The 65,419-nt window shown below is 48.0% G+C and overlaps 2 protein-coding genes and 1 pseudogene across 3 annotated transcripts in view; 2 read left to right on the forward strand and 1 right to left on the reverse strand.

Annotated features, from left to right (window-relative positions):
* The first annotated feature begins 10,571 nt into the window (after positions 1-10,571).
* Slc22a11 (solute carrier family 22 member 11) lies at positions 10,572-31,345 on the forward strand. Of its 2 annotated transcripts, XM_059262142.1 has the most exons (10): positions 10,572-10,964; positions 12,869-12,972; positions 14,116-14,270; positions 14,359-14,527; positions 20,067-20,226; positions 22,288-22,370; positions 23,897-24,111; positions 26,515-26,623; positions 27,160-27,366; positions 29,575-31,345. In XM_059262142.1, the coding sequence occupies exons 1-10, from the start codon at positions 10,572-10,574 to the stop codon at positions 29,633-29,635; spliced, it is 1,656 nt and encodes a 551-aa protein (XP_059118125.1). In that variant the 3' UTR covers positions 29,636-31,345. The 2 variants fall into 2 exon arrangements, with proteins under 2 accessions (XP_059118125.1, XP_059118133.1); XM_059262150.1 differs by lacking the exons at positions 23,897-24,111; positions 26,515-26,623.
* Positions 13,165-13,685, reverse strand: LOC131910089 (eukaryotic translation initiation factor 1-like; annotated as a pseudogene).
* A 32,330-nt stretch (positions 31,346-63,675) lies between the features above and the next one.
* Slc22a12 (solute carrier family 22 member 12) overlaps positions 63,676-65,419 on the forward strand; it is a 6,926-nt gene continuing 5,182 nt past the window's right edge. The window contains exon 1 of the mRNA XM_059253693.1: positions 63,676-64,823. Coding sequence (XP_059109676.1) covers positions 64,422-64,823 — 402 coding nt within the window. The 5' untranslated portion in view covers positions 63,676-64,421. The remainder of the gene's footprint in view (positions 64,824-65,419) is intronic.

Here is a 65,419-nt window from a genome sequence, read left to right on the forward strand (position 1 = left end):
TGTAAGGGCAGATGCTGCCCAGCAAGCCGGGGTGGGGCCTGAGACTCTGCCTTTTCCCGGGCGATAGCGCCTGGATGGTCCTGGACCAACGGTTGCCCACTCCATTCTGGTGGGGCTCAGAAGAGCTCACTAGTCCAAACTGTCCTGGAGCCTTGTCCTGACTAGATCTACAGGCTGTGTGCAGGCCAGTCTAGCCTGCAGGTCACCATGACCGGGGCTAAAGGTCCATGCAGGAAAAAGTCTGGAGTGGTTTTACCTAGACAGGGCACCACTTACCGGCATGTGACCTGGACAGGAAGAGAATTCTCTAGAAATTCAGGCTGACTCCTCTGCTCCCACTTGCGAACCTAGGTTGGATGAGGTCCTGGTGTGACATACTTGTGTAAGCCCCCTCAGATTTTTTCTTTTCATTCTTTCTTTTTATTCCCCTCTGCTGTGGGATGTGTGTGCGTGTGCGTGTGTGTGTGTGTGTGAGTGTGTGTGTAACTAGCCGATGTGTGTGCACGTGGAGGCCAGAGGTAGATGCTCAGTGTCACCCTCTACGGCTTTCCACCTCAGTTTTTGAGGCAGGGCCTCTCACTGAACTTGGGACTCTCCCTTTTGGTGGAGCAGCAAGCCCCAGGCTCCATCTGTCTTCTTCAGCGCTTGGGCTGCAGTGGTACCCTAGCCTTGCCCAGTTCACATCTGTGCTGGGAATCAGGCTCAGTCCCCATGCGTACACAGCAAGTACCTCACCCACACTGAACCACTTCTCCAGTACATCCCTCAGATTTTGGAGTTTGTGGTGGGTTCTTCAGAAGCCCCAAGTGAGACTGTCATGTGGAGTGTGCACATGTAGCCGGGGCCAGAAACCCATAGCTGTTTCCTGGAACTGGATGAATCAGCAGGGTTCAGTGTCCCAGGGCCACCGCCCAGGGTCATTCTGGCTCAAGGCAAAAACTCCTCCACTCCACTGCCTGGTCACACTTAGCTGCCTGTGATGTTGGTGAGGGGCCAAGGCCGGTGTGGGTATCCACCAACCTGGGGTACTCTAACCTGCATGCTGCTCTGAGGATTCCTGTTGAGGGCCAGCAAGTGCGGACTCATGGTTAATGCACTCACTAGTTAATTGAGCATGTAACCAGGGCACATTTGCTCCACATAGCTGGAGGCCAGGGGAACCAGGGAGGTGCTGGAGTTCTGGCTGGACACTGTGAAACCTATTTGATGAGGTCACATGTCACTCTGCTAGTGTCCTGTCCTTCCATCTCACTAACATCCCGGCTTTGCCCCATCTCCCAGTTTTCACTGTCCGTGCCCAGTTCAGACCCAACACTGGGCCTGCCCAAGTCTAACTGGTTTTTGTCTTTCTTATGTAAACCCATCCCCACTACCTGTCTTCCCCTAGTGCTCAGGCCTTCTTCCCCATCCATCCCAGCCTCAGGACCTTGGCACATGCTCTCGTGGTCCTGGAATAATCACTCTCCATCCCTTCCTTCCTCTCGAACCTGCAGCCTCTTATTTTTGCCCTGAGCCCTTGGTACTGTTCTCCAAGTTGTTCCACAGCATGTGCTAACACGGTGTGATCAGAATGCACTGTAACAACTTTTTACACCCTTTCTGCACTGTGTGTACTTCGATGTCAATTCCCTTCAGGGCCTTGGGCCCTGCATGGCCCCTGACACCTGGGAGGTGGTTAATATATATATAACATATATTATATGCTACAGTGACAGTGGATGCCTACACAGCCTTCAGAACCCGAGTCTCAAGAAGTAGTGAGAAATTTACCAGAAAACAACGTCAAGGAAAAAGCTGGAATAAGAGCGTGCAATGGGGCCAGGTGTGGTGCGGTATTTATTCTTCCAGAAAAACCTTCATCAATTTTCAAACATACACATAAACTTTAAAAGTTGTTGAACAGGGCTGGGTATGGTGGCGCACACCTTTAATTCCAGCACTCGAGAGGCAGAGGTGGGTGGATCTCTGAGTTCGAGGCTAGCCTGGTCTACAAAATGGGTTCCAGGCCAGCCAGGGCAACATAGTTTTGTTTGAGACTCTGCCTCAAACAAAAACAAAAAAACAAAAACAATAAAACAAAAACAAAAAAACAAATTGTTAAAGGGACAGTAAGTTCACATGTCTGAGACCAGAAAATGTAACTACAATAAGAAGGCTCTCTCTCCCATCCCACCCCCTTCCAAACTGTTCCCACACCACCCACAGGTAACTATTTCTGTTTCTTATGGATCTCTCCAGACCTCTTCTAAAAATGCAAGCAAGGTTAAATACAAATCCTTATCTTACTCCCCTGGCCTTGCCTTTCATCCCGCATTCTACGGATGTCTTTCCACGCTCACTGAAGACAACCCCATTATGCTTTGCCACTGCGTAGAATTCTATTGGACAGATTGACTCAAGGGGTCTCTAGTTCCAGCTGTGTTAGATTCTGATATTCCATCCGCCTGAACAAACTCCTTTGCATGCATCCTGTTTGGAGTGTGTGCTGCCGCCTGTCAGATGATGGCCCAGGAGGGAGCTGGCTCCATGGGAAGGTACGTGAGTGACTTGAGAAGCAGCCACCACTCTCCCCAGGGACATGTCACAGTGAGCTGCTGTCTCTCTCGTGGCCTGCCCCCTTGTCATGGTTTAAGGCCATAGCACTTGCGCTTAGCTTTTATTTTTCATTTCTTCGGAGTACGACTGAGCACCTACCACTGAAGATGAGCTGTGTCTTTCCTATGACTCGCTTGCTCTCTTTTCTCCTAGATCAGACCCGGCTTCTCACTCCTACAAGCTCTTTATAGACCAGGGAAGTGGCCTCTGTCTATGATATGAGTTGCAAATACAGTTGGTTTTTTTTTTTTCAATTTGTCTCTTGATTTTTACACCAGGCTCTTCCTGGTATTTATTTATGACATGTAGAATTATTTCATAATTTGAATTTCTCAATTGTATTCTTTGTTGGTTTTGGGATTTTGAATTATAATTAAAAAGAAAGAAGTCTCTCACAGCTTTTCTCAAGCCAGTGGCTGTTGGATGTAGCTCATGCCTCCTCAGCCCTGCAAGGTGACAGTGTAGCTGTCCCTCTGTTGCATGACACTGTTTTGAGGTAGACATGAGCAAACATCTACTCACCCCAGATAGGGACCCATGGCAGACCAAAGCACAGATGCCACCAAATTCCAATTGGTGAGCCAATGGGTTTTATTTGGGGTCACTTACAGGAATGTGGTGAGGGGTCACTTACAGGAGCAGAAATGATTCAAAGACAGCTCTATCTCCAAAGCCCACCCCAGAATGGCTGACAGTAGTTGGTTTTTCTTACTCTTTGGTGGCCTGCCACCCAGCTCCCAAATAAATACACAGAAGTCTTATTCTTACTTATGAATGCCTGGCCTTAGCTTGGCTTGTTTCTAGCCAGCTTTTCTAACTTAAATTATCCCATTTCTCTTTAACTACACTTTGCCTCTGTGCTTTTTATTCTATATATCTTTCTTTCCGTCTTACTCCATGGCTGACTGTATGGCTGGGTGGCTGGCCCCTGATGTCCTCTTCTCCTTCTCCTTTTCTTGCTCCTTGTTCTTCCCTAGATTCCTCCTCCTATTTCTTCTCTCTGCCTGACAGCCCTGCCTATCCTTTCTCCTGCCTCACTATTGGCCAATCAGCTCTTTATTAGACCATCAGGTGTTTTAGGCAGGCAAACTAACACAGCTTTACAGAGTTAAACAAACGTAACATGAAAGAATGCAACACATCTTTGCATCATTAAACAAGTATTCCACAGCAGAAAAGAATGTAACACAAATTAATATTGCACAACAGGTGACACTCATGAAAGCTGGGAACCTGCATCTCCCTGTACAATTTAGCAGAGTTTGGAGAGTGCCTCATTCAGGCAGCTCAGCTCATCTGAGTCTCCCAGGTACTTTGGTCTTCATTTCTTCTAGGTAGTGTGGTTGTTCTGGGTGTCTCTCAGCAGTATATACACTCTAGGGAAGGGAGGGACCTAGTGAATCTGGTCAGTTTCTGGGACTTCTGAAGCCTATGAATTGCATACTTCCTGAACTTAATGCATTTCTCAACAAAATGGAAGTTATCTCAGAGGTACTTGCTACCCAACACAGAGGTACCTGTGAGTGTGCTGAACTGTGCTAGTGAGTTTTTAAGTAACGGGTCTTCCATCTGGGACCTGATATCCATCTCCTAGTGGGTTTGCTCCTGCATCCCTGGTTCAGGGGCAAGGTTCCTGCCATCTAAGCCAGGGCTGAGGTGCTATTTGGGCCTGCCTTCTAGACAGTCTTTGTCAGGTTTGTTATAAAAGTTATGACCATGTTATGGAGAAAGATTTTCTTACATTCACTCTGCCTCAGTTTACCCAAGGGAGGGCTTGCTTTCCTTTTGCCTGTCTGTACCTAGATCATATAGCCCCTTGGATCCAGCCAGTCCCATCCTTGATGCTGAAGTGGGCTGAGAAACAAGCTGCCAATGGTTTGGGGGCCAGGGTGGGAAAAGGTAGGAGAGGGCATGAGCTGAGCCCACAATTCTAATGGTCAATTTCCAGAGCCTCCCCTCCAACTTCATCCCTTTAGATGGACACAGCTGTCTAAGGGCTCCTGTGATGAATGGTCCCAGGTGCCCTTTGTCCTGTGTGCCCCTTTGAGCTCTGACAGATGGATGAATCATAGCATCTGACCATAATAGATTGGGTAACAGCTCTCCCATCGCCCAATCACAAGGTCAGCTGGTCCTTCTCAGAGTAACAGTCAAGGCTCAGTTTAGGTAAATGTCTTTGTTTCTATGGCTGCAATGAAACACCATGACCAAAAAGCAAGTTGGGGAGGAAAGGGCATATTTGGCTTACACTTCCACACCACAGTTTGTCATCGAAGGAAGTCAAGACAGGAACTCAAACAGGACAGGAACCTGGAGGCAGGAGCTAATGCAGAGGCCATGGAGGGGTGCTGCTTACTGGTTTGCTCCACATGGCTTGCTCAGCCTCTTTTCTTTCTTTCTTTTTTTTTTTTTTTTCCAGAGCTGGGGACTGAACCCAGGGCCTTGCGCTTACAAGGCAAGCGCTCTGCCACTTAGCTAAATCCCCAACCCCCTGTTTTCTTATAGAACCCAGGACCACCAGCCCAGGGATGGCACCACTCACAGTGGGCTGGGCTCTCCCTCATCAATCACTAATTGAAAAAATGCCCTACAACTGGATCTTATGGAGGCATTTTCTCAATTGAGGTTCTCTCCTTTCAGTTAATTCTAGCTTGTGTCAAGTTGGCATAAAACTGTCCAGCACAGCTAGCTTTTCTTCAACACACCTGGCTAACTGACTTACATTCACAGCCCCAGGTCTTAGTGTTACAGATTTTGCTGGCCCCAATCCCTTTTCTGAGCCTCTTGGATCACTTTGGGAATAACAAATTACATTCAAGTCTCTGATATGGGCTGGGCTGGGGTCCTGATCTAAAACAGGTTGTCCTGTCCTCTGTGATGTGTGACAACTGGTTGACCTCAGCCTCGTGTTGACCCTACATGATCAGGGCCAGATCCTGTCCAGGCTAATATGTAATGATGGTGAGTGACCCCTGGAACAGCAAAGCTCAGAGGAATCCAATATCTTGTCAAACTTAACAGCTGACACCATGGGGAGTTGGTCAACCTCCCTGCAAGCCCTGCCCAAGACCATACTCTCACCCCTTGCCTCCCCTAATATCTACTGTCTGCTGGCTGGCTCCTCTTTGTATTGTAGCACGAATCTTAAAAGGTCTTATTAATAAAAACAAACCCAGGGCCAGGTATTGGGGTGAATGCTGGAAGATCAGAGAAACAGAACAAGCCACAGCTAACCTCACCTGGCCAATTCTTCAGCTGATCCTGTTTCCTCAGACTGGAAGCCTCTGAGTCCTTATCCAAATGGATCTCAGCTAAACTGTTTCTCCAAGGCCTGAAAGCTTAACCAGCTCTAGTTCCTGGTCCTCACGCCTTATATACCTTTCTGCCATCATTTCCTGGGATTAAAGGCGTGTGTCACCATGCCTGGCTGTTTCCAGTGTGGGTTTGAACTCACAGAGATTCAGATGGATCTCTGCTTTAGGAATGCTAGGATTAAAGGCATGTGTGCCACCATTTTCTGGTCTCTGTATCTAGTGGCTGTTCTGTTCTCTGACCCCAGATAAGTTTATTAGGGTTTTTATTTATTATTATATATTTTGGGGAACACAATATCACCACATTTCCCTTTTTTTGTCTAAAATTTAAAACTTATAACTAATACAAGAAAAACTATATCAAATAAGTATATACAATATATACAGTCAAGAATTACATTAACAATGTCCAGTCCATTAACATTTGACAAATTCAGACAAAAAAATTCATTATTTATCCTATTTAAACAAGTAGTTCCTTTTGTAAAGGTAGATTCAATAATTGACCTTTTATCTTATCATTGTATGAGCATAGATAAAAGGAAAAGACCTCAGGGTGGAGACTGCAGAAAGCAGGGCTCTGAAACACGTTCCTGCCTTTTATCTTGCTGCAGAGGCAAGGACCTGAGTTTCACACCCAGAACACATTGAAAATGCCAGGTATGCTATGAAAATGCCAAATGCTATGTGATCCTAGCACTGGGGAAGCAGAGACAGGAGCATCCCTGGGACTTGCTGGCTGCCAGGCTGGTTCCAGGTTCAGAGAGAGACTCTGTCTCAAGGGAATAAGGTGGAGAGTGATGGAGCAAGACACTCAGCATCCCACTCTGGCCTCTGTGCACACGCACATGCATGCAAGCACACACATAAACACACATACATACACACACACACACACACACACAAACACACACACACACACAAAGGACAGAGCCACACTGGAGCATGACTCCATGGTAGAGCACTTGCCCAGTGTGTATGAGGCCCAGGCTTCCATCCCTCACCCCACCCCAAAAGCAAAAGGATTGAGTATTGAGTAAGGAACTTCCTTCTTCCATTTTTCCTAAAAAAAAAAAAAAAAAAAAAAAAAAAAAAAAAAAAAAAAAAAAAAAAAAAGCATACATGTGAGTTCTGGGAGGTTTGAAAAGATGAGGTTTTGTGACACAGAAGATATATCTAAACTGCTGCTGGCCATGAGCTGAAGAAGATTTGAAGAAAGTACTGAGATAGGCTCCTGGTGTTCCAGGGGATCTCTGAAGTGATGCTCTCAAGGAGGAAGAAGAGAAGGGAAGAGCCAAGGCCTGGTCTGCCCTTACCAGGGCCCATCAGTGCCTCCTGCCTAGTGAGGCCAGGAAGATAATGACATTTGTGGAAAGTGTCCCTGTGACCTTCTGTCAGGCGTTTTCACAAGGGTACCATGGGAAACAAAGCAAAGTGGAAGCCAGTACATGAGATCCTGCCGAGTCCCGGCCCCGCCTTCTGAGGAGCCGGGCTTCTGACAGGCTGCAGAGGTGAGGCAAACAAGGATCCCCACAACCAGGCCGGGTCTGACCTGCAGTTACAGCCTCAGCTGGCGAAGACAAAGGAAGAGCAAGCCGAAAGGCACAATGGTGGTGTCTACAGCGGTGCTGATGAGGATGGTAACAGCCGTGATGACCGTAGTGATAACAACTGTCGTGAAGGTGACCGTGGTAGTGATGGTTATAGTAATGGTGGTGGAGATGGTGGAGATGGCTGCAGTAATGATGGTGAGTCATGACAGCAGTTATGGTGGTGATGGTGGTGGCGGTGATGGTGGAGATGGTGATGGTGGTGGTGGTGGTGGTGGTGATGGTGGTGGTGATGGTGGAGATGGTGGAGATGGTGATGGTGGAGATGGTGGAGGTGGTGATGATGGTGATAGTGATGGTGGTGGTGGAGATGGTGATGGTGGAGATGGTGGAGATGGTGGTGGTGGAGATGGTGATGGTGGAGATGGTGGTGGCGGTGATGGTGGAGATGGTGGTGGTGGTGATGGTGGAGATGGTGGTGGTGGAAATGGTGATGGTGGAGATGGTGGTGGTGGTGGTGGTGGAGATGGTGATGGTGGTGGTGGTGGTGGTGGTGGTGGTGATGGTGGAGATGGTGGTGATGGAGATGGAGGAGATGGTGGTGGTGGTGGTGATGGTGGAGATGGTGGTGGTGGTGGTGGAGATGGAGATGGTGGAGATGGTGGTGGTGGTGGTGATGGTGGAGATGGTGGTGGTGGTGGTGGAGATGGTGATGGTGGTGATGATGGTGGTGGTGATGGTGGAGATGGTGGAGATGGTGATGGTGGAGATGGTGGTGGTGGAGATGGTGATGGTGGTGGTGGTGGTGGTGGAGATGGTGGTGATGGTGGTGGTGATCGTGGTCCAAGTAAACGTTCGTTTGTCCATTATCTCATTTAATCTTACCACTTTAAATGAAAGACCCCACCTTGGAGACAAGAAAGGGGCAGGACCCGGTAAGGTCATCTGGCAGCCAGCCTAGCCTTTGGTTTCCTTCACCGGAGCCCTAGGCTGGGAAAGTGAACCCAACATCAGTCCTGGTTCTGTGAGGAACAGGTGTTCACCTCATCCAGACAAGTTTAGTGGGACTCCCCAGAGAGCAGTCATCATCTAAAGCAGGCAGCCTTTCTTCCCAAGGGCCTTCTCCTCAGGGACATGTTCATCCTTGCGGAGCCTGAGGAGCCCGGCACCAAACCGGGCAAGCTCAGCCTGGTGCTTGGAAGTGCTGCAGTCCCGGGTGTGACCACCAGGTGGTGGTGGAGCAGCCGCACCGCGCCCTGCCCCCAGCAGCCCTAGAAAAGCAGAAAATACAAATTAAAAATTCTTTGGCCTGGACATGGAAGTCAGCTGGAGATTCCGAGAGCCTTCTGGCAAATCCGGGAGGTTTGACCTTCTGCTAGCAAATCCTGGAGGAGTCCGTGACAGGCAAAGGGCAGGGAAGGAGTTGGAAGGGAAATGAATCCCCACCCCCCACGCTTGGGCTTTCTGCCTCCTGGAACCCAGACTCTCAGCACAGCAGAATCCCCAGAGGCTGGGGGCAGGGCAGTGCCGGCGAGAGACCAGCCGCGGTCTTTGATGTATGCTCAGGTTTGCAAACGTTGCTCTGTTTCACAGACTGAAAATCAGAGGGATAGGGAGGCGAGGCCATGCGCAAGGTTAACACCAGGGTACCAGACCCTGTGGCTGGGCCTGGTCTACCCCTCTCCCACCACCTCTCATGGGCTCCTCTGGTCTGGTTACCCCGTCTCTCTGGATCTGCTATTGCAGACAGTACAGTGAGCTCCCATGCTGAGACAGAGCAAGGGAGTCCCACATAGCTCCCCCAGCCCTCTAGGGAGGTTCCTGAAAGTTCAGGGTCCTCACCCACGCATAATTCTCTCTCTAAAACCTACTCAGACACTTCCCTCTGGTACGCAGAGAGGTGACTTGGGGCCGGCTGAGATTCTGACCCATATCCTGTATTCCGGACCAGCTGGGGGACACTCAGGCACTGCCCATGGGACATCCAGGAGAGCTGAGGCTTTGGTGCCTGGTTCCAATTTGAGCCCGACTGACCTTGGTCAAGTTGCCTGCCCTCTCTGAGCCTCGTTTTCTTGTTGGAGGGAGTTAACACCATTTCTGTCCTGGGCTGCTGCTATGAGATGTGGATGAGGGCAGAGCACAGCTCACAAGGAGGTGAATCTGGGAGCAGAGGATGGCTGCTGTCACCACAGGGCACAGCTCAAATGCTGCACTCGGGTCAGGCTGGCTTCATGCCCACAGGGAACACGGGAGAAGGCCTGGCTTTGGGTGAGCACAGAAATGGTGAAGTTCCGCACATGCACATCCACTCAGGCCCTTGAGTGACTTTGGAGAGAATGCTAAGACAGCCACGCTTCCACCCTAAAGACTCCAGTCTGATAGAGAGCCTCAGAAAAAAAGAGCTCTGCAAGGGGTTAGGTGGGTAAAGGCTCTTGCCTGGGGACCTGAGTTTAATCCCTGGAACCCATATGATGGGGGGAGAGCACCAACCCTGTAGTCTATCCTCTGACCTACACATACATTCGCACACACATACACATGCCCCCAAATAAAGAAGTAAATCCGTCAATAACCGGCGATTGTCAGCATCAGCCACTGAGCTGGCTGGGCTCAAGTGAGGTCCATGGTTTTCTGATTGGACAGCCCTATGCCAAGAGTTTGAAAGGGTCTAAAGTCCCTGAGTGAGAAGAGTCAGGGACTGAAGCCCAGGCTGAGGTTGAACATTGACAGCCCCCAGGTAAGCAGTGGCAATAGCCATTCCCTCCATGGCTGTAACTCAGTAACACAATTGCACTGGAGCTTGGAAAAATCTGTTTGACTTTTCCCTCTTGGTACCAGAGAAGCCAGAGAGGGCTCAGGCCTCCCCATCCTGACCTAGTAGCAGACCGGCCATCCAGGTAGCTTGGCCCAGTGAGCTCTCTACCTGACGTCCACTCTACAGTGTTGGGACATCCCAGTGATCACTCCTGGAAACAAGACAAGGAGACATTTATCCTCCCACCCACCCCACCCCAGTCTCCAACAGCAGAGCAAGGAGGAGCTTGGGAGCACTTGGCATCCATAAGGACCAGCAGGTCTCAGCACTCCCCGACGGCTAGGATCAGCTCTACTCATGGCGTTTGAGGAGCTTCTGGCCAGGGCTGGGGGTGTGGGACTCTTCCAGGTCCTGCAGATCTGCACCTTGCTTCTCCCTGCCCTCTTGGTACCTTTTCACATACTTCTGGAGAATTTCTCGGCCGCTGTCCCAGACCACCGCTGCTGGACCCATGTGCTGGACAACAGCTCTGAGGTGCCCACTAACCTGACCCGCGAGGCCCTCCTGGCCATCTCCATCCCACTTGGCCCCAACCTGCAGCCTGACCAGTGCCGCCGCTTCCGCCATCCACAGTGGCAGTTCCTGGACCCCAATGCCACAGCTGCCAACAAGAGTGAGGCCGCCACAGAGCCATGTGTGGATGGTTGGGTCTATGACCACAGTACCTTCACGTCGACCGTTGTAACCAGGGTAAGGGTCCCCAGAGCTTGCCTGCACACCTTGCCTCCTCCCCAGCCTTGCATGACAAACAAATGTTGAAGTGTTATGCAGGGCTGGGGAGATGGCTCTGCAGGTAGACTGCTTGCTGAAGACCTGAATTCAAGCCCTCAGCACCCATCTCAAAAGGGGTAGGTGTGGGCAGTGCTAAGGGGACAGAGACAGGAAGATCTCTGGGGCTTACTGGCTAGCTTGTCCAACCGAATCAGTGAACTCCAGCTTCAGTGAGAGGCCCTGTCTCAAACCATAAAGTGAAGAGTGATTCAGAAAGATATCTATTGTCAGCTTCAACCGGTACACACACATATGTACCCACACACACATGCCATGCACACACCAACACATAAAACAGTTATCCAGTTTTCCAATGTGGGAAGGCAGATTTGACCTCTCCACAGGGAGTGAAACCGTCAGGTAGAGAGTGAAACCGTCTTGCCGTGGGGGTAAGAGATGGGCCCCCACTCAAGACAAAAGCGCAGTCACAGCTAGGAGCCTGGGAGGGTCAGAGGGAGAAAAAATGGCAATTTTGGAGGTGGCTGGCTAAACCAGGATTCTCACCGAGACAGAGTGGGATGTTCTTGCTGAACAGTCTAAGCAGAGTCCTTTAACAAAACTGGAGTGTACAAGAACACAGATGGATCTAGGAATAGTTTGCTCAAGTAGAGAGAGAGGCGGGGGAGAATGTGTATGTGCACAAATGCGTCCATGAACAGGTATATATGTATATGCACGTATGTGCATGTGGAAGCTGGAGGTCAGCCTTGGGTCATTCCTCTAGACCATGCAACTTTAAAAAAATTTGTGTGTGTGTGTGTGTGTGGGGTATCTGGGTATGTGGGGGGGGGTATCTGGGTATGTGTGTGTGTGTGTGGTGTCTGGGTGTGTGTGTGTGTGTGTGGTGTCTGGGTATGTGTGTGTGTGGGGTGTCTGGGTATGTGTGTTGTGTGTGTGTGTGTGTGTGTGGTGTCTGGGTATGTGTGTGTATGTGTGGTGTCTGTGTGTGTGTGTGTGTGTGTGTGTGTGTGTGTGTGGTGTCTGGGTGTGTATGTGTGGTGTCTGGGTGTGTGTGTGTGTGTGTGTGTGTGTGTGTGTGTGTGGTGTCTGGGTATGTGTAGATGTCTATGTGCAAGTGCTTATGCACACCTGCAGAGTCCAAAGGTGTCAGGTGTCTTCTGTCACTGCCTGTCTCTGAGAGGCAGGGTCTCTCCCTGAACCTGGCCTCACATTTTCTCAGCTAGGCCAGAAGCAAGCAAGCCCTAGAATCCTTCTGTCTCTGTTCCCCTCAGAGCTAGGGTTCCAGATGCCTGACTTATTATATGGGTGGGCATCTGAATGCTGGTCCTCACCAGGGGCTCTTAACTATCTGAGCCATCTCTCCAGCCTCCACCTTGTTTTGTGAGACAGAATCTCCCTGTCTTGGGACAGCAGGCTCCCAGACTTGCCTGGCCAGAGAGTCCCCCTGTCTATTCCCACCCCCATGTTGGGATTACAAGCACACACCACCACGCCCAGCTTTTTATGTGGGTTCTGGAGACTGAAGTCACATCTTTCTGCTTCTGTGGCAAGCATATTCCTCTCCAGACCCTTCCCTCAAGTGGGATTTTTATCATCTGGCTTGTACTTCTGATGGCTTATGGCGACCCACGTTCAGATGTAGGCTTGGGTTTCAGGATAGACAGGAGCGTGGGACTGACCCCTCCACACAGTCAGCATTTAGACTAGCGAGGCTGGCCTTCTAGACATGCCCTCACATAGTCCTGTGGGCTGGTCTTGTCACTGTCCCTGTTGAATAAATGAAGCTATCAGATGCAAGACAGCCCTCCACCAGTCACCCCTTCCTTGGAACATGGAAACTGTCAGGCTTCTGTCTCTTCCAGTGGGACCTGGTGTGTAGCTCCCAGAGCCTGAAGGCCCTGGGCCAGGCCATCTTCATGACTGGGACCCTGGCAGGAGCCTTTGTCTGGGGATTTCTCTCCCACCGGTGAGTATCTCCTCTCCTCTTGGCTCGCCCAGGACAGAATAACTCTCTGGGAGCAGAAGGCATGAAGGTGTTAGGACTCCAGTGTTTGCCTAACAAACAGAGGCGGCTTCCTCTCAGGTAACCCATATGTTGCCACTGAGCCCCAGGGGACTCAGACCTGGATGCCTGATGCCAAAGCCATATTCTTTTTTTTTTTTTTCATGGCTCTTTTCAGTTTATTGCATGAAGAAGTTACACTAGTCCAAGTTAAAAGCGGACCCCAAATGATTACATTATACAAGCTGTGAGGTTTTTAAACTCGTGACAAGGGACAGAAGGGAAATTCTACTCATTGCAAGGAAATCCTCACTTAAGCTTCAGAGAGTCACAAGCACTTAAAACCCATGGACCTTCAGCTGGTCGTCCTTAGCCAGTCCAATCTCTCTCAGGAACTGGCATATGTTCTTGTGCTGGTCACCCTGTAGCTGAATTACTTCTCCATATTCTGGATGCTCAGTTACAGTACCATTGCAGGCGAATTTCTTCTTAAACGCCTTCACTAGTTTCTTTTTATCGTAATCATCAGCGATCCCTTGGACAGTAGTAAGGGTCTTCCTGCCGTTTCTCTGTTGAATTCTTGTATGGATAGATCCTCAGTGCCAGCAGGAAGCAGGTCATCACCCTTACTTGCATGAGCAAAGGGGTCGAAAGTGGAGGTTCTGGATAGCGGACATACAGTACGATTCCTTTTCCTCGGTGGAAACGGCCTGCCGGCCTGCGGAAGGCGGCTGCGGGAGAGGGCGGGGGCGGGGGCGGGGGCGGGGGCGGGGGCGGGCGGGTGGGGGGTGGGGGACGGGACAGAGCGTCGGGAAGCGAGGACGCTCGAGGTGGGGGCAGCTGAGTCCTCGGCGGCGGCTCAGTGACTGGGGCCCAAAGCCATATTCTCAACCACAAGTTAGCCAGTCCAATCTCTATCATTGGGCCTGAGAGCAAGATCCTAGCATTTTCATAACAAAGCCTTCCATGTTTCCAGAAGTTTCTAGAAGCTCTGAGAAGGTAAAGCCGGCTGCACTTGTCTCCCTTTGTCAGGCCTTGAGCAGGTCTCACCTGCCCTGCGTGGGGTCCCCAGGGACACCCCCACACCCCACTTGTTCATCCTCACAGGCTGGGGCGAAAGCCGATGCTGGTCTGGTGCTGTCTGAAAGTGGCTGTGGCTGGTGCTGGCGCCATCTTGGCTCCCAACTTCTTCATCTACTGTGGTCTTCGGTTCCTGAGTGCCTTTGGGCTGGCTGGTATCATTATGGCCCAGGCCACACTGAGTAGGTACCCTGGAGGCCTTCGCTCTTCCTCTTGCCCTAGAGTAGAAGGGGCCTGAACCTCACTCTGGGCCTCTGCATCACCTTTCAGTGGCTGAGTGGACCACAATCCGCAGGAGGGATGTTACCATGACGATCTTGGGCTGCACTTACAGCACAGGCCAGATGGCCTTGGCAGGCCTGGCCTTGGCCTTGCGGGACTGGCGAAACCTCCAACTGGCTGTGTCCATCCCCTTCTTGGCCATATTCCTGCTGTCCTGGTCAGTACACTGGGGTCTCTTTTCATGGGAGACCCGTTGAGGGAGTGAGTCTTCCTGTCTCACCCTCTAACTGGTCACATCCTGCTGGGAACCACAGGAAGACAAAGACACTCATCATTTGGAGTCCCCGGGTGAATGCTTTGGCCAGAAGCCGGTGGTTCCTGCCAAGTGGGGACCACACAGTGTTGACCTGAGAGGAGACATTACCAACACTTAAACCAGGAGATCTTAAAAACAGAAACAAGTAATGCTCGCACCTTTTCTTGGAAAATGAGAAGGTCCCGGGTCCCACCAGGCAGGGATGGGGTGGAAGCAGGGTAGCAGCTTCCATCCTCTGGGCTGGGGCTGACGCACCCTCCTTTCATGCCGGCACTGTCCCCGACCCCAACCTGACCCTCGCAGGGCACTTGGCATCCAAGTCTGCAAGGACCGGTGTTGGAGATGAGACTGTGGGTATCATTGTTACTTTTAGAGTCCTGCAAACATCTGGAAACCCTTGCTTGGGTGGGGGCTGTGGGGAGGGACAGGAAAACCAAAACGAATGTCACTGTGGTTCTCTGGCACCCACAGACTGGAACCAGTCAGTCCAGGCCCCAGTCAGACCCTTGTAGGGTGTGGAGGACTACATTCATTCTTAAATAGGACTGAGTTCCTGCCTCAGGCCAGATGTGGTTCCAGGCCCTGAAGACACACCAGGAACTAAAACAGACTAAAACCACCCACAGCATAGTGTTTCCACTCTGTGACGAGCACTGATAAACAAAGAAGCCGGCCATAGCATGATGATGTATCATGCTACTGGATGACAAGTTACGGGGACTTGGTACATAGCTGGTGTGGTTTGTGACACTGGAGGTGTGGTCACACATTTACTGATAAGATATTGAGTGCCTCTGTTTGCAGGTGAGGGTTCATCATTTGTCCCAAATCAGACAGGCTGGTAAAAACCAGAGGCAGGATTTGAACTTGGGCAGGCAGGTTTGTTCTATTTTTTACTTTCTCATTCAGGATGAGACTGAAGGGTCACTGTACCACTGACTTATATTTTGGGTTTCTTTTTACTTTTTTTATTTTGAAACAAAATTGTCCCAGCTGGCCTGAAACTCACTACATGGCCCAGGCTGGCCTTGTGAACCTACGACTTCAACCTTCTGAGCAGCAGGACCACAGGCCTGTGCCACGGGCTTGGCCAGCTTAGCCACTGTGCCAAACTGCCTCAAACAGGCAAACCCAGTGTCTTTGACCAGAGAAATGCTCCCCAGGATAGCAGCCCTTAAGGTTGTGGAGAAGCAGCTGGCTTTATAGATTCACTTTTTAATCTTTTTTTTTTCTTTAAATCTTTTTTTTTGTTGTTTTGTTTTGTTTTGTTTTGTTTTTCAAGACAGGGTTTCTCTGTGTAGCTTTGCGCCTTTGCTGGAACTTGCTTTGGAGACCAGGCTGGTTCACTTATCTCTGCCTTATGGGAATTAAACAGTAATAAAAAAAAAAAAAAGCCAAAAAAAAAATCAGAATAAAACAACACCAAGTCTCTCCAAGTCTCTCTCTCTCTCTCTCTCTCTCTCTCTCTCTCTGTCTCTGTGTGTGTGTGTGTGTGTGTGTGTGTGTGTGTGTGTGTGTGAGTCAAGCTTTCTTTTAGGTTTATTTATTATTTACTTCCTGGGGCAGTGCGTGTGTGTCACTGTGTGTGTGTGTGGTGTGAGTCAAGCTTTCTTTTAGGTTCATTTATCATTTACTTCCGGGGGCAGTGCATGTGTGTCACTGTGTGTGGCGGTCAGGGAACAACTTCTCTCATCATGTGAGTCCCAGAGACTCAAGTCAGGCTGCCAGGCTTGGGAGCAAGTCCCTTTACCCGCTGAAGCGTCCCACCAGCCCGTGTGGCCTTTCTACCACAGAACTGACCTCAGAGTCCCTGGAGAGGCAGCTTCTGTGTCCCCATAGTCTTTACATAGACTAGACTTGAAGCTCCCGGCGTCAAGGGAGGCCAGGTGGAGGCGGCCCAGAAAAGAAGAGGGAGGGAGTCTGGGTGTTGGGGCTCAGCTGAATTCCAAGTTGTCCAATCCTGTTTTAACAGGATTGTAGAGGGAAGTTTCTCTGTGTCCCATCCAGTCCGCAGCTGCTCAATACCAAGTAAACACACAGAGGCTTATATTAATTACAAACTGTATGGCCTATGGCTTCAGCTTCTTGCTACCTAGCTCTTTCATCTTAAGTTAACCCATTCCTATTAATCTATGTGTTGCACCGGTGTTACCAGTTTGCTGGCATCTTGTTGCTCCTTTAGGGCAGCTCAAATCTCTCTTGACTCCGCCCTCTTCTTTCTGTATCTCTTGATCTGTAACACTGGGGCATCCATCTTCAGCCTATAGGCCTAGAGTCTCTGGCATAGCTTTCAATGAAGCAGGAAATTTTAAGGACTATTCTGCTCATTCTGGCAAAGTTTGTTAGTTGCTTCTCCCCATGTCCTGTTGAATTTCCCACCTGGCTGTAAGCTTTCTTGCCATAGGCCAAAACAGCTTTATTTATTATCTAATGGGAGCAACACATATTCACAGCATACAGAAAGACATCCCCCAGCACTTCCCCTTTTCTGTCTAATCAAAAAGGAAGGTTTTAACTTTAACATAGTAAAATTACATATAACAAAACAGTTATCAAGCAGGAATTATAGTTATAATATCTAGTCTATCTGTATTTGGCAAAATTAAAGAAAATATTCTATCACCTATCCTATTTTTGTGAGTCCAAAGTTTTATATCTAATTTATCTTTTATCATGACCAAGGGAAACTATAATTATAACTATCTAGTCTTCAATTCCGTTTAAAGACCCCCAGAAGGATATAATATTATCTAAGTAAACAGGAAGTGCATTGCAAGCAACTTCCATAATTCTAGAAATGACAGAAACATCTGGCTGCCTGGACAGTCATCCAAAGTTCCTCTGTAACACTGGGGCATCCATCTTCAGCCTATAGGCCTAGAGTCTCTGGCATAGCTTTCAATGAAGCAGGAAATTTTAAGGACTATTCTGCTCATTCTGGCAAAGTTTGTTAGTTGCTTCTCCCCATGTCCTGTAGAATGTCTGGCAGTTTCTTCTGTGAAGCAGGAACCTGGAAAGTTCAGTGGTCACCTTCCTATGGGTTCTGCGTGTCTGTTTTATACTGCATCCTGTCAAGCAGTAGAGGCAAGGGCACTTTTTTGCCCAGTGGCTAACTTTTGCCACAAAAAAAGCAAACTCCATATGGAGTTTCTTCAATGCCCATCATCTTCTCTGAAGTAGATTGGTGCTGCCAGGAGCAGACATGTCTTAATGTCCAGAATAGTCTAAGTTCTTAAAACATCTTATATGCCATATTCTGTAGATCTTTGAAGTGTTTGAAGATTACCTACCTAACTGAAATATAGCTATGTATACCTAGAAAACTTAACTAGCATGACTATAGGTTTGATTATCATAGATGACTGTTAATCTGTATTTCTTAATTACATTTTACAATTTTAAGTGAATTGCATAAGCATAGTACCTTAAACAAGAGTAGAAATATACATACAGTATAACAAAATTAACTTTTAATTTGTATCAAACTATAATCTATAGCAATGTAAAATATTTTAAATGAGTTGTTGCTTTTTTTTTTTTTTTTTTTTTTTTTGGTTTTTCGAGACAGGGTTTCTCTGTGTAGCTTTGTGCCTTTCCTGGAACTCACTTGGTAGCCCAGGCTGGCCTCGAACTCACAGAGATCCGCCTGGCTCTGCCTCCCGAGTGCTGGGATTAAAGGCGTGCGCCACCACCGCCCAGCGAGAGTTGTTGCTTTTTAAAAGTAGATTCAACAATCTACCCTTTTATCCTATCATATCTATATCCTACATTTCTATATCATATCCCCCTTTCTTCTTTTAGAAAGAGATTGACTATGACCCATAATAATTTGTAACCAACCTCTAAACAAAGACAAACATCCATAATCCATTTTGGGGGGCAGGAATGTGGGCATAATCCTCTAGGCTACTTCCTGCTGATTGGGGTTGCTGTTAATCTTATGGGGATCCTGAGAAAAGTCAAGATATTGGTTAAGTCCTGGGAAGACTGGCTATAACCTTTGCTGATAGATACCATCTGTCAAGGTTCAGGAGGTCTCCCTTGATCAAATCTGATCCATCTTAACCTGGAACAAATCCACAGCCTCTTGCTTCCTGTGGAAATAAAAACAGAGCTTCCTTTCCAAAGCAACATATCCTTAGACCCAAATTTTGAAGCCAAGATACCTTTAAAATTTATTTATTGGTTTAACTCAGAAGCCTTTAAAATCAAATGTCTCTCTCTAGTTAAAAATCCCAAAGACAACACAATCCAGACTCTCTGTGTAATTTCCATCTTTACATGGCTTAACTTTCATTGTCTCTTTAAAGACTTTATTTTTAAAAACTATTTCTTTATATCTTTATATCTTTATATCTTCCTTTTCCTCTCTCTTTCAAGCCTATGTACATTTTTACACACACTGTAAACCGTTTAGAGTTTTATTCCATCTAAATCTGTCTTATTGTGAATCTATAATCCTTCTCTGACCATGAGAGATTTTAAACTGTTAAGCTGTTGACTCCCCCCCCCAGCTTCCCAACATCCCAACATGGTGGAGGTACATTTACCACCAGCTCTGGGAGCCATGCTCACTGCCAACTCTGGAAAACAGGGTCTATGCCTCCATCCAGTATGTAGCCCAGAAACCTTTTCTTCTGTCTGTACTAGCAAAAGCTAAATTCACCATGCAGTGTACTGCATGGCTTGGGGACACCTCTGTGTGCCATGGTGAGAATCTGCCATGCTGTAGGTCAAGCCCACATACCTTGAACCCACCATACTGTAGCTCAAGCCCACACGCCATGGCATCTCTGTATCATGGCTTGCCTGAGAGACACAACTAAGATGCTGTTTTAAGCTCCACTTTAGAATCTTTTTTAAAACTTTCTAAGGTAATGGGTGGAAATTCTTGCTACCATGTTTGGGTGCCAATTGTAGACAGAAGTTTCTTGGTCCAGTCCAGCCCCACAGTCCCACAGCTGCTTATAAAATAATAACTCAGAGGCTTATATTAATTACAAACTGTATGGCCTATGGCTTCAGCTTCTTACTTCCTAGCTCTTTCATCTTAAATTAACCCATTCTTATTAATCTATATGTTGCCACATGGCCATGGTGTTACTGGTCTGCTGGCATCTTGTTGCTCCTTTGGTGGCAGCTGGCATCTCTCTTGACTCTGCCCTTCTACTCTCTGTATCTCTACTTGGATTTCCCACCTGGCTGTAAACTTTCTTGCTGTAAGCCAAAACAGCTTTGTTGTTATCCAATGGGAGCCACATACATTCACAGCATACAGAAAGACATCCCACAGCACAGGACAGATGCAAAGAACCTTCCTGCTCCTCTGTCACATCAAATTGGGGGCTCTGTTGCCCACTGTCCCCTCTGAACCAACTCAGGAGTACCCATGGTGTTCCAGGACAGCAAAGTTCTAGCCAAGTACCTGCTTCTTTGACAGGTGGCTGCCAGAATCTGCACGATGGCTGATTACCACAGGCCAACCAGAAAAAGCGCTTCAGGAACTCCAGAAGGTAGCCAGGATAAATGGCCACAAAGAAGCCAAACAGATGCTGACCATAGAGGTGAGTCAGGAAAATATGTCCAATAGAGTGTTATCTGTATTGCCTCCAGCTTCCGTTGTCTACTGCACCAACATCTCCATCAAGTTTACCAACAACATCACATAAACTACCACCATCATCACATGAAGTCATATACCCATCAGTACCACCATCACTACATGAATACTGTTGCTATCACCAATCAAAGCAAGATCATTGTCAACACCTTCAGTAGCAGCATTAGAACCACCACAGCCCATCTCTACAACCACCTCCTCTGCCACAATGGATCTCCTCTTCACCACAACAATCACTATCATTAATATCACCATCAATATCTCTACAAAACACTATCACTATAACATATATCTCTTCTGCTATCTTTATCACCACTGCCACCATCATCATCACCATCCCCATCATCATCACCATGATCAGCATCTCTACCATATCCACCATCATCATCATGTTCACCATCACAATCATCCCCACCCTCCCCATCATCATCACCCTCTCCATCACCATAATCTCTACCTGTTAAGGACTATTGGGGTGCAGCCCCTAATAGTCTCTTGTCCAGGGTCCAGGGAAGAATCTATCAACCAGCTGAGAATCTATTCTTAAGGTTGGCAAGTCAATCTATGCACACAAAGCTCATTAGTCCATTTTCTTTATCCCTCCTCCAGTCTCTAGCTTTACAATTAGATAGCCAAGCAATCACAAATCTCCCCCTCCAGCCAGGTTACCGGGCCTGAATTCCTGGAATGTCATAAAGGCAGGTAAAAATTTTTCTGTGGCAGTGACTCTCAGGCTTTCTTTTGCAGCCTGAAAAGGGAGCGGTTAAAGGAGGAGGTCAACTGAGAGCTAATGATCAGTCAATATATCAAAAAGGGGATTTATGTGCTCAGTCGACATCCCGAGGAGTGGTTAGGTAAGAAGTTAGTGAGGCTGTAAGAAAGGAGGGTCCGAGCTAAGTTGTGCGAAGCTATTACTTAAGGTCCACCTGACCTAGGCGGTGTCTCTGTGTGGAGTTTACCTTAAATCAGGAAACTAGCATGTGGTGGTCTGGACTGTTATTTCTGTTAGTCCTTGAATGTGGCTAAGGGAGATATCTGATTCCAGTGCTAAAATGGGAGAAACAGATGAGCCTGAGGGAAGGAAGCCTTTCCTGAGGCTGTTCTTCAAATATATGTTCTCGAACATATATGTCCAAAGAGTGATCAGTCCACACTATTAGCAGTTCTTAGGAAAAAATCAGTTGGGAAAGCTATGAAGGTACACAAGATTTTCATAACAGAAGACAGCTGATATATAATGAGCCAAATAGCACCAAATACTCCCTGAGATTTGGCTTCCTCTGAAGGAACTCCTCGATCCCTTCAGGTAGTGGCTTTGCCATGACCAGCTGAGTTCTTATAATCTATTCCTGCGGCCCGTAGCATCTCCCATCCCCACTGTGTCCGTCACCTCCACCATCATCGCCATCCCAGCATCACTACCATCATTACTATTCCCACCATCATTGCCATGCCCACCATGCCCACTATCCCCATCACTCTTACCATCAGCATCATCACCACATCCCTGCCATCACTGCCATCCCCACCATCACTACCAATAACAATACTACTATTATCATCTGTCTCATCCGTGACCTAAACCTGTGTGTCTCACACACCTGCCTCATGGATCCCTTGATGTATCGGGGAAATAAGGTTGTTATTTGAAGCTAGCTATTTTTAGAAAGTATGTGGAGATTCTGCAGAAGATAGAGGACATAGAGTTCTGTGGAGGTAGCAGGGGAGCTACCAGAAACAGGCCAGATAGTTAATGCCAGGCTATGAGGGCTCAAGGTGCAAGTGGACTGAATGAGCCCTTGTGGCAACTGTGGCTGCTCCTCTGTTCAGTTCAGGAAGCCAGGCCTGCAGAAGAGGCCACAGAGGCCAGAGGAGACCTCTGCTGCCCTTCCCAGTCACAGGTCCAGAGGCCCAGGCTAGGCTAAGCCCTCGATCTTACTCACTTGAGGACCACTACCTGGCACGGCACAGGCCTATCACTCTAACACTGCTCCTGTTTTCTCCCCTCCTGGAGGTGCTGACATCTAGCATGGCCAGGGAGGCAACTGAGACTCAGGGATCTGTGCTGGACCTGTTCCGTGTGCCCGTGCTCTTCCAGAGAACTTGCGTCATCGCATTGGTGAAGTATGATGTGCTGGTCACCTCTCTCAGAGGCAGAGCTGGGGCATGGGGGTGGTGTCCAGGGAACCCAGCACCCTCAGGTCTCCCAAGGACATCTGAGAGACAGGAGTCCTAGTAGGCTGGTTTGACAGGGGAGAAGCTGACCTGGGCATGAGTGTGTCCTGGAAGCCAGCTGAGAGGCATGGCTGGAATGGCAGTCCCTGCAGCTGGAATGGCAGTCCCTGCAGCTGGAATGGCAGTCCGTGCAGGAGACCAGGGCCACACTTGCCTGGAGATGGACCATAGCTGAAGAGGACGCTGTTTGCCAGCCTTAACAGCTTGTGGTTACAGTTAGGCCCCAGAGGGTGACAAGGGCTGAGAGTCTCCTTATAGCTCCCATTTCACAGATGGGAAAAGTAGGTCCCAGATGGGTGAGTAGTTCCTGGTGGGAGACTGTACTTGAACCCTGGCCAAGCAGCTTCCTGGTCCCCATCTATTACCCACCATGCCTTGCACAGAGAGGCCCTGCCTTGAGAAGCACTAGGGATCAGCAAATATCTCCTGTAAGCAAATTTAGTTGTCATGACATCCAAAGAGCATCTGAAAAGGGAAGATGAAGCTTGATTGAAATGTGGTTGTCAATAAAACTGAAGTTGAGGCTGGGAGTGCCTGCCTATCATGCAGAAAGCTCTAAGTTCAATCCCCAGCACCACACAAAAACAGATGTGGTAGGCTAGCCTGGGCTACATGAGCCCATCACAAAACCAAAACCAAAAAAAAAAAAAAACCGCGATGGAAAAAAATGTGTCTTTTACACTATAGTTAGCCACATATACGTTATAACCACTAATAATTTATGTCTGAACAAAGAATGGGATCAAATGCTTTCTTTGGTAATATTTCATTTTTAGGTTTTTTTTTTTCTTTCTCTTGATAAATTAGAAGGAAGCCAACATTTGAACCCCATCCCCACCCCTCTTTAAAAAAAAAAAAAAAAAAAAAAAAAACTTCAAGGCTTCCTGGCTCTCCCAGGGGCCACAGAATATCTTTTGTTATTCAAATCAGAGGCTTTGAAATGCTAACCCTGCCATTACCCAAAACTCTCTGCAGTTTCCATGGAAGGGATCCGGTCTAAATCCTCCACAGTCAGTGTCCACAGAAGTCTGAAAAGCTGGAACCTCTGTCACACCAAGCTTTGCTCTGCAGCCGTCACCCAGGCTGTCGACATCTACTGGGCAAAGTCACTGGGGGCTTAAGAGTGGTGAGGAATCACCTCACCTTGTAGCCACTACTAAATTCGAGCACCGTGGAGCTGGAGGATGAGGCCACCCTGTCCTCAGGAGTGACTGAGGAGTCAGGGAGCTTGGGAACCAGGTGGCCTTCTGGAGGTCCTCCATGCTCCTGTGGCTCTGTCCTGGGATGCTCTCCCTGGCTGAGGAACATGCTCCCTCTTTGCTGTCACCTTCCCTGGGACAAAGCCAGTGAGAGATGATGCTTCGGGCTGGGGTCACTCCTTGGTGGCATGCACCTGACTCTGGCTCTGTCCACAGCTTCTCCCTATTGTTGTCCTATTATGGCCTGGTCCTGGACCTGCAAAGCCTGGGCGGGAACCTCTTCCTCTTGCAGACCCTCTTTGGAGCCGTGGACTTCCTGGGCCGAGCCACAGCCGTCCCATTGCTCAGGTTCCTGGGCCGCCGCACGACCCTGGTGGGCTTCTTTGCCCTGTCGGGGTTCTGCATCTCAGCCAATGTGCTGGTGCCACAAGGTGAGACAAGAGGCTGAGCAGGGAGGCCAGGGCAGAGTCCTGTCACCCAGCCACACCACGCCCTTCCACGACACTTCTTTTTTCTCCTCTTGAACCACAGCCACGGCACCTCAGTTCTGCCTGGTCTGTGACCATCACAAAGCCCCTGACCATTTCCCAGAGGAGGAAACTGGGTTCAGAGAAGTGAAGCAGTTTCCTGAATTACTCAGTGACACAGACAGCCAGGGTTTGGACCTAAGTGGGCTGAAAGGGCGTGTGCGTGCGTGCGTGCGTGCGTGCGTGCGTGCGTGCGTGCGTGCGTGATTTTTCAGACATGCATCTGTTCAGGTGTTTCTTCTTGTCACTTGTTTTGGCTTCAGTTGCTTGGAGACAGGACTTCAAGTAGCTCAGGCTGGCCTCAGACTCCCATGTAGCCTTGGATCGCCTTGAACTCCTAGTCCTCCTGCCCTACCTCCTGCTTCTGGGATCACAGGCGTGTACCACCACGCCAGGCAGCGGTGGTAACAGCTACTCTTCCTCCTCCTCCTTCTCTTCCTCCTCTTCCCCGTCCTCTGAGACAGTCTCACTATATAGCTCTGGACGGCCTGAATCTTGCTATGTAGACCAGGCTGGCCCTTAGAGCTCCACTCGCTTCTGCCTCCCAAGCGCTAGGATTGAAAGTGTTAGACCACACCCGCCATGGCAGCGTCTCCTTGCTTGTTAATGCAGCTGGTCTCTCCTACCCACGGCGCTGGGGAGGCTCTGGGGACCAGGAGTTGGTTTTTTCTTCTGAATGGAGCTGTAGTACCCGATACCCTCCCGTTGTCCCTCTCAAGGCTCAGCTGGAGACTGGGGACCTGTGTCCTGCACTACAGTAATAGCCAGGAGGAATGCAGAGAGATGCCCCTGCTGGCAGCCGGTAGGGTCTGAGTGGAGGAGAAGGTGACCTGTGCCTGACCCTGGGCCACAGCAATCCCCTCCACCCACCCCAAAATAGGGCAGTATGCAGAGCTCTGAGAAGTCTTCAGAGGTGAAGTCTTTTGGTGAGAACTACGCTTGACTGGGACTTACGTGTTGCTGTGACAGAGCATCATAACCAAGACAACTGGGAGAGGGAAGGGCTCCCGTGGCTTATAGTTACAGAGGGTCACAGTCCGTGAGGGCGGAGCTGAGACAGCAGACTGTAGACACGCCAGCTGTAAGCTGGACACCACGGACTCACATCTCAACCACACAGGAAGCAGGGAGGGCGCAGGATGGCGATGGAAGGCTTTTGACACCTCCAAGGCCACCCCGGGACATGATCCTCCAGCATGGCCACACCTCCTAGTTCTCCACAAACAGCCACCAACTGAGAATAAACCCTCAAACTTACAGGGAACGTCACGTTAAAACTACCAGTTTTTGGCTCTCTGCCCCATGTGTACGTGTGTACGTGTGTGCACACATGTAAGCTTGTTCAGAGATCAGAGGTCAACCTCAGATGTTATTCCAGAAATGTTATCTATATCCCCCCCCCCTTAAAAAAAAAAAAAAAAAGACAGGGTTTCACTCTGTAGCCTTGGCTGGCCTGAAGCTCACAGAGATCCACCTGCCTCTGCTTTCTGAATGCTTGGATTAAAGGTGTGGGCCACCATGCCCAGCAGTCCGTATCTTTTGAGACAGAGTCTGTCTCAAAAGTGACTCTGGACTGGAATTCAGTGTTTAGGCTAGACTTCCTGGCTAGCCAGCCCCGGCAGACACAGGTCTCTACCTCCTCAGCACTAAGACTATAATATACACCACCACACCAGCCTTTAATTGGGTGTGATCGGCTCAGGCCCTCATGCCTTTGGGATAAGCACTGTATCAAACTGAGCCCTCTCCACGGCCTCTATAAGACTTTTTCCAGCCAGGCAGTGGAGACATACTCAGAATGCAGAGGCAGGCAAAGCTCTGTGCTACACGGAGAAACCGTCTCAAAGACAGCAACAGCCCAAAGACTCCCCGCCCCCCGGAGTGAGGATGGCTGGGTGAGTGCTGTACCACTGAGGCGTACCTCCAGCCCCTGTGAGACCAGGTCATACAGTGCAGGGGGACAAAGTCCAAGCCAGACTCACAGGAGAGCGAACCAGCCTCGGCTTCCAGCTAGGGGTTCTGTCACGGGGCCATGGGGCCTCACAAATAGGACAAAGGGTAATAAGAAGGTTGTAGGCACCTGGGCGTCCCAGAGCCCTGCTATGGACCTGGCATGGCATAGCCTCCCTGTCATGGAAATACTGTGAATTTGCCCCAGGCTTGACCACCCCAACACACCTGTCTTTCTTCCCTGGCCCCTGGCCATCATGCCACACTGTGCCCTCGCCTGGTGCTAGGTAGGCCGGCACCGCATTGGCTCTGCCCAGGACTGCCGACTCCACCTCACTGTTGCCATTGTACCTGCAGACCTGCAGACTCTTCGTGTGGCCCTGGCCACCCTGGGGAAAGGCTGTTGCGGGGTCTGTTTGTCGTCTCTCTCTGTGTACAAGACAGAGCTCTTCCCGACACAGCTGAGGTAGGTGCTGTTGGGACCCCAGGAGTGGGTGTGGTCGTACAGCCAGGGACAGTCGCCCCCAGAGGTTCAGTGGGGAGCGCTGGCAGGGCCCTTAAAGCCTCCAGGATACCCAGGCTTGAGATTGGGTTTGCTGTTTTGAGACCAACTCTCACCATGTAGGCCAAGCTGGCCTCACGCTCACAGGAATCCTCCTGCTTCAGCTTTCTGACCAACACCATGCCTGGCCTTCACTAATGTGTTTTGATGGCGTCTGTTGACTTCCCCTATAATATGGAGACTCAGAGCTGGGAGCTGAGTGGCCTGGTAAACACTGAGGCTGCCCCCAGGTGCCCAGAGACACAGAGGATGCTGTGTCTAGAGAGTTACCTTGAAGACCCATGGGGAAACCAAGGTGGGTTCCATGGAGGAGGTGGCTGCTTCTGGAGATGAGACAGTGACCCTTGTACCCAGCTATCGCACTCCTGAATCCCTGGGCCCCGCCATACCACCTTCCAGCCACAGTGGCAACTATGTCTGAGCCCCCTCTCCTCCCACAGGATGGCAGCGGATGGCTTCCTGCAATCTGTGGGCCGCCTGGGGTCCATAACAGGCCCCTTGATTAAGATGGCCAGCCAGGCCCTGCCCCTGATACCACCACTCACCTATGGAGCTTTTCCCATTGCCTCAAGCCTGGTCCTCCTGTTCTCCCTCCCGGAGACCCAGGGCATTCCACTCCCAGACACCATCCAGGACTTGGAGGGCGGGTGAGTGCGCTGGGTCACCTGGGCTGGGTCACCTGGGCTGAGTCAGGCTTCCTCTTGGACTGAAGAGAGATGATCGGGGCTTCAGGGACAGACAGCTACTTCCAGGACTTGTGCCCCTGAAGCCACTGAAGTTCTGACTGCCCTGTGACGGTGGTGACTGTTCCCATCTCCAGGATGAGGAAGGCTCAGGGAAGCAAGGCTACAGGCCCAAGGTCCCCCAGGGAGGTGATGCTTGTAGCTTTGGCAGGAAAATGGTGTGGACGGGGGCACAGACTGAATGCCCACCTGTGTGGACAAGTTACAGAACCTCTCTGGCCAAAACTGGCACAGGAAGACATCAACGGTCTCTGATGTCCTAGCTCCAAGTTCCTGTGAATTCCTGGCTCAGAGGGAGAAGAGCTGAGTTCTTTGGTAGAACTCCAGTCACCCATCCTGACATCTGACATGATGCTCCTGAGCAGGGAAGTGAGAACTCCCAACTGCTTCCTATAACCAGCATCTCCTTCGCCTCTGCGTCCTCAGATGTGGAATGGGGGCTAGAGGGAAAACCAAACCAGGCCTGGGGAGACAGTTCGATGGGTGAACGGTTTTCCTTACAAGCCCAAAGACCTAAGTTCAGTCCCCAGAACCCGTGGGAGGAAAAACAGTAGGCGTGTTGATATGCCCTTATCATCCTAGCATCGAAAAGGTAGACACAAGCAGATCCCAAGGCTCCCTAGCTAGTCAGTCTGGCATACTTGGCAAGCTCCAGGCCAGTGAGAGATCATGTCTCAAAAAACAAGGTAGATGGACGTGGCAGCATACGCCTTTAATCCCTGGGATTGAAGAAGAGGCGAGTGGGTCTCTGAGTTCCAGGCCAGCAGGGCTATTTAGTGAGATTAAAAAAACAAAAACAAAAATAAAATGACCACCACCTGAAGAATGATACTCAAGGTTGACCTCTGGCCTCCACACTCATGCCCATACATGTGTACACAGAGAGAGAGAGAGAAAGAGAGAGAGAGAGAAGGAGGGAGAGGGAGAAGGAGAAGGAGAGAGCGCGTGCGCACTGGCTTCACTCACACTCAACCTCAGGATTAAATGATTGTCTGGAGTTCCAGTTCGAGGCTCTCACTAGACCGACTCTCCCTTCAGCTCCTGTATCCATGGTGATCAGGCCCGCGGGGGGAGGGGGGGGCTTTCCTGTTGTCAAGCAGCTGGCACTTTGCTACTTAGTAAGCCCCTCCCCTTTTTTATTCAGTGCTGGGGCTGGAAGCTACGCCCTCACTGGCCCTCATTTCCTGCTAGACCAGCATCTCATCTCTAAACCACATTTGCAGCCCACTTACTGTCTTTTTAGTTTTGCAGACAGGGTTTCTCTGTGTAGCCCTGGCTGTCCTGGAACTCTCTCCCTGTACATCAGGCTGGCCTCGAACTCACAGAGATCCGCCTGGCTCTGCCTCCCAAGTGTTAGGATTAAAGGTGTGCGCCACCACCACTGACATTTTGTTTGTTTTTGGTTTGGGCACATATTGTCTTACTATAGCATCCTCTCAAAGCAGTCGTAAGTATAGCTGTCCAATTTCACTGTTAAGGGAACTGCAGCTCAGAAAGGGTATGTCGCTCATCTAAGGACTCCCAGCTGAAAGGCAGGGAAGCTGATTTAATTGACTTTTAACAAAAGATTTATGTAGTATTTTTATTCTATGTATATAAGTATTCTGCTTACATGTACGTATGTGCAATGCGTGTATGCCTGGTATCTAAGGAGACCAGAAAGAGACATCGGATTCCCTAGGAATGTTGAGTTATGGGTGGTTGTAATTACCATGTGGCTGCTGGGAATCAAACCTGGATCCTCCGCAAGAGCAGCAAGTGTTCTCAAGAGCTGAGCTGTCTCTCCAGCCCACTGTTTTTGTCTCTTGAGTGAGAGTCCCACTGTGTAACCTGGCTGGCCTGGAGCTCACGATTTCCATCAACCTGACCTTGAGTTTCAGACAGTTTTCCTCCCTCAGCCTCCTAGCTGCTGGGATCACAAACTTTTACCACCACACTCAATTTAACTTAGTATTTCACTTAATTCACTTTCATTGTGTACCTACTGTGTTTCGGGTATGATTCTAGGCATGGGACTTACAGGGGGTAATAAAACCCAGGTATCAGAGAGGCCATACTCCCACCAGACCTGATATTTCCATGTGTCAGTGTTTTCTCTCTGGATTTTTCTAGATCATCCACAGCCAAGGGTAACCAGCAAGAGGGGGTCATTATGGAGAGCACCTGGTTCTAGAAACGTCACCACCATTGGAGCCTTTGGCTGGCTGAAGCCTCCTGGGAAGGAGTGGCCTCTTCTTCGGTGTGAAGGAGGAAGCCCATGAATGACCAGGAGGACTCACCCTAGCAGGGCCGGCAACATGGCTGCCTCCTCTAGCTGGAGGTAACTCTCAATCCAGTACTTCCCTTCCTCAACACAGTCTCCATCCTGCCCAAGCTGGATGTCCTCTCCACACCTTCACTCAGGACCCTAGCTCGAGATTAGGGCTTCAGACTCCCCATTGTGTCCTCAACTGAGTCCTCAGCTATAAAATGGAGGAAGGCACTTACCTTCCAGGGTTGGGTATGGGGCGAACTGATCTTCGTTCTGGTGAGAGTTCAGTACCCAGTATGCTAACAGCTGCCATGTGTGGGTACGTAGGTTGTGCATCTTCTCGAGGCACTCCCCAGAGGAAGCCTGTGGGAGCCGGGATTAGCTGGGGTTCGCCCTGGTTCAGCCACCTGCCCTCCAGGAGCAGTGAATATTACAAGAAAGGGACGCTTTAATCACTTCCTGTTGCTCATTGGTGTAGCTAGAGTTTTCCTGCCCGGCCCACAGTCAGGACAAATCTCTGTCACCCGCCAGTCCCACAGTCGCTCAGACCCAACCAAGTTAATGCAGAGATTTATATTGCTTACAAACTGTATGGCCATGGCAGGCTTCTTGCTAACTGTTCTTATATCTTAATTTAATCCATTTCTATAAATCTATACCTTGCCACCTGGCTCGTGGCTTACCGGCATCTTCACATGCTGCTTGTCATGGCAGCGGCTGGCAGTGTCTCCTTCCGCCTTCCTGTTCTCTCAATTCTCCTCTCTGTTAGTCCCGCCTATACTTCCTGCCTGGCCACTGGCCAATCAGTGTTTTATTTATTGACCAATCAGAGCAATTTGACATACAGACCATCCCACAGCACATTGGTGAGGGGTAGATTCCTGCCCTGGGTTTACACATGGTCCAAACACTGAACAGACAAGACCAATGGCAATTTAATTTATCATAGTCACATGCCAGAGAGGCTAGCCCTACCACACCACACAGGCCACACGGGATCTGCACCCAGTGTCAATAAACACCCAGGAGCTGTGGGAAGCAGGATTCGAAGTACCAAGTGACTCCTGGCTTCTGCGGAAGATGTGACTAGCTTGCTTGCTGGTGGACAGGGAACCAAAGCCCACTGGTTAAAAACACCATTTTGGTGTCCAAGGGCTGTGCCGCCTCTGGGCCATGTTGATCTGAGTGGCTTGTGCTGCCACCAGGGGACATGATGACATCCGGACTGAGCTGCTGCCAGGGCCATGTCTGGATTCATGGGTCTGAACAGCCACCTGATACCATGTCGGTGTCCGAGGGTCTGCCATACTCATCTGGGTGGCCTGTGTTGCTATCGGGGCCATGGTGATGTCTGGGCTGAGCTGTGACCGAGAGCCACATCTGGGTCCATGTTCCTGTTGCAGCTGGTGTCTGTGATAATGTCCATGGCCTGTGTTTCCACAGGGGTCACAGAAACCATGCATATTGAAATCCGAGGGCCAGGCTGAATTGTCCCTGCCCTTCACTGGCCCTGGGATAGCTGGCCCTGCCCCTCGTTGTATACTGCAGTAGAAGAGCTGGATCTGCCCTTCCATGGGAGAGCTACCCTCCACCTGCCCCCGCACTCAGGAGAGATGGCCCCAACCCTTACCATGGGCGTGGGAGAGCTGGCCCCATGACACTGGCCTAGGAGAGCTGGCTCTACCCGCTGCTCAGCTGATGGGGGTGGTTCCAGTGGCCCGGACTGACCAACTTAGCTACCTACAGACCCACATCCTGGGCCTTGGGATTGCCCACCCTAACATCTACCCTGGCTATGACCTGCTGGAGTTCATTAAGGGACTGGTCCTGCAGAATGCTAACCACAGGCTCTCCATGACTCTGGGCAACAGCAGAATATCTGGGAGGGGTTTTGGTGAGAGTTCAGTGATGGTGCGCCGGAGGTCAGAGGCCTTGAACCAGACCAATGACTCATTGAAATGAACATTTTGCGGGTGGGGCTGATTGGACAAAAGGGGTGTACTGCGTGACACAAGGCAGCTCCCGAGGGCACTAGGATGAGTGAAGAGGTGTTGGAAAGGTGGAGGAGCAAGGTGGATTGTTTGTTTGTTTTTAATTAATTTTGGGGGGGTTCTCTTGGGGGGCATGCTGCAGAGATGAGGGGCAGATATGGAGGGACTTGGAGGTGAATGAGATTGGGGTACATGATGTGAAATTCTCAAAGAACCAATAAAGAACTATGTTAAAAAAATATTGTTCCAGATGACTGTTATTTTTAAATAAATTTCTCTTAAGATTTTTTTTCAATTAAAAAAAAGACACCAAGAACTACACCTGGTCCTTTAGTGTGGAGGGGACCCCTCTCACACACTAGTCTGTTTCATTTCCTCAAATTTCCCAAATCCATCTCCTCCTCCTTGGCTCTGGATGCTGCTTAGAATGTGAACTGGTCCCTGGCATCCACATAGTACACTCCACCCCCAAACACACACACACACACACACACCAGCCACAACACTTAGGAAACACAGTTAAAGAGAGTGTGATGGCATGCATTTGTAATCCCAGCGACGAGGAGTCGGAGTTAGGATTACTGTAAATCAGAGGCCAGTCTTAGATACGTAGTGAGTTCCGGGCTAGCCTGGCCTTGAGTGAGACCTGGGGATGGAGGTGGAGGAGAAGGGGAAGAAGAAACAGAATTCAAACCCAATCCTCTCTACTTAAAACCCTCCCAGGGTTCATGAAAATATCATACACTGAGCTGGCAAGATGGCTCAGCAGGTACAGGTGCTTGTTACCACCTGATGACCTGAGTTTGATCCTCAGGACACACATGGTGGGTAGAAGGAAAGAACTGACTCTAACAAGTTCCCTCTCTCTCTCTCTCTCTCTCTCTCTCTCTCTCTCTCACACACACACACACACACACACACACACACACACACACACACACACCACAGTGTGCATGCCTACACACATATATACACACAAACAAATTTTAGAATGACCATATACATCTTCTGCCTCCACAACCACAAAGAGCCCCTATCAGTCCCCAGCCTTATTTATCATTAGAATACATTTTTAAAGGACTCAAATCTTCTAAGGAATGTTTGGGTGGCATCCTGGAGTTAAATTAAATTAGAAATAAGTAACAAGAATTGGAATGCCCATTGCATGATCGTTAAGACCAGAGTTCAGATCCCACATAACAAACCAGGCGTCTTATGCACACCTCAACCCCCACCCCCCACCCCCGCTCCAAGGGAGGTGGAGTCAGGAGGATGGCTGCACTTGCTGGTTTCCAGCCTGGCCAAGAAAACATGAGCCCCAGGTTCAGGGCAACAGCTTGCCTCCAAGGAGCAGGCAGAGGGTGACAGAGGACACCTGATAGCCCTTTCTGGTCTACACACACACACACACACACACACACAGGCATACACATCTGCACATACATACACCAGAAATAAATCTTTTTTTAAAAACCAGTAACAAAAAGATATCTAGTATATATAGGTATAGTGACGCATGCCCTTAATTCCAGCACCCAGAAGACTGGGATAGGTGGATCTCTGTGAGTTCAAGTCAAGCTGCATCTACATAGCAAATTCCAAGCCAGCCAGGGCTGTATAGTGAGACCCTGTAAGAAAGAATGAAAAAAGAGAGAAAGACTAGAACATTTTTTTAAAATGAATTTAACACAAAGGAAATGATGAAGAAAAACAAGAAGGAAAACCACCGAAACCTGAAGTCTGTTCTTTGGAATGATCAACAAAATTAAAAACCTCTAGTTATGCAAATGATGGGGAACATTGACAATGTAGCAATAAGAGATGAGGCAACAGTACAAACCTTACAGAAAGCACAGACAGTTATGAGCAACCTTTTACCAATAAATTTGATACTCAACTGAAACTAACAAGTTTCTTCCTTTTCTTTTTTTTGTCATTTTTCAAGATAGGGTCTCACTATGTAGCCCTGGCTGTCCTGGAACTTTCTCTGTAAACCAGACTGGCCTTGAACTCACAGAGATCTACCTGCCTCTGTTTTCTGAGCACTGGAATTAAAGGCATGCACCACTATTGCCTAGCAACTAACAAGTTCCTTAAAAAATAGAAATGTCCCTTGAGATGCTGAGGCAAGGAGGGGTATGACATGATCATGAGTATTGACTAGTGTGTGCAAGGCCCAGGACTCTATCTTCAGCACAGATAAGAAAAGAAAAGAAAGAAGGAAAAAAAAGATAGGGCTAGGGAGATGGCTCAGGGGTTGAGAGCACTGGCTGCTTTTCCAGAGGACTTCGGTTCAGTTTCTAGTGGCCATGTGGCAACACACAATCATCCCTACCTAACTCCAGTTCCAGGGGATCCAGTGCCCTCTTCTGACGTCCATAGGCACCAAGCACGGGCATGCTACATATACACACATGTAGGCAAAACTTATCAAAATAAATATTTTTAAAAGAAGGGGCTGGAGAGATGGCTCAGTGGTTAAAAGTACTGGCTGCTCTTGCAGAGGACCAATACTCACATGGTAGATCACAACTGTTTGCCACTCCAGAGGGGTCTGAAGTTCTTTTCTGGCTTCCACCGGCATCACATACTCACAGGATACACAGACATATGTGCTGCTGTGGAATAATCCTTTTGTACACTGTGAAGATTTGTCACTCAGATTGGTTTAATAAAAAGCTGAACAGCCAATAGCTAGGCAGGATTTTCAGGGCAGAGAGAATGCTGGGGAGAAGGGCAGAGTCAGGGGAGACACATGAGATGCAGAGTGAGCAAGACAGGAAGCATGTACACGAGTTAAGCAAGCCTCAGGGCAGCACACAGATGAATAGAAATGGGTTAATTTAAGTTATAAGAGCTAGCTAAAAACAAACCTAAGCTATTGACCAAGCATTTATAATTAATATTAAGTTTCTGTGTGGTTATTTGGGGAGTGGCTGAGAGAAAAGAAAAGTCTGCCTACAATATGCAGGCAAATAACTCAGGCATACAAAAAAGCAAATAAATAAATAAATAAATAATAAAAAGAGAATGACACATCTTTTCCTGGGGAGACACAACACACACATCTACTCACCCTAGTAAGGGGGTCTACAACAGAGCAAAGTACAGACACCACCAAAGTCCAACTTGGTGAAGCAATGAGTCTTATCAGGGTTACTTACAGAAATATAATGAGGAGTTACTTACAGGAGCAAAAATTACTCAAAGATAGCTGCATCATCAAGGCCCATGCTAGCATGGATGACAGCTCACAAAAGCTAGGAGCTCACTGAGCAGCCTGTAGGCACCTCAAAAGGCTGGAGAGTTGTCTAAACCTCTTCCAGGAAGCTCAGCTGGTTTCTGCTTCTTCCAGGCTTCTTCTGGTCTCAGTCTTTGCATCTTTTCTCCTCTGAGAGTCATCCTGCTAGCTGAGCTTCACTTCTCTGGGAGGGACTCTCAGCCTTAACTGTTTACTCTAGCAGGGAGGGGCTTAGTGAATCTGATCAGTTTCAGGGACTTCCTGGAGCTTTTTTTTTTAAGTTGTTTACCTTCCAGATTAAGGAGCTTCCAGCCAGGATGAGGGAATGTATCAATTTTAGACGAAACAGTGTGGTGATATATTATGTATAAAATAAACTTGCCTGAGGATCAGAGGACAGAGCCAGCCACAAGATTAAACATAGAGGCCACACAGTAGTGGCACACACCTTTAATCCTAGCACTTGGGAGGCAGAGATCCTTCTGGATCTCATGAATTCAAAGCCACCCTGGACTACATGAGATTGATTCAGTCTAGGAGAGAAACAGAGGTAGGCAGTGGTGGCACACACCTTTAATCCCAGTACTTGAGATCTCATGCCTTTGCTACCAGTATTTAGGAAGCACACACACCATTAATACCAGCACTAGGAAGGAAGTGAAATGGCTGAGTGAGAAAGGCATATAAGGCATGAGGAGACAGGAACTAGAGCCCTTCTTCCGACTGAAGACTCAGGAATTCAGTCAGAGGATTCATGGAAATAGGATCTCACCTTCCATTTGGCCTGAGGATTCGGTAATGGTGACAAGTTTCTCTAGTGGCTTGTTCCTTTGTCTCTCTGATCTTTCAGCATTTACCCCAATATCTGGCTCTGGCTTTTTCTTAAAGACAATTAGAATTTGTACAACAAAACAGTTACACAATGGAGACAGAGAAAGGTAAGAGGGAGGGAGGAAGAGAAAGAGGGAAATGCTAATTCTATTAGCCTTGAGTCTATTAAAGAAGTTTAATTTATGGTTAATCCCCTCTCAGGATCAGACAGCTTCACTGGTAAATTTTACCAAACACTTCAGCAAGGGACAACATCAGTTCTAAACAAACTATTCCAGAAAGCTGAATACAGGTAATTATTCCCCAGGTTAGTCTATGAGGCTGGTATCACACCATTAGCAAACCTAGCCAAGGACATTGGCAGAAAACTACGAATCAGTGTCCCTACTGAACACAGACACCAGCTCTCTTTTCTATGGTGCTGGAAACCAGCAGCCTCACAGATGCCAGATCCAGCAAGCACTTTACTCTGAGTGGCTTCCTCAACCTGTGACCAACACACAAGACAGAACAACTTAAACGTTAACAGCTGAGTCTATTAATAACAACACATTGTAAAAAGGGAGCCACAACCACATGAACCCTATTCCAGAAATACAAAGTCTGTTGAGCATTTGAAAATCAGATTAACAAATTAAATTATTAACCAACTTAAAACAAAAAGATTCACGCTCAGCCAAGTAGTAGTGTATACCCCTGACCCCAGTACTTGTGAGGCTAAGAAAGAGGATGATATATTTAAAGCCAGCCTGGGCTGCAAAGTTAAATCTTGTCTCAACACACATACACCCCAAAATTTCAAAATAGATAAACAAAATGTTCCCCTCAGTAGATGTGCAACGGGCATTAGCAAAAGTTCACAATGCATTCTCAATGAGCACATGAGTAAAGCAGGACTTAAAGAGGCTACCTCAAGTGATAAGACATCTGTGCCCAGATGGCTGTCCTGCTGTCCCAGCAGTAACTGGGTCCTGAAGGGTGAGAGGCAGACATTTCCTGCAAACTTGGAGCAGGAAATGGGGAGGTTCACTCCTGAAGCTTCCCTCAGTGTTGCCCCTCATCAGAGCAATAAGGCATTAGAAAACTTGTGTGATATTTTTTTTTCCTGTTTTTTCGAGACAGAATTTTTCTATGTAGCTTTGGAGCCTGTCCTGGATCTCACTCTGTAGACCAGGCTGGCCTCGAACTCACGGAGATCTGCCTGGCTCTGCCTCCCGAGTGCTGGGATTAAAGGTGTGAGCCACCACCACCGGCCCCCTTGTGTGATATTTTGATCACATTCTGAGGCTCCTGAGACTGCCAATAAAGTTTGTTTTGAATTAGAGGGTGGAGCTAGCTACTATTTGACCAAAATCAACCATAGAGGTTTTGGAGGACTGAGGACAGAGAGACACAGGAAGTAGTAAGGTGGGGCTTAAAGAGGTTCTTGGCCATTTTGGATCAAGAAACAGAAAGAAGGGGGGGTGGAGGTCACTGGTTGCTTCTGTGCCTCTTCTCTGATCATTCAGGTTCTTATCCTGATATCTGACTCCTGAGTTTTTATTGATAAAGAATAATTAGATAAATGCTTCATTTGGCATCCAACTAGGGGCACAAGATCACAAATAATCATTCACTGCTGGATTTGCAGCTGCCGGAGACACTATGGTGGTGGCTGGCTTTGCTTCCCTCCCCCTAGGCCCTCTGTCTGAGTCTGGGGTTTTCCCATTGCAGCCTCTCTATGGCAGCCTCCAGCCCTGGCCCCAAACTCCACAGGTGGCTGGGCCCTAAATGCTATTGGCGTTAGCCACCCACCACCAGCCGGCTCAAACCCTCACTTCCTGCCACATGTACATCTTCTGTACATTCCCCTGTGTCCGCTTTTCAGGCGGCTGGCTCCCTCTCCCTGTGGGTTTCTGGCTTCCCTGGACCTGGACCACCTCCTCAGGCCTCAGTCACATCAGATCAGCTGCCTTGACACCTGCTTGGATTTTACTGCTGCTGCCACCTCCACACACCCTCAGCCGCCAGGCATATGCAAGCAGCTGCAGCTGCACTCAGCCAGGCTGTGCACTGCCCCCATTCTCTGCCCAGCTGTGCTGCATAGGGACAGCCAGCCTCACACTTCATTGTCATCGTCAGCAGATCTGGTGAGACACCTGGGAATTCTTAAGTGAAGGAATTAGTTTAAAAATATTACCCACCCCCCATTAAGAATAGGGAACAGTATTATTGTGCAGGTACTTACTTAGGTCTCTATATGGCTCCACAATGGATGGTTTGAGTATGGAACAATTAAATGAAGGGATAATTGACTTAGTTGGGATTGACATAATATCAATTATAATCACTATCAGTTTGGTAATTCATGTTTTATTCTTTAAAAAGTATTTTGATATCAAGCCCAAATACAAAAAAAAATTGATTGATAAGATACAATCCTTAGAAACTAATGAAACTGAGAAAAATATTCACACACAGACAGAGCAGTTTAGAGCAGAAGTTACCACACCATTGCATTATGAAACTGAAGAGGAGTGGCCCAAGGTTATTAAAAACCCAACCTTAATTTATCCAGTTACCATTCAAGAACAACCACCAAATGATAGGTACACCCAAGGCTATTCAGAAGTTAACTGGGATCCTATAAAAATGTTAGATTTGAAGAGATTTAAGCAATAGTTGCATATGGTATGCATTCACCTTTTGTAGAGTAGATGTTAAATTCAGGGGCCACTCAGAATAGAATTATTCCACAAGACTGGAAATATTTAGTTACAGCAATATTGGAATGTGGTCCTCAGTTACAATGGAAAATATGGTGGAGAGAGAAAGCTAGGGTCATAGAACAATGAAGTAAGGCTAGAGGTATGGAAATCTCTAAAGAACAGTTTCCTGGTGAGGCCCAGTTTGTTGATTTGCAAAGACAGATTACATTTGATGATCACATCTTGGCTCTATGCTTTATAGCAGCTTTGAATTGAGATGAGGTTGCTTGGGATGGGCTTGAAGAATCAGGAAAGAGGACTGAGTCATTTATTAAAATTACACAAGGCCCAAAAGAAGCCTTCACTGATTTTTTATAAGGATTGACTTCAGCTGTAAATGGAATAGCAGATCCAGATCTAGACAAATATTAACTGAATCTTTCACATTTTAAAATGCTAATTCAGAATGTGAAAGGGTGATTAGGCCTTTAAAGGCAAGATCAGCACCCATAGGGAAATACACCTGATATTGGATCTCACACTTATGATGATACTTGGATAGGAGAAGTGATTTCTAAAAATTTTTAAGAAAAAAATCAAAAGGTTAGATGTTTTAACTGTGGTAAACCAGGTCATCTGAAAAAGGACTATAGTCAAGGCATTCCAAGGAACAATGTTTTTTCTAGAGATAATCCAAATAGAAGGCCTCAGCCTTCTGGAATATGCAGAAGGTATGGCAAAGGCCAGCATTGCACTAAAGAATGCAGATCAACATGGGAGAGGCACAGTAACCCTCTGCCACCAGGAAATGCCTTAGGGGGCCTCTTGCAGGCCCCTGTGTCAAATTTGGTTCAATCATCCCCTGTCAGCACTGGGGAAACTCCTCTACAGAGCAATTAAAAGACTTAATGCCTGTTGTGAAAAACCATACTGCTCTGGATGAAAGAACAGCTTCATTTAATAAAACAAAACTGTCAGAAGAGACTATAAAACAAGTATTTTGGCAAACTTCTATAAATGAACAAAGACCAAAGCTAAAAATGAGAGGTAAATGGCACTGGTTGGTGGCACTGGTTACGGGTGGAAAAGTCATGGGCCACGGCCATGACTACCAGAGTTACAAAGAGCTTTATTAGGAGGGGAAAAGGGGGAGGAGAGAGGGGCTCCAGGCCTGGGGGAGGGAGCAGAGCAGAGCAGGGTACAGAGAGGGAGGGTGGGGTGCGTGTCCGGCTTTTTAAGGCACAGGTTGCATGACCACTTTGCTCGTACATAGTCTCCAGTGTCCCCTGATACTGTAAGATGCAAAACCCCAAGCTGTGCCTGTGCCAGAGTGAGGGCAGGATCCTAACAAAGTACAAATAAATGGCGTTGAAATTGAGGGTTTTGTAGACACGGGGCAGATGTAACAATAATTGCACCAAAATCTTGGCATCCAAATTGGCCTCTTCAGGGGGTAAATGTACAGATTCTAGGGATTAGAACTTCATCTCAGGTAAAACAAAGTACAAGGTGGGTCGAGTGTATAGGACCAGAAGGACAGAGAGGAAATTTAAAGCCATATGTGGCAGACATAGCAATGAATTTATGGGGACATAATTTGTTACAGCAATGGAATACCCAGATTAACATTACTCCAATCTCAGAAATAAAACATAAACTAATGTATGCTTCTGAGAAAAATATTAAAAGGTGTTATCAAGAATGGTCTCTAGACATTCAGGTTGTACATAAACAGGGCATAACAGCTGCTGATCTTTCAAAGGTACCAGCAGCCCTACCTTTAAAATGATTGACTGACAAACCTGTTTGAGTGGAACAAAGGTCTTTGACATCAGAAAAAAATTACAGGCCTTAGAACAGCTAGTACAGGAACAGCTAAATGCTCAACATATTGAAGAATTGACCAGTCCTTGGAATTCTCCTATATTTGTCATTAAAACAAAATCTGGAAAATGGAGAATGGTAACAGATCTAAGGGCTATTAATAAGGTGATTCAACCAATGGGCTCTTTACAGTCTGGAATTCCCTTGTCTTCTCTATTACCTAAAGGATGGTCTATTATAGTGATTTGCTGTGGGATGGTCTGTATGTCAAGTGTGTTGCTGATTGGTCAATGAATAAATCACTGATTGGTCAGTGGCCAGGCAGGAAGTATAGGTGGGACAAGGAGGAAAATAAAGCTGGGAAGTGGAAGGCTGAGAGAGAGACACTGCCAGCCGCCACGATGACAAACAGCATGTGAGGATGCCGGTAAGCCACGAGCCATGTGGCAAGGTATAGATTTATAGAAATGGATTAATTTAAGCTGTAAGAACAGTTAGCAAGAAGCCTGCCATGGCCATACAGTTTGTAACCAATATAAGTCTCTGTGTTTACTTGGTTGGGTCTGAGTGCTGTGGGACTGGCAGGTGAGAGAGATTTGTCCTGACTGTGGGCCAGGCAGAAAAACTCTAGCTACAGTGATTGATTTAAAAGACTGATTTTTTTTTACTGTACATCTACAAGAACAGAATAGAGAAAAATTTGCCTTCACAGTGCCTTCTTATAATAATTCCCAGCCTGTCAAAGGGTATCAGTGGAAAGTTCTTCCACAAGGACTGTTAAACAGCCCCACCTTGTGCCAATATTTTGTATAAACAGCCATTGGAAATGATTCATAATCAGTTTTCTCAATCTATAATTTACCTTTATATGGATGATATCTTACTAGCTGATTCAGATGCAGACACCTTATAGAAAATGTTTGAAGTAAAGAAAATTTTGCCTTGTTGGGGACTACAAATTGCTCCTGAAAAAATACAAAGAGGAGATTCTATTAATTACCTAGGATATAAAATAAGTTAACAAAAAATTCAACCACAGAAAGTACAAATCAGGAGAGATCAATTACAAACTCTTAATGATTTTCAAAAATTGCTGAGAGATATTAACTGGCTATGGCCCACAATTTGATTGACAACTCAAGAACTAAGTAATTTATTTCAAACTTTATAAGGTGATAAGGATTTAAATAGTTCAAGAAAATTATAAGGTGAGGCTGAGAGAGAATTGGCTCTGGATAGAAAAGAAATTACAGGATGCACATGTAGATCATTTGGATCCAGAGCTTGATTGTATTCTGGTTATTTTACCTTCTACACATTCTTCTACAGGAATTCTAAAGCAGAGAGAAGATAATATCTTAGAATAGATATTTTTACAACACAAACAGAGTAAAAAAAAAGTTAAAGACCTATGTAGAAAAAGTTTCTGAACTGATTCTGAAAGGAAAACTAAGATTTTTGTCAATTAGCAGGAATAGACCCAGCAGAAATTGTGATACCTTTTTTGTGTGTGTTTTTGTTTTTGTTTTTGTTCTTTCAAGACAGGGTTTCTCTGTAGTTTTGGTGCCTGCCCTGGATCTTGCTCTGTAGCCCAGGCTGGCCTCAAACTCACAGAGATCCATCTGGCTCTGCCTCCCAAGTGGTGGGATTAAAGGCATGCACCACCATCCCCCAGCTGTAATACCTTTTACTAATGCTAAAATTTCCTCATTATGGGCATAAAATGAACATTGGCAAAGAGCTTCTAGTAATTTTGGGGGAGAGATTAGCAACAAATATCCCAAAAGCAAGAGACTTCAGTTTATAAAGAGAACTAACTGGATCTGTCCTCACATTGTACAGGTAACACCAATTTCTGGAGCCCCTACATTCTATACTGATGCAAAAAAATCAGAAAAGACAGGTTATAAATCAGGAAATTTAAACAAAATGGCTCAAAGCCCTTATGATTCTGTTTAAAAGTCAGAATTATATGCTATTCTCATGGTATTATTCAATTTTCCCAAACCTCTTAATATAGTTACTGACTCTCAATATGCAGAAAGAGTTGTTTTACATATTGAAACCACTGAACTTATTCTAGATGACACAGAATTAACTTTGCTCTGTATTCAATTACAAGAAATAATCAGAAGTAGAAATCATCCTTTGTATATAACACCTATCAGATCCCATACAGGTCTACCAGGCCCTCTAGCACAAGGTAATGATGAAATTGATCAGCTACTGATAGGAAATGTGCTAGAAACCTCAAAATTTCATAAGAAACAGCATGTTAATAGCAAGGGTTTGAAGAAAGATTTTTCTATCATTTGGCAACAAGTCAAAGAAATTAAAAGGGAATGTTCTACTTGTTCTTTGTAAAACCAAACTCCACTACCTGCAGGAAGTGGTCCAAATGGTACTCAAAGAAATGAAATTTGGTAAATGGATGTGTCTCATTTTGCAGAGTCTGGAAAATTAAAATATGTATACTATACCATAGATACATTTCCAGCATTTCAATGAGCAACTGCTTTGAGTTCTGAAAAGGGTGATTCTGTAATTACACATCTATTAGAAGTTATGGCCATCATAGAAATACCTGTTCAAATTAAGACTGACAATGCTCCAGCATATGTCTCTAGTAAAATGAAACATTTTTTTGTGTATTACAACATAAAGCATATTATAGGTATACCACACAGGAATAGGGCAAGCAGTTATAGAAATATCTAATTACACTTTAAAAGATAGGCTTAATAAACAGAAAGGGGTAATAAAGACCACCAGAAATAGAGGGCACAGTGCATTATTAACTTTAATTTTTTTAATGCTAATGAGAAAGGAATGACAGCTGAGGAGAGACATTGGATAACAGAAAAAAACTACTGAATTAAATCAGCCTGTATACTTTAAAAATATGTTGACCTCAGAATGGAAACCAGGATATGTGTTACATTGGTGAAGAGGTTTTGCTTCTGTTTCCACAGGAGAGGAAAAGCTATGGCTAACATCAAGATAGATAAAGATTAAGAGAGACCTCTTGATTAGAAGAGGTGATAGTTCATCAAACAGTGTGGCCATTTAATCTAAACTAACTTATAAGACTAACGAATGAGGCTGGAGAGATGGCTCAGAGGTTAAGAGCACTGGCTGTTCTTCCAGAGGTCCTGGGTTCAATTCCTATCAACCACATGGTGGCTCACAACCATCTGTAATGAGATCTGGTGCCCTCTTCTGGCATGCAGGCAGAACACTGTATACATAATAAATAAATAAATAAATCTTTAAAAAAAAAAGACTAACAAATGATTTTCATTTGATCAGATATAACTTGCCAAAAAGGGAAACTCCCCAAAGTTAGGATTGGGGCAGGGTTTTGTTTTTGTCTTTCCAGGAGAATGAAGGCATCCAGCTAAGGAATCTGAAGACCGCCAGACAAATGAGCTGTGTGAAGAAAAAGGACAAATCATCCAGAAAACATGTCCTAAGAAAAAGAGTAAATTGGCCTAATGATATAGCACATTTCCAACAAGATAAAATTTCATAAATCTTCCCAGGGTCCTGGGGAAGACACTACATCTGGCATGGGGTTATCTGAGGGAAAGGAATCAATATACAACATGTTCTTTTATCCGTTTGCTTTATTTTCTATAACAAACTTCTATCTACACAGCTTCAGTTCCTCTCTGTACCTACTTTTTCTGTCCCCTCACAGCCCTAGTAATAACTAACCCCTTATGCTTTTGATCTCATCTTCATCCCTTGTTCCTTCATCCTCCATCTTTTCTCCCTCTTCCCCTCTCCTGACCTAATTCACCTACAATCTACAAAAACTCTTCCTTGCTCCTCACTCCTTGGCCTGAGCCATTCTGCCTTACCATCTACAGAAACTCTGCCTTCTTCCCCTCTCTCTGGCCACACATGGCTCTGCCTGCACCAGGAATTCTGCTCCAGTCTTTATTGCATCTGGTTATGCAAAAATCCTTACTGTCCTGAGTCAGTAGCTCTGCAGTACTACTAGGCCTGAAGGCAAAATATGGTCTGAGCTTCATTTGCACAAGAAACAAGGCTATACATCTACAGTCTGCCTGTTTCCTAGGCCCTGCAGAGGTGTTACCTAGCAGATCAGCAATAGGTCTGAGAATCTTACACTGTTTGCCATGTGACCTAGTAGTATATTGGCACACAAGAATTTCATAGCAGAAGACAGATGATATATATTAAAAGCTAAATAACACCAAATATTCCTTGATAAATGGCTTCTTCTTGAAGGACTCCTTGATCAGTCCAAGTATAGCTTATTATATACAGCTGAATTTCTATAATAGATTCTTGCAGCCCAATGCATGTTTGTTTCTGCTGTTCTCCACAGACACAGAAGACAAATGGTCTTTTGGTAGTCCACGTTCATTTAAAAATTAAAGCTGACTTTGGAGTTGGAGAGGATGGCCCTCTCCTTCTCTAACCCAAGCATGCTTGTTAGAGGAAAATCCAAAATCTGCCTCATGTCAGAAGAGTTACCTGGTATGGGACAGAAGAAAAACCAAAATTAAGGGACTATTCTATTGCCACTATCCCTTTGGTTTTATCTTGACTCCTTAAAACTTTTCTTAAGGTATAAATATTACCTCAAAATGTATAAACTTTCTGTCATGATATTAATGGTCATATAGTGTACTAACTAATTCTAGAAAAAGGATTCATCTAGCTTTCTGTACATAATTTCAGGCTTGAGTCTGAATCAGGTAACTAAGAATTAAGTTTGTGTGCCTGGATGTACTTAACAAATTGTGGTCCTTTAACCTCTCCGTAATCTGCAGCATATGCCATTTAAAATGTTTCAGTTTTCTGCAGTGAACTGTGACCATTCCTAATAGTGACCTTTGAATTCTCCAAAAGAGTGATGGGACCCCACAACAACAATTCCACCTGGATCGTGGTAACACCACTAAGCTGACAAACACCACCCAAAGATCAGCTTTGTACTACAAACTGCTCAGTACAATTTCAAGGTGGCTAGCTGAGGTGGTCCGGTCTCATGCACTACTCCAGTCAGGACTTCAGATAAGCCCCACACTTTCCCATCACACAGAGACTGACAACAAACGATACAGCCAGCTCTCCTAGGACTTGACCATTATCTCAATTTTATCCCGGTCCCCAGAGATGCTGTCATGCTCCATCCCCCAGACAGTAGGAAGCAGTCTAAAGAACTTGACTCCACATTCCCAAGAGGTGAGGTGGGGTCATTCAGTGGGTTATGGATAGTTTTCATCATTTAGGGGGGTTGGTTACCAGCTGTTATTGGTAATGGTCAGGAAAAATCTGAACAAAGGAGATTAGATTCAGAGAACTCATTCTGAAAAGAAAAAGGGGGTTTGTAGAAATGATAGGATAAAGGGTAGATTATTGAACCAACTTTTAAACTAAAAAAGCAACTACTAGTCTTAAATATTTCACATTGATAATGAGTTTTGTCTATTGATACAAATTAAAGGTTATTTTTGTTATACTGTATATATGTTTCTACTCTTGTTTAAGGCATTTTTGTATATTGATACAAAGTTAAGGTTATTTTTTGTTAGAACATACTGTACATACATTTCTACTCTTGTTTAAGATATTGTACCTATGCAGCTCATTTAACAATGTAATGAATATTTCTAGTCCTTGAAAGTTATTATTACAAACTATTTAGGATAATAAAGAAATTTAAGTTAGTAGTTAGTCACCTATAACAATCAAACTTGTAGTCATGTTAGGTATGTTTTCAAGGTCAAACAGATATCTATTATAGATAGACAGGTGATCTTCACACACTTCAGAGAGCTACAGAATGTGGCATTTAAGATATTTTGATAATGTAAGGCTTTTCATGATAATGAGACACTTCTCCTGGCAGCACCAATCTACTTCAGAATAAATGATGGGCATCGAAGAACTTCCATATGTAGTTTGCTTTCTTTGTGGCAAAGTTGGCCACTGGACAAGAAACTTCCCTTGCCTTGACTGCTGACAGTATGCTGTCCAAGGTGGACAAGCAGGACACAAAAGAAAGTGACTGCCAAACTTTGCCAAGACAAGGTGGAATAGTCCTTCAAAATTCCTGCTTCGCAGAAAAGCCTGCCTGTAGGCCAAATATGGATTCTCCAGCATTGCAGAGGAAGCTTGGGTGCTTGTCCAGGCGCCAGCTGTTTCTGTCATTTCTGTAGTTTTGGAAGCTGTTTACTCTGTATTTCCTGTTTACTCAGATAATATTATATCCTTCTTAGGTCTCTGATGGACTTGAAGGCTAGATAGTTATAGTTAGTTTTCCTTGTTACCAAATTCAGAAAAGAAACTCACAAAAGAGATATAAAGTATATAAGGTTGAGAGACATAAAAGCTTAAATTGTCTATCTAAGAAAATGTTTGAGGTCTAAAAAAAATAGTTTTGGGTTGGTAATACAAGCTAGGATGGAAAATGAATTAGGTACAAAACTTTGGACTCACCAAGATAAGATGGATAATAGAGTATTTTTTCTGAATTTTCCAAATACAAATGGACTGGATATTATTAGTGTGATTCTTACCTGATAATTGTTCTTATTGTATATAGTTTCTGTGTCAGAATTAAAACTTTCCCTTTTTATTTAGATAAAAATGGGAAAATGTTGTGTGATATTTTGATCAAATTCTGATGCTCCTGGGACTGCCAAAAAAGTTTGTTTTGAATCAGAGGGTGGAGCTGATCAAAATTAACCATAGAGGTTTTGGAGACTTGAGGACAGACAGAGAGACACAGGAAGTAGTAGGACAGGGCTTAGAGAGGGCGTTGGCCCTTTTGGATAGAGAGAGAGAAAGAGAAAGAGACAGAAAGAGAGAGAGAAAGAGAGACAGAGAGACAGAGAGACAGAGAGAGACAGAGACAGAGAGAGAGAGATCACTGGTCGCTTCTCTGACTCTTCTCTGATCCTTCAGTTTCTTACCCCAATATCTGACTCTCAAGTTTTTGTTGATAAAGAATAATTAGATAAACACTTCAGAAAACCATGTGGTGACACACACCTGCAATCCCAGCTACCCAGAGGTTGAGGCAACAAGATGGCCACAGGCTTGAAAATAGCCTGGGCATTCTAGCTGTATTTCTGCGGCTGTGTTGAGACAACCTGACAGAAAGCAACTTGGAGGGGAGAAGGACTCACTGGACTTACAATTCCAGGTCACAATTATCAAGTGGTGGTGCACACCTTAAAATCCAGCACTCAGGAGGCAGAGGCAGGAGGATCTCTGTGAGTTCAAGGCCAACTGGGTCTACAGACTGAGTTCCAAGACAGCCAAGGCTACAGAGAAAAACCACACACACACACACAGAGAGAGAGAGAGAGAGAGAGAGAGAGAGAGAGAGAGAGAGAGAGAGAGAGAGAAACAGCAATAGCAACAGTAACAACAACAAAATCCAAAAGCAAAACAACACCAACAATTCCAGGTCACAGTAAAAGGACTTCATTGTTGGCACAAGACACCCCAAGACCAAGTTCTCAGCACAAAGGAGATTTATTTGTCCCAGAAGATAAAAGGGCAGAGAACAAGAGACAAAGACAGAGGACAAGGGAGAAAGGAAGAGGAACAAGAGAGAGGGAAGAAGGAATATTTGCCTCTGGATAGCGAGGAGACAGATGTGACCTGTAGGCAAATGGCGGTTTATAAAGGTAAAAGGGAACCCTGTGTTAGGACGAGGTGTTTAATATTGATTGGGCATGTTAATTAGGGAAGTCAACAGGGGACTTCTGATTGCTGGACTTCAGTACTGTGAGAGCCGGACCTTGGTGGTCAGCCTCAAGAGGAGGAAGTGGCCAAATAAGGGAATAATTCTTGGAGGGTAGCTTTAGGAATGTAATGGTTTCTAGCAAAGGAGAAGAAAAAGGGTTAAAGGACAAAACCGGTCTGCAATGTTTGCCATGCTCCAGCCTGCTAGAGCCCTTCACACAGCCCTTTATTGAGGGGAAGTCACAGCAGAAACTCAAGCAGCTAGTCATACTACTCCATGGTCAAGAGCAGAGTGAGAACAAACCGTCCTTGCTTCCTGCTTCTGCTCAGCTAGCTTCCTTCTTATACAGTTCACAGCTAGCCCATGAAATAGTGTCCCCGAATTCAGGATAGATCTTCCTACATCAATCAAACCTACATCAATCAAAAATGCTCCCCAGACATGTCCACAGGCCAAGCTGATCTAGACAATTCCTCAGTAAGACTCTCTAGGCTGTGTGTAGTTGATAATCAAAAGTAACCAGCTCACTGGGCAGTGGTGGTGCACGCCTTTAATCCCAGCACTCAGGAGGCAGAGGCAGGCAGATCCCTGAGTTGGAGGCCAGCCTGGTCTACAGAGCGAGTTCCAGGACAGCCAGTGCTACACAGAGAAACCCTGTCTCGAAAACAACAAAAAGTAGCCAGCTCACTGGGCTACCTAATAAGACCCTATCAAAATAAAAGTTATTAAATAATTGAGATTGGCAGAGGTGAAGAATGCAAGTTTGATATATTGTATTTCTGGAAACCAGTAACCTACAGAACTGAATATGCAAACCCCACTTAACAATGGCTTGGGGAGAAGTGATACCCAGGAGTCAATCACTGAAGGAAAGGCGACTGATGAATGATGCTAGGAGGAACAAATGCACAAACTAATGAAGAAACATAGGCCTAAATAGTAAACATTTGGCCTGCGTTCAGGATTAGGAAGCTCGATATTATTAAAATGCCAATTCTCTACAGTTTGGCTCACAGATTCGATGTCACCTCCATGTCAACATTCTCCTTTGTGTAATCAGATGAGCACAGCCAGGAGTGTAGACACACACCTGTGATTACACGATGTAGGAGAGAGGCAGGAAGATGAGGCGCTCCAAGTTATCCTTGGCTACACAGCAATTTCCAGAGAAAGCCTGGGCTACATGAGATCCTGCCTCAAAGAGACATACCAACAGAACATCGACAAGCACACACATGCTAATGCTTACATGAAAACACAAAGGACTGAATTAGCTCAAACAGTTCTGCAAAGAGAAGAACAAAGGACTGGGCTGTGGCTCAGTGACAGAGCACTTGTTACATACACATGCTTATGTTCCAGGGTTCAATCCCCAATACTGAAAACATTTGTCCTGCAGAGTCCAGAAACAGAGACGTGCTCGTGTAAGGGTCAAAGGAGAGAACAGACTCCATAAAGCTGTCCCCTGACCACACGTGCATGTGACGGTGGACAGTATGAGTTCTCTCCTGAGACTCCAAGGGAGGGGTGAAAGCAGGGAACAAGGGAGAGAGGCTAAGGGATCAAAAGCATGGAGAGGGAGCCGGTGGGAAAAGAATGAGCTCTTTAGAAACTGTGGCTCTCTATAAAATGCCTGAGTGTTACTCCCCAAAGCTGTCAAAGTCGTGATAAAAAAGAAATAAGACAGAAATTAAGGCTGGAGAGGTGGCTTAGGGGATAAGAGCATGCAGTGAAGGGGCTGAGGAGGCTTGGCTTGGGTCTGGCCGTGAACTTGCAGTGGGCTTTCTCAGGGGGGCTTTGTCTGTGCCCCACTGATTCTGTGTGTGTGTGTGTTTATAGCAGGCTTTTACTTAGCATAAGAAACGCCATTCTGCGAGGCAAGTACCAGAAAAACAGGGCGTCCTTGGCCTAACTGCAAAATGTACGTTTAGATAAACCACTTGGCATAAACCGTAATCAGCCAGCTGCAAAAGCCTGGGACCAAGGAAACACCCACCCTGACCACCCGCCCTGGGAGAGAAACCGTTGAGTCAAAATAAGATATCTATGGTTGGCCACTTGGCCTTGGGGAATAAACAGTTGGGCTGGGAAAGCACCCCCAAGGCCAAGTCAGCCACACACATCAAATTTCCGAGAATTAAAAATATGTCCCCAAGTTCACCCTGGCCTTCTTTGAATCAACCAATGGGAACCCTGTAACTATGCTTCTCGCTTCTGTAACCGTGCCTCTGCCCCTGGGATCCTATAAAAAAGTCCCCTTTACCCAAGGAGGGCGCACAAGTCCTCCGAGAGACTTTGTCGCCCCGGGTACCTGTGTATCTGAATAAACCCTCTTGCTGTTTGCATTTGATCCGTGGTTTCGGTGTGTTCCTTGGACTTGGGGTCTCTCCTGAGGGAAGATCTCCTCTGGGGGTCTTTCAGATGGAACCCACAGCCGTCTGCACACTAGGCAGGTGCTGAATCAATGAGCTTCCCTACCTTAACACCGTACTTGGTTTGTTTTCCCATATCTGGCTGCTTGGGGCAGGCATGGGATTCAGATAACTAAATGTCCTGAGTGATGCCTGTGGTAAGTAGGGGGTGAGCTCTGGGAGGAACTGACCAATAGGCTCCCAAAACAGGGCATAGGGAATCATAGGTGGTGTGATTTCTCCAGCTGTGACAGTTCAGGGTCCCAAAACAGGATGTAGAGAAAGCTGGGGTCAAAGAGAGAGGAAGTAAAGACAAGGAAGCAGCATGGCCAACTAGCTGGGTCAGCGTTGTCTCCCAGGAATTTCTGGCCTGGATTACTTGTACAGTGGGCTGTTCCTCTTTCCTCCAGTGAACTTGAACCTTTATGCATTTTCTTTTTAAAAATGATTTATTTATCTTTATTTGACATGTTTGGGTGTCTGTGCACCACATGCACATAGTGCCCACAGAAGCCCAAAGAGGGCATCAGATCTCCCAAAACTGGAGGTACACATGGGTGAGTTACAATGTGAGTGCTGAGCACCAACCCAGGTCCTCTGGAAGAACAGCCAGTGCTCTTAACACTGAGCATCTCTCCAGCCCCCTTTTTATGCATGTTCTTGCATCTTATATGGAGCCTTAAGACAAACTGAATTCTGGGTAAAATGGGCTTCTGAAAAGAACACACCCCTTTCCCAGGGGTGCCCACCTTGAAGAAAGACACCAGGGAGGAGATACCAGGGAGAGGAGAGACATAAGCCCGTGACTGCTAAGATCGGGGTCCTTGCTGCTCTCGTACATAGCCTGTTCTCCTTCTAAAGAGTGTATTCGTACTCCTTTCTCGCTCTAATCAAACCCCTGACGTCTTGGTCTGCTACTATGTCCTCTCCGAATACATCTCTTTTGAGAACACAAGAATCTCGACTGCTGTGGCAGCTGAAACCAGAAGAAGGGGTAAACTGCTCCTTCACAACCTTGGTAAGGGTGGCCAAGACAGATACCACCTTGCCCGACGTTCTTGGGGGTCCTTAGTGCATATCCGCTCCACTGCTCACACATTCACAGGGGAGATAGGATGAGGGTGCCTGTCATCACATCACTGATATGCCCAAGGCCCATATCCTGTCTGATCACGAGAAAAACATCAGGAAAACCCAAACTGTGGGTCTCTATAAAATACCTGAGTGTTACTCCCCAAAGCTGTCAAAGTCATGATAAAAAAGAAATAAGACAGACAGAAATTAAGGAGAGATGGAAAGGTGGCTCGGGGGATAAGAGCATGCAGTACTCTTCCAGAGGTCCAGAGTTCAGTTCCCAACACCACATCGAAACCTCTAGTCCCTGTGGGCCCCTGCACTCACTCACGTGCATACCCATATACAAACACACATTCACATAATTTTTAAAAGGAGGAGAAAGAGAAGGGAAAGAAAGGAAGGAAGGAAGGAAGGAAGGAAGGAAGGAAGGAAGGAAGGAAGGAAGGAAGGAAGGAAGGAAGGAAGGAAGCCAGAAATCATCACAGGCCAGAGGAGGAGATATGGTGAAGAACAACACACTGGTGGGTAACAACAAGCAGTCTGAATAAAGGTAACTTAATAACCTCACCGGCCTTCAGAGGGCAGTGCAAGGCTCGCTGCAGGGGGCAATGCAGGGATCGGCCTGCAGGGGGCAGTGCAGGGATTTCTTGACGTGAACAATTCACGCCTTGCAGGCACGGAGCAGGGCAGGACTCACCTGCAGAAGGCCTATCAGGACTTGGTCTGGAGGGGACAGTACTGGTCTCACCTGCAGGGGGCAGTGAAGAGCTCACTGGTGCAATTGAAGGCATTAGCAACTCAGGTCCATCCAGTCGTTGCCATGGAGCTCATGAGCCCGGAGAATTTTTTTTTTTTTTTCAAACTTAGAAAAAACAGTTTTTATGTGAAATCTCCCAATGTTCAACATTGACTGGGTTGTTTCAGTCACAGCCTGTGGACCACATCAAACAGATCTCAGGGGCCAAGCCACACAGTTCAACCTGCCAGCTCAGTCACATGACCAGCTCGGGCCAGAACAACAGGCCCAGCCACCAGCCACTTGCTTCACAGTCCCTTCTCACTAGGCTCCTAGAGTCAGGGACAGCGCAGGACCCTCCCAACAGCAGCTGTTCGCTTCCGGAATGGCCCACACTGAACTCTCAAGCTTCCCCAGACCTTGGGCTGTCCTGTCTGGGTCGATGGCACTGAGTTCTGCTTGGCTGTGGAAGCTGGGAGCCTGAGGCTTACTGTCCAGCCCTCCTTCTCTCATTCCCACTTCCTCTAAGCCCACTCTGAAACTGGAGTTGTAGGGCAACAGCCTTGACTCCAGCAACCCAAATAAGGTAGATTTGGCCACCTGCCCCAAACACTATTAAAGAGACAAAGAACGGTAAAAAGCAGAAAAGGGAGACATAATCATTGGTCACTGGGAAGATAAACAGATAAGGGGTCCTCTGACCCCCAACTTTACCATGGGTTGCTGATACAATTTGCTTTGTATAGAGGGAGAATTCAGGCAGCAGCAGTGAGACGTGTACATTATTAAGCAATCCTGATCCAGATTCGGCCCCATCATTAATACAACTGGTCCTGCAAGGTGGTCCTTAAGTTGCTACAGGGGTAGAGCTTAGCAGATAAGGGTGCAGACTGTGTCTGCAGAGGACCCGAGTTCAAGTTTCTGCATCCATGTCATGTGATCACAACTTTCTGTGACTCTAGCTCCATGGAATCCAATGTCCACACACACACACACACACACACACACACACACACACACACACACACAAAATAAACCATTGTTTTAAAAATCCTTAAATGAGTGGTGGTGGTGAGTTTTTTGCTTTTTGTTTTTGTTTTTTGTTTTTTGTTGTTTTTGTTTTAAAGACAGAGTCTCTCTGTGTAGCCCTGGCTGTCCTGGAACTTGCTTTATTAATCAGGTTGGGCTTAAACTCACAGGGATCCTCCTGCCTCTGCCTCCTGAGTACTGGGATTAAAGGTGAGTGCCACCACCGCTCTGCTTGTTGTTGTTTTAAAAGAAGAAATTGTTATACAGGCTAATCACCCCAGGGATCAAACTGGGTTGCTACAAGATGACCTGCTCTAGGGTACAGCTTCCACAAGACGGATAACTGTAACATCCTGGAGGTGGTCTGCTGTGGGATGTTCTGTATGGCAAATGTGTTGCTAATTAGTCAATAAATAAAACACTGATTGGCCATTGGCTAGGCAGGAAGTGTAGGCGGGACAAGGAGGAGAATAAAGCTGGGAAGTGGAAGGCTGAGTCAGAGAGACACTGCCAGCCGCCACCATGACAACTAGCATGTGAAGATGCCGGTAAGCCACGAGCCATGTGGCAAGGCATAGATTAATGGAAATGGATTAATTTAAGCTGTAAGAACAGTTAGCAAGAAGCCTGCCACAGCCATACAGTTTGTAAGCAATATAAGTCTCTGTGTTTGCTTGGTTGGGTCTGAGTGGCTGTGGGACTGGCGGGTGACAGAGATTTGTCCTGACTGTGGGCCAGGCAGGAAAACTCAAGCTACAGTGGTCTGTCCTTCATTTAGGTCTTGCTGTTACTGGTTGGGCCAAGTGAAGAGTTGATGCTTTTTAGCAAAAGCAGTTTCTAGATGTCTGTCACAACCCCATTCAGGGTTTAGTCCTAAGTCCTTGTGACACCTCAGGGTTCTATACGGACAACCCTGAGTCTATGCAGGTTCCCACCCCTCCCCCACCACCTGCCCATTTTGCACACAGTGCTATGAATTTGGTGGACCTTACCCCACACAGGAGTCTTCTGGATAGACCTTTCCCAGCCCCAGAGGTGCACGTATCCTTTCCTTGAGGAGGGCCTGCTGCCCACAGGCCTTCTTACCTCTGCTTGTTAGCCCCCTCCACGCCATCCCTTACCCTGGTAGACTCTGCCTTCGTGTAAAAAGCAGGTGGATGACTCTACACTTGAGGCCCTCTATCCCCACCCTCCCATGACACACAACTGGTACGTTCATCCCCCAGACTGGCCCAGAGCTCTGTGCCAAGGCCCAACACAAGCTATCCTGCTTGTATGTATGCATGTATGCATGCATGCATGTATTATGTGTGCATGTGTGCATGTATGCATGCATGCATGCATTTGTTTACCTATTTGTGTATGTATGAGACATGGCCTCTCGCATCCCGAGCTGGTTCTGAACTCTGTAGCATGGATGATCTTGAGCTGCTGGTCCTCCTCTGGCCTCCCTACTGCTGGGATTACAGGCATGCACGGCAGGATCAACCCTAGGGTTTCACACTAAGCAAGCACTCTACCAACCGAGCCACACCCCAGTCCCTCAAGCCGTCTTTTCAGTATCCAGCAGACAGACTGAGGGACAGAGGGATGGAAGAGAGAGAAGAGAGAGAAAAGGCCAAAGGGCCATCTGGCTGCACAGTCACAGTCTCGCCCTCCATCTGCTCACAGCTCTACCCTTTGTGTCCTTCCAATGTGTGGGTGTGGGTGAGTGGTACAGGCATGTTGTGCACCTGTGTGTACACATGTATGAGCATGCACATGTGTAGGTGTGGGTGTAGAAAAAGGCTATTTGCAGGATGAAGACCCATCCAGGAGTGACACAGAGGCAGCATCACAGAGCATAGGCTGAGATATCTCTGTGGGGGACAGGACATGGTACCTTCCAACCCATCCCCAAACCCTCTTTTATATTCTGCTGAAAAGGCATGCTTGGGAGCGAGCCAATTGTGTTTAGTTCTCAGGAGCCCAGTTCCCCCAGCATCTGCCTCACAGGTGTCCTCAATAGACAAAAACAAGAGGTCTCTGTTAAAGCCACCAAACACACATTAGCCATATGTGAAAAGATGAGTCATATTCGACCCAGATTTTCACCTGCCTCACTCCATGGCGAACAGCGTGGGGCTCTGCTCGGCTTCCAAACCCTGACCTGACTCTGAGCCAGTCACAGCTCCCCAGGAGCACTTCTCAAGTTCAGCCACAGAGGCTCCCACAAGTTACCTACAAGCTGCCTTGTCAAAACAATTAAAAATAATGATGACAATAATCATGCTAATAATCCTGGCAATAGCGTGAACAGTGTACTCACTGCATGCCAGGGACGGGTGTAAGTTATCGACACAAACTCAACCCTCACAAGAGCCTCATAAGAGCAGAACTATTGTCAGTGCTTCAGGGGAGGAAGCTTCAATGCAGAGAAGGTAACTGACTTCTCCAAGGAATGAGCAGAACAAGCCGCCAGCCCTCACTGGCTCCGGAGAATCTGTGGGCTCTGCTGAAATCACAGCCAGCACTCAAGTCTCTGATCTTAGTGTGGATTCTTGGTCCATAAAATGCAAGAAGAAAGATTCCGATTAAACCCCGGGTTGGCATCCTGCCAGCCAAATGCCACCACTCTGTTTTCTGGTGAGATGAGGTTACCTGCCAAAATCTGCTTATTTGCATCCCCCTCCTCCCCACAGCCAGTCTGGTCGTGGTACCTTCTTAAAACCTTTCCTCTGAAGAGACATTCCTGGCCCCTGCCCCCTCCAGCCCTCCCAACACACCCATAGGTGTACCCTGCAGGGAAGGTGGGATCCCCCAGGACAGGCTGAGAACCTGGAGGCAGCCGCAGGGGAAGATGACAGAGGATGGGGTGGTACTCTCTCCTAGCCTTGTCCAAACCCACCATCTGGTCACAGCGTGGGCAGGACCTGCGTCAGAACAAGCCGGTGTGAAGTTCAACCTGTTTGAGCAGCCCTTGTCTTGACGGCCTCGTTCCTACGGCTGGTTAACATCTTGCGTTGAATTTTAACATGAAATATCTTTTTGACACAGCAAGGAGAGCAAAGTCCCTTTGGAGCAGAGAGGCCAAACTTGCAGGAGCCGCTGGGCACATGAAAGGAAGAGCATGGAGCTGGCCACTCGGTGCTCTCCTTGACCTACTTAGGGCAGATTTGTTCAGTGAGCCACAGACGCCTTCCACGGTAGCGGGGAGTCGGGGAGTAGGGCAGAAGGGGCTGAAAGGGGCACTCCCATGAGGGGGCCAGTTAAAGCCTCAAGCACACTCACCCCCGAGTCCAGCTGCCTGTCTAACTGATGACAAGCTGGCAGTTTCTGGCCACCCCAGCCACTTTCCCCAGCATACAACCTCCAGGTGGGCCGTAAGACACACAGGTAGCTGGCCATTGCTGGAGCCCAGAGGCCGGCAGGGAAAATGCTCTTGAATGATGTAGAATGCTTCCAGGATCAAAAGAATCGTCCTGGGGACCCTGTGTCTGTCGGGTGCTAGTCAGGACAGCAGGCAGGCGGGGTGTGGGGAGAAAGCTGCTGTGGGGGTGACCCTGGAAGTCAGCTTAAGGAGAAAGGCTACTTTTATCTGAAAAAGCCTACTAGGGGACTTTGGGCTACATACATACAAAGTTGGAATCTGGTTAGAGACTGAACAGGCCCAGTGGGTGGTGTACGGAAGCAAAGACAGACCTTTCCAGCCACCAAGAACACCATAGGGACTTTCCTGGGGCCCCTTGAGGAGGTGGAGGAGCAGGAGAAATGGACCCTGGAGCTTAGGGAGAGAGGACAGTAGTGACCTACAGGAAAACAGGCAGATGCTGGGACAGAGGGGCCTGAGTGCAGCCCCACGGCTCCCCAGGCAGCAGACGGCCTGGCTTCACTGCTCTGCCTCAGGATCACCTCTATAAATACGTGTATAGGCATGGTCTGTCTGTCCAGGAGAAACGTCAGAGTGATTAAATAGGTGGACTCAGAACAGTGGTCAATACATACTCAAGAGTCAGTGCCGTCATCACCACCATTGTCCTTAGCACCATCACCGTTATCAACATCCCCATTATCACCATCACTTTCCCCACCGCCACCAACCCCACCACCGTCACCATCATCATCCCCACCATCATCATCCCCACCATCACCTTCCCACCATCTTCATCATCGTCGTCACCACCATCCTCACCATCACTGCCACCACTCACATCAACATCCTCCTCACCAACACCAGCACCCACACCCTCCTCACGGTCTCCACCATCACTATATCATCATCACCGTCCCCAACACCACTGTCATCATTTCATCATCACCATGATTTCCGTGGTCACCACTACCATCCCCGTCCCCACTAGCAATCCTCCCCGTCACTCTAATCACCGCCCTCCTTCCCCAATGCCACCGTCACCTCATCTGTATCTTTATTACTGTACCCACTAGGGTCATCACCGCGAACATCGTCGGTGCACTGTTACATCACCATCGTAACCCCCACCATCACTGCCATCTTCACTGTGGCCGCCACCACCATTATTACCATCGCTGTTGTTAACACGGAAGGTAGCAGGTCTTGGGTGCTCTGTCGGTAATTTTGAGGTGATCTTGAGGTCATGTCCAGAACACACTCAGTAGTGATCAGGAGTGGAGTTGGTACTGTTATATGGAAGGGCAATGGCCCAGATTTCCGGAACATCCCAGAACAGCCATTTAGAGTGAGCAGTATTCAGGAGTGCCGTGCTTCAGAGGGGCTGGAGGAATTGTCTAGGTGGCGTGTGGGCTGAGGCTTCATGCCTCCTCACTTAGACACCGCACATCTGGAGAAGGGGGAATAGAGACCAACCCTTCCCATCCTCTAGACACCCTGGGCTTTTTAAAGGCAGGCTGGCCTTTAGTTCTGCCTGGGGCACTGTGAGAGAAACAGTGGCTGGGACCCGACCCTCGGGAGCCTGGAAGCCTGTGACCTGACTCAGGACCCCTACTTGGGACAGACATCTTTAGGCGCTTCTCCCACACACATGGGTGTAGAGGAACCGGCAGGGAATAGATTTGGGAGGACATGGCTGGTTCTGGTAAAAGGGACAGGAAAGAGCAGAGGTGGGGAGTGTGTGCGTGTACAGGAAGGAGTCGATGCCCGGTGGGTCAAGACCAGGCAGCAGAGAGGGAAAAGGTTCCCAAGAGCTACGTCCCTCTCTCTGAAGCAATGGAGATCCACGGAGAGCTCTGCTCCGGGCTGGGCTGCACACTAGTTGATAGAGTGCTTGCTTGTCTACTGTGCATGACACCCTGGTTCAGTTCCCATAAAACGGGGGGGGGGGGGGGTGTGCCTGTAATCCCAGAGCTTGTACAATGGGGGCAGGAGCCCTGGAGACTAAGGTCCTCATCAGTTATACGCAGAGATTTCCAACAGGCTCTGGCTGTTCTTTGCCATCATCCTTTTCTTGGTCCAGGGCTACATCATGGGCATCTTGACTTTCTGGACTGATTATGTAGCAGGGTTTCTTTTCTTTCTTTCTTTCTTTCTTTCTTTCTTTCTTTCTTTCTTTCTTTCTTTCTTTTCTTCTTCTTCTTCTTCTTCTTCTTCTTCTTCTTCTTGGTGTGTGTGTGTGTGTGTGTGTGTGTGCACACGTGCGCACGCGCACGCGCACGCGCATCCTCCTGGTCCCCAATATCCCGCAGTGATGGCAGCTGCCTTTGGCCTCCAGCCAGGCAGAAGAAAGCTTAGGGGCTACATGAGATCCTGTCTCAATACACACTAAAATGTCCACTCAAAGGTGACAAGGGACAGGCTGCTAGGTCCCTTCTGAGAGACTGTCCCTGGAGTACCATTCCATTTTAGAAAGAAGTGAGCCGAGAAGTTCTGATCCTGCAGTGACGATTTCTCGGCTTCTCGAGAACCCGAGGACAGTGCCCTGGAACTCTACAGCACCCTACACAGCAGCCACCTCAGGCTGTCACCTCCTCCAGCAGCCTCCTGGATTTACTACTCTTGCCCTGGCCCCCAGGGTTTGCTGAGTCACCCACAGTCAGCTCTCTCAGCCTGGCCTGCCCTTTCTTCTGCCTGGCTGAAGGCCAGAGGCAGCTGCCATCCCCGCGGGATATTGGGGACCAGGAGGATGCACACACCGAGAGAGAGAGAGAGAGAGAGAGAGAGAGAGAGAGAGAGAGAGAGAGAGAGAGAGAGGGAGAGAGAGGGAGGGAGAGAGAGGGAGGGAGGGAGGGAGAGGGAGGGAGAGAGGGAGGGAGAGAGAGGGAGGGAGGGAGAGGGGGAGGAAGAAGGAATGAAGGAAGAAAGAAAAGAAAAACCCTGCTACATGATCAGTCCAGAAAGTCAAGATGCCCATGATGTAGCCCTGGACCAAGAAAAGGATGATGGCAAAGAACAGCCAGAGCCTGTTTAGAAAACACACCCACTTTACTGTCTGATGCAGCCCACGGCAGCAGGGACATGAAGGCCTTCAGCAGCTAGCTCCTTCCGGTCTAACCTCACCTGCGCTATTGGACTTCCCTATCCCCATCCTGCATTTACATCCCAATTAAAACTGGACCAACAACTGCTGCCTCAGCTCCTTCTGACCTGCACCCCAACCCCCTCTTTCCACTCCTCTCTACCTACTGGAATCCACAGAACCCCTGCTCCTCTTCAACAGACTCCTTTCAACTCCAAGGACCAGGGACAAGAGGAGCCCCTTCCAGTTGCTGCCAAATACTCGCTGTCCCAGGCTTCCTTTGGTCAAAGGGCCAAGCCCTCCATGACCAGTGTCAATCCAAAAGTAGAACCAGGCTGGAGAGGCCCCTGGGCCCACTTACAAAAATCTTATCACAGGCATTGAGGGGATACCAGCTGCATTCCCCAAGACACACATCTCTTCTGTACTCAAACTTACAATGTCCACATTCCCCACTGCCCGTCTGCGTCTTAAGTCGCCAGCCTTGTCTTCCCAATACCCCATGACAGAGGGCCATCCCTGGGGCCCCAGGAGCACCTCAGCTCTGCAGCTGGGCCACACCCTCTACTGGACTCCAGGACCTGGCCCTCTGGGGCTCAAGGAACCTGGCTCCAGCCAACGTCCGACTTCTACCAGGCATCAAGGTCCCGATTTCTAACTAGGACTTCCATCGGCACATGAGCTAGCTGTACCATCTTCTCAAAAACAAAGCACTAACGACACATTAGCCCGAGAGTGACGCAGCTCACCGTCCACAGGTCCCCTCATCCTTCCTCCCAGTGAAGAGCCAGGATGGGGAAAGGAAAGTCCAAGAGCGTAGGTGAGGTTAGACCGGAAGGAGACTGAGCTATGTCTCCATCCACCCATAGCTCTCACCACTGAACCGAGGACAGAATTACTATGTGTCACCTTCAGCTCTAGCTAACAAAGGCCAAATCAGCTAGGTAGGTTCACTGTACTCTCTTCCCTATGGCTGACACATGAGCCCAGTGGCTTCAGGTGACAATTGTAGAGTCACAAGCAGGAAAGGGCTACATTCCCTTGGAGGACAGCCATCCACCAATCAGTAGCAACCACCTAGGACTTTACACAATTAAGAAAGAAGCTTCTAGACGGGAGAGACTCAACAGTTGAGAGCATGTACTGCTCTTCCAGAGGACTGGAGTTCAGGTCCCTGTACCCACATCCAGCAGCTCACAACTGCCTGTAACTCCAGTTCCAGGTGTTCTGTACCTCTTCTGGCCTCTGTGGGCACCTGCATGCGTGCGTGTGTACACACACACACACACACACACACACACACACCGCCCATATATACACACAGTAAAAATATTTTTTATTTTCAAAGAACTTCCATGTCAGGAATGGTAATGTAACCTATCCCAGCATTCAAGAGGAAGGGGCAGCAGGATCAGGAATTTAAGGCCATCCTCTGTTACCTAGAGAGTTCTAGTGCTACATGAGAACCTGTCTCACAAACACACAGAGTGCTGGGGCTATATCTCAGTCGGCAGAGTATTTACCTAGCACTCATGAAGCCTTGGGTTCAATCCCCAGCAGTGCATAAATCAGTGGTGGTGATGCCTGCCTGTAATCTCCTCACTTGGGGTGGAGCCAGGAGGTCTGAGGCCAACCTGGACCGAGACCTTATTTCAGAAAGAGAGCAAGAGAGACTTTGAAAATCATCTTGGGGACAGCTTGTCAGAGCAGTGGATGACTGATCCACACGATTTCCCGGTCTCCAGCCTCTCGTTGGATGCTCCTGGAATGTGTGGCCCCATCCCACTTCCTGTCTTCCAGTCTTCATGTGACCTCTGCACCTGTCTGGATTTCACCCTTCAACAGTCCCTTCAGACATGGTCATCAGGGAAGTTCACGTGGCCAGGTCCAGTCCCAGACTCTCCCTCCCCTGTCTTCAGCATTAATGTTCACCCTGCTTCAGGAATGCCATGCTGGGCTATATTTCATTGCTGACCATTCCTGTCCTCACATCTCTCTGGCTGGTCTCCTGCTCCATGCCTGGTCAAGGGTTTGGCTTCCACCACACCTCTTTCTATGAAAGGTCTCTGTTGGCCTGTGACTCCACATGCTCTTTGTCCCCAAGTCACTCCAAGGTGCCACCACCTGAATGGCTCAGGGATATGCTGAGCTCAACCCACTCAGAGCTGGGGATAGCCACTTAACTCTGACCTTCTCCTTCCCCAGGACGCCTCACCTTTGTGACTGGCCCCATCACCCACCGCCTGACCACAGTTTTTCCTCTTCCGCTCGCAGAACTACCTTGAACCCACGCCAGTCAGTAAGCCTGGTGCCCACAGGCTTCTCTCCTGCCTTTCTGTGCCAGCCTTCACCACCATTTCTGTTCACACGTTGCTCCCATGGCTTCCTGGGGGACATTTCCTCTACACATTCCCCTTGGTCAGGCTGTTCTCCTCCCAGCAGCCAGGGAATCCTTCAAACAGCAGGCAAGCCGAGCTGGAGAGGCGCTCCATGGTTGAGTGCTTGCTGCTCTGCTAGAGGACCAGGGCCCCTGGTGCCTAACACAGGATGTATTGTGTGGTTTGGCAATGTAGTAACGGTGGGAGGGGATAGAACAGAGGCAAAGGGAGAAATCCTTGGAATTAGTTCGGCTTAGAGACACATGAGACTGGGAGCTGAGGAGCCAGGGTGTGAACTGTGACTCCATCCCAGACTGAGGGCTGTGTAATGATGGGCAAAAAATTGATCCTAAGACAAGGAGGCCCGGGGAAGAGACAGAGCCTCAATAGTTTAGGACATATGTCTTGAAGAGGCATATGGTAATGTCAAAAAAGCTTATTGAGGCTCAGTACAGGGAATCAATGAAGGAGAGCAAGAGCAGTGGCAGCTTCAGGTGGCCAGTGAGGCCCATAGACTGGACGGCATGGGTACGCACAAATCCCCAAGCATAGGATACCGTTCATGCTAGCATCATGACAACCCTGGGACCGCAAGTGTCGGTAAACTGCATGTTTTGCAACTCTGTGGGTTTGGTGTCCAGGTTTCGGCACCAAAAATGTTAGTAAATTTCACCAAAAATGTTAGTAAACTGATTGCAAAAACTCTGGGTTTGGTGTCAGGCAACAGCTTGAGCTGCTTAGGACAGCTCTGATGGCTGAACTGGAGACAGTTCAACCGTGGAGGGCGAGGCATCTGGATGCCTCGAGCTGCTCAGAACAACTCTGCCCTGAAGGTGTCCCGGACACCTGAAGCTGTTTAGCACAGCTCTGACGGCTGGGACTGCAAAGAAACAGCCCAACCCTGGGAGGGAAATTTTTCTGACTTCTTGGGAGAGTCAGGCCTGGAAGTGCTTCAGCAGGGAAGGATATCCTGACTCTTCGGGAAAGTCAAGGTATACCTGGTGTGATGGGGAATGGTCTCCCCGCAGGATATAGCCATCCTGCTCCTCTCCTGGACAGCCTCTACAGCTGAGCTTTGCTCAGCCTCCACTTCAGAGGGCTTCCTAGCAGAGCTCTGCTTCTCTGGCCTAAGATGTTGCTTCTTTTGCTTCACTCTGTGAAAAGGGAAACCCCTGCAGAAATGTAGCAATCTCCTCCGGCTCCAGAAAAAAGTGTTACAGTTTTCTCTGTCCAGTGAGCAATGTCTGAGCAAAGATCTGTTCAGCTCCTCCTTGCCCTGCTCTTTCAGCTTGCTCTCTCTCTCTCTCTCTTGTTTTGTCCACTGGGGAATGTCTTAGCAAGGATCTTCTCTATGCCAGTGAATGAAGATCTTCATACCCAAAAAACTCTTTTGAGGAAAAGGTTTATTTGGGAAGGAGGAGTCCAGGAGAGTAGCTGCCTCTACCAGGATGGAACGAATAGCCTTTTTTTCTAACAGACTAGGCTGAGCAGTTTACACAGGAAGTCTTGGGGGTGGAGTCAACCCTGGGCCCAGGGTTCAATTATCCTGCTCTGTGATTGGTTGGTTTCACAAGTCGGTTGGCCAGGGGAAGAGATCTGATGTCTCTGATCTGACTGAGCCAAACTGTGTTTCTTTCTGCCCTGATCTGAGCATCTTTCCCTAGTTCTGGGCTCCAGGGTCAGGGTGGGTTTCTTTAGCCAGTCCCTTTTCCCTACAGCGAGGCCTCCCAGCCACCTCGCCTGGGTTAGAGCACAGCATAGTCATGAGGTCCCTGTAAGGTGGGCAGGAGCCCTGAGGGCTGACAGCCCCCAACACCCTTAGTGGCAGGATTAGGCCCCAGGTCTTGCCAAACAGAGGCCAGGGCCATGAGGGCAGGTGGAGGAAGAAGTTGAAGCTTTCATTTGCAATGCCGTTGGCCTGGTTAAACTTTGAAGAAATGATTACTAAACCTTTTTCTATTAAATGACTCCTAGTCACACTTTAATTCTAGTCAGAGTGACTTCTCTCTCCCCCTCCTTGCTTCCCGAGCCTGTTTTTTGCTTTTTGTTTTTCTCTTTCTGGGAGCCAGGGTCTGCTGTGTCTCTGAGAGGACCCCGAGGCCTGCAGATTACAGCAGAGGGTTCCAGGTCTGAGGGTGAGCCGCCCCTAAAAACAGCCAGCAGGCAGATACCAAGGAGCCTTGGTCGGCTCTGACTGGGTGACACAGTGTCCTGACGTGCACCCGGAAAGATGGGCGTGGGCAGAGCTGTAGGGGAAGGAGGCTCATCGGACTGACCGGGGGTCCCGGGCCGGCCTCTGTGAACTGGCAGTTGCATGGTGATACCCAGGAGAAATCCATGGGGTTTTCTGAACTCCTGGACCGAGTAGGGGGCCTGGGCAGGTTCCAGGTCCTCCAAACCGTGGCTCTGGTGACCCCCATTTTGTGGGTCACCAGCCAGAACATGCTGGAGAACTTCTCAGCTGCTGTGCCCCGCCACCGCTGTTGGGTGCCCCTTCTGGACAACAGTACTGCCCAGGCAAGTGTCCCCGGGGACTTTGGGCCCGATGACCTTCTGACCGTCTCCATCCCCCCTGGCCCTGCTCAGCAACCCCACCAGTGCCTCCGCTTCCGTCAACCTCAGTGGCAGCTTATGAAGACCAACACCACGGCCACCAACTGGAGTGAGGCCGACACTGAGCCGTGTGAGGACGGCTGGGTCTATGACCGCAGCGTCTTCACGTCCACGATCGTGACCACAGTAAGAGTGCTTGGGAGGTCAAAATCACAGTCACAGTTGCCTGGACTTAGTGCTCCAGTCTCAAAAAGGATATACCTCCCCAGGCCTCCTCACTGTGGGCGGAGGAGGTGGAGGGGGGGCAACCAAGACTTGCAGGGGACTAAGAGCAAGAGTCCATCTGCAAAGTTAGATGTAGTCAATCGTGCCTGTGGTCCCAGCCCTCGGGAGGCAGGAGGATTATCATGAGTCTGAGGCCAGCCTGAACTACTCAGTGAGTTACGTTTACACAGACTGGCCTGGGGTGGCACCCTGTTTCTGCATCACCCCATGGCTTCATCCATAGCTGAGCCTTGGCTGGGTCTCCAGGTCACCCAGTCTCAGGAACCTGTTGGCTGTCTCTAGGCTGAGCGCACAGGACCCGGACAAGCACCGGCCTCTCAGGAGAGCTGTTGGCAGGCTGGGGAGATAAATCAGCTTGCCCTGTAAGGGTGAAAACCTGAGTTAGCTCTCCAGCACCCATGAAAAACCTGGGCCCGGCGGTGGCATGACTGTAATATCAGCTCTAGAGAGGCAGAAACGGGGGCTCCCGGGGCTCACTAGCCAGCCAGCCCAGTCTA

The sequence above is a fragment of the Peromyscus eremicus genome, chromosome 1, assembly GCF_949786415.1.
Source record: "Peromyscus eremicus chromosome 1, PerEre_H2_v1, whole genome shotgun sequence".
In the NCBI taxonomy this organism is placed as follows: Eukaryota; Metazoa; Chordata; class Mammalia; order Rodentia; family Cricetidae; genus Peromyscus; species Peromyscus eremicus.

Coding starts and splice junctions, on each gene's coding strand:
- Slc22a11 (XM_059262142.1), top strand. CDS start 10,572: ATGGCGTTTGAGGAGCTTCTGGCCAGGGCTGGGGGTGTGGGACTCTTC. Junction 22,371..23,896: donor TGCGTCATCGCATTGGTGAA/GTATGATGTGCT, acceptor CTCTGTCCACAG/CTTCTCCCTATTGTTGTCCT. Junction 27,367..29,574: donor ATCCAGGACTTGGAGGGCGG/GTGAGTGCGCTG, acceptor GGATTTTTCTAG/ATCATCCACAGCCAAGGGTA.